The sequence below is a fragment of the Sceloporus occidentalis genome, unplaced genomic scaffold (assembly GCF_023333645.1).
Source record: "Sceloporus occidentalis isolate IW3139 unplaced genomic scaffold, rSceOcc1.0.p SCAF_13, whole genome shotgun sequence".
Taxonomy (NCBI): Eukaryota; Metazoa; Chordata; class Lepidosauria; order Squamata; family Phrynosomatidae; genus Sceloporus; species Sceloporus occidentalis.
Window position 1 is genome coordinate 8,277,525 of NW_028316993.1, and position 72,089 is coordinate 8,349,613.

Sequence of the window (72,089 nt, forward strand, 5' to 3'; positions counted from 1 at the left end):
AGAGTACCTGTTTGCCATGGAGCAGCTGTGGGAAGAACGCTAATAAAACTAAGAGTGGATTTGCTGCCTCTATGGAAATGAATCCACTCACTGTTATATAAGGCCAAATTTCAGGAGCTTGTGTCTTCTAGGAGATGAAACATCTTGGTAGATGAAATGAGCCCCATCAAGTATATTCATCTTGAGAGCTATGACATCTACACATTCCAAACATAAGTCTTTTACTGTTTGTACTCCATGCGTATATCGCACAATAGCTTGCTACACAATATACTCTTTAAATATGTTCAGGCGCTTTCAGCAACAGCTTTAAGCAAGCATAAGCCAAGAAGAAGTTTTCATTGAATTCTCTGAATGTTTTAAGTGCAGTAGTACATTCTGCCCTTTTCTTTACTTTAACTAACTGTTCTTGGCACAGAACGCATTCCTTTTACAAAGCAATGGGATTCCTTTGCATACTTCCCTTGCTTGCCGGTGATAACAGTTCCTGTTTTAATATTTTAACACAGTAATATCTGGGTGTCCAACACATGCTGTCTTTAGTTCATTGGAAGAAAATGGTTTATAAATGTGAAGTAAAGAATAGATCCTAATTACAAATCCTGAAAAGTGAGGTGAAAGCTGTAATAAGAGAAACTGGAAAATAAATCACCAGGAACAAGTGATATTCCAATTGACACAGACAGAATGGATTCTAGTGCTAATTGATATATGGCAACAAATATGGAAAACGGTGGCCAACAGACTGGAAATGAACAATATATACACATGCATCTGCAAAAAAGGAGACACAAAAGAGGATCACAGCCTTAGCCTCCTATGCAAGCAAAATTATGCTCAAAATTCTGCAACATAGACTGCAGTCATACATGGGAGATTACCGCACTAGGGTAAAAGCGTTCCCCAATGTGTTCTCACGGGCGCAAGCCTGGAACGTGATGAGGGCCAGAACGCTAGTTTACCGCACAATGTGTTCCAGGGAGGCCATTTCTGGGAATGGTTTCAAAACCGTTCCCAGAAATGGCCTCCCTGGAACACATTTGGAACACATTTGGAACGCCCGGCGGTGGCGACGGCAGCGTTCCGCTGTGCGGTAAACTAGCGTTCTGGCCCTCATCATGTTCCAGGCTCGCGCCCGTGAGAACACATTGGGGAACGCTTTTACCCTAGTGCGGTAATCTCCATGGAGAGATAAATTCTAGAGGTGCAAGTGGGGCTCAGAAAACATAGAGGCAATAAGGACCACATTGCAAACCTATGATGGCTAACAGAGCATGCCAAGAAATTCCAGAAGAAAATCAGCATGGCTTTATGGAGTCATTTTAGTAGAAAGGTAAAGTGTTGGCTGTCTCTGCTCTATCACCTTCCTCACTGCATATACCTGGGAAAAAGTCAAGCTGATCCAGTTAGAAACCACATTGATGCAGAATCATGAATCCTTCAGCACCAGGTTGGTCTTGTTCTTTGGTGTAACAATTACTTTCTGACATGATGACGGTGGTGATATGCTTACCTCATTGACAAAAGTGACTGATCCCCTGGTCTATGTAGCCTGAAATTTCTGGACGATTGCATGCCATAAATAGAGAGGCACAAAGTGCCCAGCCTTCACACCACTGCCTTGAACTGTAGGAAGAGGAAGACAAGATGATTCTCCAGGTTGTGACCACTGTACTTCTCATCTCTTTCTTTGGCCCAAAGGAAATCAGATCGGTAAGGACTTTTTTGTTTTGCTCTGAAAATCAGACCATTTAGCAAGGGAACACCCAGCAAATAGTGGAAGTGGGAATGCAAGGTATCTTGGATGTAAAAAGTCTTTGACTAGATGGAGAAATGGGTTGGATCCAGGATCTGCCTTCTATGGTCAGAAACATCTCCTTCAATGGGCCTCTCTGGCTTTAAAAATCTTTCAGGTAACCAAAATCTATTGGGTGACTTTGGGTGAGTCACACACTCTCAGCTCCAGGAAATCCCATGATAGGGTTGCCTTAGGTTTTAATTGTTGTGATTTTGTGTATTTAATGGGAATGTGTATTTAATGCTTTTTAATTTATAAATTAATTCAGTCAGTCAGTCAGTCAACCTTTATTAGGCATAGAAAAACAACATGCATTTACAATAAAAGTTCAGGATCGTTATTAAAATTTAAGCCATAATCTAATTAAATTAATTTGCATCACATCAATTTTTAGTATACTTTGTTCTTAACTTGATATGAGCCACCATGAAAAAGACAGGGTATAAATAAAATAAATCAATAAATAGGGATGGAAACAATTCCAAAAGGTTTGAACTGTAGGCAAACTGGTTTTCCCAAGCAGCAGGAAACAAGAATCGGGAGAATCCCAGACAGATGAAACCCTTCACAGTTTGGGACCTATTCTGGGTAAAAAAATGCACAGAATAGGTCATAGAAAATCTATCATAGAAAAGTACACTTGACTTTCTTGCAGGATTAATCCCAAACTGTGAATAGACTTGTGAAAGCACAATTTCTGAGGATTTCCTTGCAGCAGCCCTGGTTAGTTCTTGGATGGAAGACGCCCAATGAATAACCAGGGGTTGTAAGCTATATTTTAGAGGAAGGAACTGGCAAAGCCATTGCTGAGTATTCCTTGTTTAAGAAAACCCAAAGAAATGCATGAGGTTGCCATAAGTCAACAGATAACACACACACACACACACACACACACACACACACATTTTTAAATTCCAGGTTGTTAGACTTTGTATACCATTTTGCTGAAGCCAATATTCTCAGCAGATAAGCTACCCAAAAAAAATTGAAAGAGTAATGTTTTGCTTTTATATTTAGTCTTCTAGCACTGGCTGTAGGATAATGAATGTGAGTACCTGCTATTGTTATTGTTATTATTATTATTATTATTATTATTATTATTCATGTCAATTACTAGATCACGTCTTTTCACTCTCAAAAGTAGGTAAGACTCAAGAAATGAAGCAAAAGCCCTCTTGTTTCTCCAGTCCTAAATTGTTTATGGCAATGTACAGGCAGAGTGGACAATCCTTTGCTTTGGAGGTCCACATACTATGATGGGTGTGTGCTTTGGGGGCCTCATGTCAGCAAATGAAGTAGAACTAGTGGCAGACATCACTCAAACAGGCAGATAAATTCTCTCTCACATGCATCCATCTAAATATCCACTTACATTCACTTTGATTCTCTCCCATTGGAGCCAGGGTGCCACTGGCTGTCACATTGGTGGCGGCAATGGAAGGACTAAAATAGCCATAGGGGCAGAAATGCCCCGAGGAGAGGCAGAGAAAGCTGTTGCCATCAGGGCAAAAAGCTGCCTTCTAACTTATAAGCTTTCTTTCCCAATGAGACAGGTTTTCTCTACCTTCTTCCCACCAGGTTGTACATCCTTGTGAAAGGTGCACTATGTCAGTGTAAGACGTTATTACACTGCGGTAAACCAGCCACAGAATTACAGCCCTCCTGGTGCATTTTCTGCTCCATTAAAAGTCTTTCCCCAGTTAAGTGGGTGGGTAAGAATCTGGTGTTCCTGATACTATTTAGGAGCCCTCAACTGAACACAATATGGTGGCAGCTTGGAGTTGGGGATGGATGGAGAAGTTGATACCATGTGAACACTCTATTTCTGTAACATTAACGTTTGTGGAGGAAATATTTACTACTCTAAGAGAATAATGCCTTGGTTTCCATTTCAGATTTTTAGAAATATGATGGTACCTGCAGAAGTGAGTATATCACATCTATTGGGACAGTGTTTTACATTGCATTGCATTGAATGGCATGGCCTTGCATTATGAGCAACATAACCCAAAGAAGGCAAGTATGCGAATGACTCTTGAGCAACCTGCTAATGAAAAGATAGTCATGTCTTCCAGAAGATGCTCAGGACATCCAATCTGAAACAAAGCAGATTGTGGTTGTTGAAGGTTCCAAAAACATCCAAAGTGTCAGTGTCAGAAGAAGCCTGTTTCCCTCTTCTTGGGCCCTTTAGCAAAAAACACTGTGATTCAACTTGAACTGCCATGGCTGTGTTCTGTTAATTCGTGTCATATGTAGTTTGGTGAGGCACTAGAGCTCTCTGGCTGAGGATTCCAAATATCACTCCCTATACTGCAAATGGCAGTTAAAATGGAATCATAGCACTATAATTATGTAGTGTGAAAGGGCCATCAAAACGCTTTGGATTTTAACAGCCTGAAGCCCCAGCCAGCATACCTAAATTGATGCCTATCTAGCAGGGATGCTGCCACCTGGATGCATCCCGGGCTGAAGCCTCGCTCATCCGGCCAATTTTTGAAGCCAGCTTATTTTGTTATTGGGATAAGCTCCAATAACTCTATCCTTTTAAATTCGTACAGTGAAAACTCCACCTAGGCATAATGAACAAGACAAAGGGGTTAAGGAAAGGATTTTAGGTGACGTTTGAGTGCAGTGCTGTTGGCCCTAAGTTTAAATAGCTGGACCAGTTATTAGATCCAATAAGAGGCAACTGTCTACATGGTACTAGAAATGAATTGCACAAGCAAATGTCGTCCACACACTAAGTTGTGCCATTGAAGCGGTCTTAGTTTGACTGACTCAGGGTTAACTCAACATGTCTTGATGCCTGGAGCGGAGTCCAAGATGATACCCAAATGATAAGAATATTGTTAAATAGAGCTTCTGAGTGAGTGAGTTCAAACTGAAGGCTTATCAAAACACAACAGAAAGCTTCTGAATCTTATCTCAGCACTGATGATGGGACAGTACATCTGATAGCCTTGGCTGAAAAGCAGGGTATAAATAAATTATTATTATTATTATTATTATTATTATTATTATTATTATCTTAATGATCTTTGCCTAGCTTTTAAAATATTATCTAAAGTTTTGTTTTATTTAAAAAAACAACACTAAGTGCCCACATACTTCTACTGTACATTTCAGGATGGGTTCTTTGCTGGTTATATTGATCATTGAAGAATGCCAATAATTCTACCTGGGCCTTTCTTTCCTCTATACTGAGAATCCTTTAGATTCCTGTTTGCAATAAAAATGTAAAAACATTATATAACAACACGTTTCTGTGTTTCAGGGTGAAGTCCCTCCTGATAATTTTCTGGTGAGTATTTCTGAGAACTTGTAGTGGCATTTGCCCTTCTATATCGAGACTTCTTTAATTTATTGTATGCATTAACAATGTAAGCAAACAAGGCAATCTTGTGCTTCTACCCTTCAGAGGACACATCTTCCCAATGTGTTAGTTCCTATTGCTAATAATTCTGCATTGCCAAATTCTAATTCTATGTTTATTTTTGTTGGGAATTCTTCATGAGGAGGGGCATTGTATTTAATATGGACAGAAGAACAAAATGTATCAGTGCAATCCTGCATTTCAAGGCAGACACCTTCTAGAAAGCATTACTGTAAATTTAGCACGAGAATTTGTCCCACTTCTATATGAAGAATTCTTTGGTCTCTTAACTGAAAGGAACATGTAAGAAGATGCCCAGGAACCCCATAGGCATAAGAAGGAATGGATAGACCAAGATCCTGCATTGGGATGTATAGCATAGAATGATCTTTATATGTGGAATTTTACATTGACTGCCCTATACTCCCTTCGGGTTGAATGGTAATGCTGTGCATCCCAGTTTATCCATGTAGAAAAAATATAAATGGATGGATTTATTTTAGCTATATACCAGGACAATAGATGTGAGGGTGATGTGGTTGTTTCATCTGTCATCTCATTAATCTCCAGGGCTGATTTGGCTGATATGGCTGGCTAGGCCATATATGTGTGTGTGTGTGTGTGTGTGTGTGTGTGTGTGTGTGTGTGTGTGTGTGTGTACACACACACAGATATATATATATATAATAGGCAGTCAGGTATCAACTACTTCCTCATTGCTTTATGTGCGTCCCTCCCAAAGCTGCATGCTGAGTGGAAGAGAAGGACCATCCCAGATAGAAAGAGTGTACCATTCTTTGGCCAAGGGTATATGACAGTTCTTCTTCCATACTGGAATCTCCAAGGATGCTCAAGGTATAGTTGGAGAATTACGTTAGTCAAGCTGCAAATAAATGGATTTCTATAATTTTCCTTTCATGGTCAGCCCTGTGGGCAATAGGGCTGCATCCTCTGCTGCCTGGAAACGCAAGCCCCACCACAGGCCACTGACAGACGTTTTATGTCTTTATTTCAGGCTCCTTTGAAAGATTTAATTGATAAAGGCTGGTCACAAGTGAGTATGGTGAAATCCTTCCCTCCCACTCTTCCTTCCTTCCTTCCTTCCTTCCTTCCTTCCTTCCTTCCTTCCTTCCATCCTTCCTTCCTTCCCTCCCTGCCCCAAACAGCTAATTTTGGTGACCATGAAAGGGCAGCAAACTGTTCCTTACATACCATGTTATTATTAGGAATGCATAGATCATTTTTCAGTATTGTTGTCTTTAACACAAAAGGTGTTTACACTCTACTAAAAACATTTCAGCGGTTGCAAAATTGTCTATGCTTGACTCAAAACAGGAACAGCATGCTACTGTTGCTTGTCTTTGGTGTTCTTCAGTTGTACAGGTTGAGGATCCTATAGATGTTGCAGGACGATGCGCCAATAGCGTGTGGCAGAAAAGAGACATGGGGAAAAAGCTATATGACTTGCCACCATGCAGCAGTCAACAGCTTTTAATTATTATTTTTTCAAAGCAAACTTTGCATACGGTTCACACAACTTCCCCTGGAGCTTTCGGTCTGGAATATAGCTGGTCAATGCCCCTCAGTGTGTTTTATGTAGATGTGTGAGAAAGCTAGTGTTATATTGTTTTTCAATATAAATCAGGAGAAAAGAATCAGCATTTTGGATTCCTGGATCTCAGTTTGGATTCAAGGAAATACAATTCACCCTTTAAATATATTACAGGAGCCTCAGGTCAAACAGTCTTTGACTGAACATAAATAAATAAATGCTTTCCAAAACAAAAAAATGGATTTCTTGCATTGCACAGAGAGGCAGGGTAATTATTATTATTATTATTATTATTATTATTATTATTATTATTATTTCTAAACTTGCATGGTTTTTGGGGGGTTGTGGGGTTGTAGCTCTGAACTCATCCTCTTTGCTCACACATGGTGCAGTGAAACATCACCATACCAGTTCTTAAGGAATTATGTTGCATCTTCTTGGTTTTCAAGTCTCACTTGAGATGCTTGTTATCTCCTTTATGAATGAAAAGCAGCTGGAAAACTCCTATTTATTCGTGGGATAATGATGGGATTATCACGACGTCATGCGACGTTGTCTGAAAATCTTCGCCAAATTGTGCGACACTGATGGGAGCATCCCACTATGCTCCTGTCTTTTTGCCCATCTGAAAAAGTCCATAGAGATGAGTGGGTGTGGAGCATAAACAGCAAAGAGGCCTGAGTCAGGGCACCACATCCTTAAATAACCTAACTCAGCTGGCCCTAATGCCAGAACTACAATGCACCATGACATCGCGTTTGGCCAATACCTTGGGAGGAAAGAATCACTTCTGCTAAAAGGCTGGGGGCGTGCACTTGTTTTTTTGCTGGTTTTTGCAAGCGAGGGGGCACTGTGCAAATTGATCGCTTTATCTTGCCATAGTTATATTCTTCGGAGGTGTACCTTCCAGCTGCAGACTGAGATCAGATTGTTGTATCCATTGATATTGCATTAACTGTTTTGTTTTAATCTTTCCTAAACAGAAGCTTCGAAGGAAGAGAGCTCTTCTAGTATGTATATAATCTTTTATGTGGTTTTCTTCATTTTGTTTCTATTTTAATAGTCAGATTGACCCTGGTTTATTTTTCTCTGGAAAAACTGGCTCTGAGCAGATACATGGCCAGAGAGTCTGAGCAGATGTGTGGTATTGGACCCATTGTGGTGAAGTGATTTGAGAGGTGGACTGTGACTCTGGAGACCAGGGTTCAAATCCCAATTCAGCCATGTAAACCCGCTGGGTGACCTTGAGCAAGGCACACTCTCTCAGCCTCATGTCAGGGCAAAAGCAAACCCCTCTGAAGAAATCTTGCCAAGAAGTCCTCATGATAGGGTCGCCATAAGTCAGAAATGACTTGAAGGCACGCAACATCATCAACAACATCAGCAAGATATGTGGCACTGTATTTTGCCTATTCCAAATTTTACCTCGAAATCAACATTTTCTATGATGACATTGGGATGGTCCCATAGGCTTTATCCTCTCCTGAAGATAAATTCAGCCGTTTGGTTGCTGTGAGAACGATGCGCGTGGCGAAAAGGAGCTCTGTTTCAGAGCTCCTTCCTGCGCCACATCCAGGCCGCCATAAGCAGCCTGGGGTGGTGCAGAGACATCATGCATGCATTGCGCCATTTGGATGCGGCGCATGCGTGATGTCATCATGGCAGCCCCTGTGTGGATGAGAAGCCGCCATGATTACGCCGCTGCCACATACTAAGCTTGTGGGTTGTGTGTTGCCCCCGTGCAACCCTAGCATGTGACCAGGTCAGTGCAAAGTGCCGGTCTCTACCGCGCCATAGGAAATGTGTGGATCAACTTCTGGGCACATGCATATTTTCTTTTGGGTGGTCTTTCTTTATGTTCTTTGGGAAGCGAGACTTTTTATATGTTGGCACTCTGATTGGCCTAGATACCCCTTGTGGTCTCTTCAAACTCTATGATTCTCTATGTACTGAGAAAAATAATATACAGAAGGACATTCCTTGGATGACAAAAGAAACCATATTTATACTTTGCACTGGGACAAATAGGCCGGACACCATGTTATGGGTTAACAGTATGGCAATGTCTTTAATGCAATTACAGCTATCATAAATCATTTGTATGTAGAATTACCATCATCCTTGTGTCAGCAAGGTGTGTGCAAATTCAGGTCCCAATGGTTCCCTGATCAGCCAATGGTCAAGTGGCTCTGCCACTCATGCCTTAATGTCTTAATGATAACAGCCAACCTTCATGAAAGATGGATAGTTTGTATTTTGAATTAAAATAAATAAAGAAATAACTGTTATTGCATTTTTAGGGTGCTGGTGGTCTCCTTGGTGGGGTGAGTATGTATAATTGCTAAGGAGGATTTGTTCAGAATTGAAATGGGCGAAGGCCTTTATATTACACTGGGAAATGGGCATTTCTTTGTCTGGAAAAGAGCCCTCATTGTCTGTCTGTCTGCTTCCCTCTCTGATAATTCAACATTCATTCACCTTTCTGAATAAGGAGTATATCACACCATCCTCCTGTCTCATTGCAATTTCTCAAAGTAAAAGAGGGGGAAATGGCATGGAAGCGACTCCTAACCAACCTAAGAGAGGCTAGAGGGATCTGGCTAAGCTTAAGGGACAACAGACTAAAAAGCACATACTCTCCAATGTGAAGAAGCCTCTAAGATGGTTGCAGAGCAGAACAGCAGAAGGCAGGTCTTAAAGAAAGATTCTCTCTGTCCGTCTCCATATGTAACCTCTTCCTAACTTTGAGGCTGTCTTCTAAAAGTGAAGGGAACACCTTGGGTGTTGACTTCAATGTTGTTCTATGGAAGGTTCACAAAACCAAAGCCCACTTTCAAATCCAGATAGGGTTGCCCAACATTTCTGGAAGCTGCTCAGTACTTCACAATGGTATTGTTTCATGTTGCTTTATATTGTTGCACAAAATCCTTTTTAAGAACAAAGAACAACTATTCTCATCTGTAATTCTAGGGCAATGGTGATGGGAGCCTTTCTTTGGATGAAAGAAGTAAGCTACAGTCTGTCTGTCCTTCCTCCTTTGACACCACTTTAACTGCCATGACTCCTTGCTATGGGATTCTGAGGATCATAGTTTCTTGTGGCACTAGCATTGCCTGAGAGAGAAGGTGAAATGTCTCACAAAACTACAGTTCCCAGAATTCCATAGGACGGAGCCCTGGCGGTTAAAGTGGTGTCAACATGGATTACTGATACAGTGCAGATGCAGCTTCTGTGAGGTTTCCTATTGATAAGAACAAACTTCATCCGCTTTTCTCAATAAGTAATTTATTTTCTATTTTTCAAAAGAACAAACAATCGCTGTTCAATTCTGTCTTTTAGGGTGTTGGCAGTATTATACCTGGGGTGAGTATATATGACTGCAAATGAGTACCTAGACCTCACAGTCAAAATGCAATGAAATTTATACACATGTTGCGTGCAATTTTCCAAACGAAAACATGAATCAATGCCCGGGTATCTGTCTGCTTCCCTCTCCGATAATTCGAAATTCCCCCATCCTTCTGAATGAAGAATGGTTTTTGTGTTTGTTTTCAGGTGCAAGTATGTGCACTTATTTTTATTTCTTAAAAAAGCTACAGGAACAAGAAATTAAAAAAAACATCTTGTAGTCAAAAGTTACAACAGATAAGAGATGTACATGCTTCAGGATTATATGTCGGTCTGTGCAAATAGTAATAATATGACGGTTTTGTTAGCATCACTTTCTAAAATCTATTCTCAGTTATTTTACTCACAGTGTGTTCAAATGAGAAAGTAAAAAATAATGCGCCCGATCCATAGATCTCTGACCTTTCCCAGCTCAACTATGTTCAAAGGAGATTCTGCACTAACTCTTCCTTCTAATAGAGCTGAAGGCATCAAATTCAACTAAACCTTTGTAAAATACAAGACATATAGGGAAGGTGACTACACCATGGATCTATTATAGAGACTGAAATTGATGATGATGATGGTGATGAATGATGAATTCATATCCTGCCTTTTCCTCAGTTTGGGACAGTTAAAATCCATAGTTAAAAAACATAGTTCAAATACAGTTTAAAATGCCAAATAAAATAAAATAAATAATGTAAAAAGATAGAAAAGTTTTAAAAAACCTATCACATTTTCTTTTAAAAATTCCAGTTAAAAACTTTAACCATAAAAACACAACGGCACAACATAAGAAATAAAAACCCTGGCACATTATGCAAGGTTCATCCCACCCAAACAATCCTGGACCCAGAGTTTTAGCCTGCATCATTCAAATAGGAGAATGCAAAGTCAGGGGAAGCCTAGGCCTTTTGACTGAAGCAGACAACCCCAAAAAGTCTCTCAATCCCTGCAAGGCTTTTAAATGGTTTTTTACAAAACCCAACCCATTGTCCCCTTTTCTGGAAAAAAAGAAGAATTATTTCAATTTTTTAGGTACAAAAAATAATTGTACATTTCTCTATTTAGGATCTTGTTGGTAATGTTGCTGGGGTGAGTATATATCCTTGCTAGTGATCAATATAAATTTAATTGATATGGAAAGGCTAACTAGTTTACATTGAGAAAAATCATATATAAGAAAAAGATGTATTTGGATGAAAAAAGGAACCACGGTTTATATATTTTCCTTTCTCTGATAATTCAACTATTGCCTGCCTTGCAATCTTATGCAAAAAAGGTCCTATGTTTTTCTTACAAGAAGTACATGCTTACTTAATGTGTATTTGCATGCAGACATTTTGGGTACCAGTGAGTGTTTTCTTATCAATAGAAGTATCGTATCTAGATCCAGGGAAGTAATAGTGCCACTATATTCTGCTCTGGTCAGGCCCCACCTGGAATATTGTGTCCAGTTCTGGGCGCAACAATTCAAAAAGGACATTGAGAAACTGGAGCATGTCCAAAGGAGGGCAACTAAAATGGTGAAAGGTCTGGAAACCTTGCCCTATGAGGAACGACTCAGGGAGCTGAGGATGTTTAGCCTGGAGAAGAGAAGGTTAAGAGGTGATATGATAGCCCTATTTAAATACTTGAAGGGATGTCATATTGAGGAGGGAGCAAGCTTGTTTTCTGCTGCTCCAGAGACTAGGACCCAGAGCAATGGATGCAAGCTGCAGGAAAAGAGATCCCAGTTCAACATTAGGAGGAACTTCCTGACAGTAAGGGCTGTTAGACAGTGGAACACACTTCCTCGGAGTGTAGTGGAGTCTCCCTCCTCGGAGGTCTTCAAACGGAGGCTGGATGGCCATCTGTCGGCGATGCTTTGATCTGGATTTCCTGCATGGCAGGGGGTTGGACTGGATGGCCCTTGCGGTCTCTTCCAACTCTATGATTCTATGATTCTATGATTCTTTCTAACTAAACCAGACATGTGAAAAAACGTCCTCCTTAAACCCAAGGTTAGAATGTTTGTTGTTTTAGGATGTGGCAACGTCTCATCTCCATTTCTTTTTGCTTCTAACTGCCTCCATTTTAAAGCATGAATATCTGTAGGGATTTCATTTCCATTTTTAAAACAATGCGTGCTTTCCTGCATTGAATGAAAGATGTTAACAAGCTTTAAAAGTATCCAGAAGGGAGGTACAAAGGTTTTTTAAAAGTGTGCATACCAAGGGATGAAGAACCGTATACATGTGCATATACACACTAACACTGTACAATTAGGGTGTTATGATTCCACTTCAATTGCTGTGGCTGCATGCTGTGGAATACTAGGTTTTGTAGCTGGACAAGTATTGAGCAATCTATCCCTCCGTAAAATGCACATCCCAGAAATCCATGGATGGAACCATGATACTCAAATTAGAATGATAGTGCTATAGCTGCATAGTGTCAGAGGACCCTCAGCCATGTTTGACGCACTCCTACACTTATGTTCTTTACAGACGAACAGGGGTTACCCACATACTTTTCTAAAAGGATGGATCGGATGAATCACAAACAGTGAAACTCAAACAGGTTATGGTAGTGTGAGTTTTGGTGGAGAGACAGGGACAACATGTAGCACCATTAGAAGGCTAAGGGCTGTATAGATTGGCTTTGGATGATGCATGCCCCCACATCGGTATCATGCTGGCAGCCCACCCGCTGGCATGGCGGGTGACATCATGGTGCTCCTTTGGTGTGGCTTTTATACAATGCATGTCAAAAGGAGTACCAGAAAGTGTGGCTGCAGTGGCAAAGGCTCCTTTTTGTTGGCTCCTTCTTGCCATTTCTTTTAAAGCCAGCAAAGCACCAGATCAGGGCTGCAGCATGTGTTTGCTGCAGCTTCAATCCAGTGCTGAAGGGGCAGTGTGGAACCACTCCTCTGGGGCGGTCTGCTTTACCCCTAAATTAGAAGCACCATTCCATGGTTGTTCTGTGCCTGTTTCTATTTCCACAGCTCAGATGCTACTCCATCATTATCTAGTCTCCATTTCATGGTTCCTTACCCCTACCTGGCCCTGTTAATTAAAGAAACCAGTCATTGGTTCCTATTGTTCAAGCTATATAGGAACACCCTGGATAAAGATGAAAAAAGTGGGGTGTCCTCTTGCCTTAGAACAGAGAGCAGATGGAGAAATGTGGGGGGAATCTCACAATCTTTCTATGGGTGTTTAATGATAAAAGCAACTCCCTTGGAGTTAGAGATTTGCTTTCATTTTACAAAGAACACATATCCACTGTTGATTTCTGCATTTTTAGGGTGCTGCTGGTGGTGTTATGGAGGTGAGTTTATATGGCTCCACGATTCCTTTGCATTAATTGATATGGGAATGGCTGGTATTTTATACTGGGTGAAAACGATATACACCAAGGGCCTTTCTTTGGATGAAACAAGTAAACTACAGTCTGTCCGTCCTTCTTCCTTCTTGTAATTTCACATTTGTTTTAGTTTTTGCTCCTTAGGTACAAGGAATACATGCTTATGTTCTTTTGAAAGTACTCACCCCTAAACTGCAAATCCCAGAATCTCATGGGATGCAACCATGACACCACAAGTGGAATAATGGTACTATAGCTGGATAGTATGAGAGGGCCCTTAGCCAAGTGACTTTTTGACACATCCCAACACTTGGTTCTTTACAGACCAACAGGGGGTTTCCACATACTTTTCTTAAAGGATATGTGGGATGAATCAAAGACAATGAAAGTGGAACAGGCTGTGATTGTGTGGTCTTTGTTGGGGAGAGGCTGGCACTACAAGAAGCCTTAGGACTAAATTAGAAGCACCGTGCCTGTTTCCATTTCCACAACTCCAATGGGCTACTCCATCCATCCCCCAACCCTCTGGTTTCCGCTTTATGGCGGCTTACATTGACCTGGCCCTATACATCAAAGACATCAGCCATTGACTCCTATTTTTCAAGCTGTATTGAAATGCCCTAAATAAAGATGAGGAACTTCGGGTATCTTCTGGCCTTAGAACAGGGAAAAGATGGGGAGCTATGGAAGACTCTCACAATCTTTCTGATGCTCCTTGATGAGTAAAGTAACCGTTGTCTTCCATTCTGAGTCTGGGATTTGTTTTCATTTTATAAAGAACAAGCATTCACTCTTTATTTCTCTATTTTTAGGGTATTATTGAAGGTGCTGTGGAGGTGAGTTTATATCACTTCCGTTATTGAAATTATTTGAGTAAATCAGAAACACCATTGCTGTTCTGTGGTTGGTTCTGTTTTCCATCATGGCTCAGATGTGCCATTCACTGCTGTCCAACCCCTAGTTTCATTTGCATGGCTCTGTACCATGCAAATGTAAGGTACTGCACTTAGGGCAACAACAACAACAACAACAACAACAACAACAACAACAACAATATAAAATGCATAGATAAAGGATTGGAGACACTTGGCTTAACGAGACTATGTATGAAAGGGATCTTGGAGTCTTAGCAGACCACAAGTTGAACATGAGTCAACAATGTGATGCGGCATCTAAAAAGGACAATGTGATTTTAGGCTGCATCAATAGAAGTATAGTGTCTAGATCAAGGGAAGTAATAGTGCCACTGTATTCTGCTTTGGTCAGGCCCCACCTGGAATATTGTGTCCAGTTCTGGGCACCACAATTAAAAAGGATGTTGAGAAACTGGAGCGTGTCCAAAGGAGGGTGACTTAAAATGGTGAAGGTCCTGGAAACATGCCCTGTGAGAAAAGGCTTAGGGAACTGAGTATGTTTAGCCTAGAGAAGAGATGGTTAAGAGGTGATATGATAGCCCTGTTTAAATATTTGAAGGGGTGACATTGAGGAGGGAGCAAGCTTGTTTTCTGCTGCTCCAGAGACTGGGACCCAGAACAATGGATGCAAGCTCCAGGAAAAGAAATTCCAGCTCAACATTAGGAGGAACGTCCTGACAGTAAGGGCAGGTCGACAGTGGAACAAACTCCCTCAGAGATTGTGGTAGAGTCTCCTTCCTTTAAGGTATTAAAACAGAGGTTGGATGGCCATCTGCTGGGGATGCTTTCATTGACGGTTCCTGAATGGCAGAAGGGGGTTGGACTGGATGGCCCTTGTGCTCTCTCAGACTCTCTGATTCTATGATTCTATGATACCACTACCAGATGGCAAGCAAGAGAATACTTCAGACACAGATGTGAGTATATGTGAAAATCTGAGATAACCTGAACTTCCATCTTTGCGAGGTTTCTTATTGAATAAAACAATTTTCACTTACTTTTCTAAATGAGTGATTTCATATATATATATATATATTTTGGAAAAGAACACGAACAAGTAATTCCTATTCATTTCTATCTTTCAGAGTGTTGCTGAGGTGGTACCTGTGGTGAGTATATAGGACTGCAAGTGATTACTTTGCCTTTGCAGGACATTTGCCCAGACTAAGGAGTGTTTTTCACATACTTTTGAGATGGGTGGCCAGGTTGTATCAAAAGCAGTGAGACCCAAGCAGGTTTGTTTGGAGGGAGTAGTGGAAAAACGAAAACCATTGCAAGCACAATTCTAAGCCCCTTTTTCCATCTCAGGAGTTTATCGCACTAGCGAATAAAAGGGAGTTAAACACAATTTAACATGGAAGAAACCCAGAAATGCCCGAAGTTTATCACACGACGTCGCAGTTAACGTGAAACAACGTGAAGTTAAACCGCAGTGAAAGCGGAGATAACCAGCAGCTTTTTACTTTTGGAACAACCCAAAAGTAAAAAGCTGTCGGTTTTCTCCACCTTAATTGTGGTTTAACTTTGCATTATTTTGTTTTGGAAGCAATTTGGTGTGATAAACTCCCCGAATGTGCAAGTTTTGTTTAAATTCGAATTTAATTTAAATCACATTTAACTCTGGTTTGCTCATGGGATCTCACACTTAGCCCCATTCCTAATCATCAGAGCAAAAACCAATCACTTTTTCTTTGTACACAACACATAGTGCACTGCTGCAGATGCATACAAATTGATGTCTCCTTAGCCTTAAGAAGAGAGAGCAGGTGAGAACATCTGTAGGGATCTTATAATTCTTATTTATAAAGACTAGCTTTGTCCACTTGTCCTAACAAAGAGCTTGTTTTCATTTCTAAAAGACAAGAAATGACTGTTCACTTTTCTTTTAAGGGTATCGTTGATACTGTCTCTGAGGTGAGTGTGTACCAGAATCAGTGACTGTAAATATTCAATATGTGAAAGACTGCTATTGTATACTGCAAGAGAATATAATAGGTAGAAGGAGGAAAAATAAATCACATAATGCCTGTACAGTCGTATCCACTGATAATTCATCATATACCTTCCTTTCTCTCTTAAAGTGCTGGAAATATATATTTCTTTCTGTGTGTCGCTCATATAGTATCTGTGGCTCCCACTGCCCTTTAAATCAACATTGGAAATAGCATGGGGAGAGGGAAAGGGAGGTAGAAACTGACACAACGTGACTGTCCCATAATGGGACCGAAGCCCAGGCATTATCACAGTGAAATCTAAAGCATTAGCAGTTGTATTGGTAGTAATTGATCCATCAATGAAAGGTTGTGTGATAGTTATGGATGGAGGACAGATTTGCCATATCCATGGCGTTGTCTGATAAAGTTCAGCCATAGATGTGCCTACTCTGCTTTAATTGCACTTTTTAGCCTTGACTGATAAATCTCCTTAGTCTATAAATCACACACACTGATTTTCTTCTAGAATTGTCTGGTTCACTACATTATCCAATGTATGTTCCTTAGTTCCTTTTCATTTCCTGTTCATGGTGATTTATTCCTCCTAGTGTAGCTTTCGCTTCACTTCCTAAACTTTGGGGTTCATCTTTGTATGATTATTCTTCCATCCTTTCATGCCTACTCTATAGCCTTGCTCCCATTGTCCCATATTTTATCTTGGTCCGGTATTATGTTCCTCTGCTGATCATAGAGCATCCTCACCCTTGCTTTAAATTTCCCTTTGATTTTTATGGAACTTGTGGAAGAGGTCTCTTGTTCGCCCTTTTTTGTTGTCAGTTTCTATCTCTCTGCAATGGTTATTAGAATAATTCCTTTATCTTTGCACACTAATATTTAATAGCTGCTTACATGCTTCTGTCTCTGTTCCTGTCTCCCTTTTCATTTGCTTCTCCTCTATCTATTACTTCTTGGAACATTTCATTTGTCATCTACTAATTCTTCTCTTTCTTTTTGGCTACAGATAGTATCTTTCTCCCTTCCTCTATGTGTCTCTGGCTTTTATCCATAGTTCATCTGGTTTATGGCCAATTAGGCTTAATAGCGTGAATCTATTTTTCACATCATCTTTAAATTCTGCTGGGATGTTCTTGATCTTATATTTCAACATGATGTTTGGTTTAGTGTTCTTCTATAGCTTTATTCCTATTTTTGAAATTGGTAGGTCATGGTCTAGGCCACGCTCTGCACCTGGACTTGCTTTCTCCATTTTCTCTTGCCAATTGTGTAGGCTATCTAAATATTTTCTATGTGATACGGATGAAGAAATTGGTGTCTCCCTTAGAATGCAAAGATGTGAAAAATCAAGAAGTCTCACAAACCCTGCAAAATGTCTTAATGATAACAGCCAGCCTTTATGAAAGATGAATAGTTTGTATTTTGAATTAAAAGAAATAAAGAAATAACTGTTATTGCATTTTTAGGTTGCTGGTGATGCCCTTGCTGGGGTGAGTATGTATAATTGCTAAAGAGGATTCATTCAGAATTGAAATGGGAGAAGGCCTTTATTTTACACTGGGAAATGGGCATTTCATTGTCTGGAAAAGAGCCCTCATTGTCTGTCTGTCTGCTTCCCTCTCTGATAATTCAATATTCCCCCACCTTTCTGAATAAGGAGTATATCACACCATCCTCATATCTCATTGCAATTTCTCAAAGTAAAAGAGGGGAAAATGGCATGGGAGCTACTCCTAACTGATCTAAGAGAGTCTAGAGGGATCTGGCTAAGCTTAAGGGACAGCAGACTGAAAAACACATACTCTCCAATGTGAAGAAGCCTCTAAGATGGTTGCAGAGAAGAACAGCAGAAGGCAGGTCTCAGAGAACCACTCTCTCTGTCATCTCTGTATGTAACCTCTTCCTAACTTTGGGGCTGTCTTCTAAAAGTGAAGGGTGTTGACTACAATGTTATCCTATGGAAGGTTCACAAAACAAAAGCCCACTTTCATATCCAGATAGGGTTGCCCAACATTTCTGGAAGCTGCTCAGTACCTCACAATGGTATTGTTTCATGTTGCTTTATATTGTTGCACAAAATCCTTTTTAAGAACAAGGGATAACTATTCCCATCTGTAATTCTAGGGCAATGCTCTTGGTGGCCTACTTGGGGTAAGTATATATCTTGATTTGAGCTGAAAGGCAGAATGTCCCATTTTGTACCAAGGCTATATCAGAGTGACCTGACTTTAACTGCCATGGCTGCATCCTCAGGAATCTTGAGATTTGTAGTTTTGTGAGACACCAGAGCTCTCTGACACAGAATTGTTAATAAAATCACAGAACTCTGCAGGCTCTTAGCAAACATCAGGGTTGGGAGGCATGCCACCTTCCAGATATTCTTGGACTGCAAGTCTCAACTGGCCTATCCAGCACAAATAAAGGTGAAGAATGCTGTTGGACTGAAGTTTCCAGCATTCATAACTACTGTCTATGCTAGTTTATATTCCCTCCATCCCCTTCACATGCAGCAGCCTGGCACCATGCACTAAACCCAATTAGTTCTGACCTCCGTCCAAGGAAGGCATTGCATCGCCACCTCCCTTGCCATGCAGTCCAGATATGCAAAGTTGCTGCAATGCTAAGAAATCTGGAAAATTTATTGGGGTGGTTGTGATGGTGGCAGAATTCTTATTTGGGTGGTAAAGTCATTTGTTGACTTTTGCCTCATAGCTACACCCCTGTTAAATGGTGCGCCATGATGACACATGGGCGTCAGAGCACGCAAACGGTGCTCTGCAGAAGGGGTATCATTGTGGTGCATGAGCGCACCTGTGACGCCCCTTTAAAGAAGCTGCCTAGAGTGGCTTCTTTTTAGGGAGTGGGTCAGTACCGCAGTGTGTGGCTGCTGTGACACCCACCAGGGCAAAGACGGGCAGCTTTTAGCCGCCCGTCTGTATAGCCCCATAGCCCAAAAAAGTAACTATTTTAAGCTCTGGTTCCATGGAATTGCTCCATAGCTTGAAATTCATTCATTCTTTTGAATGTATGCCCTGCCTTTCTCCTGGTATGGGATCCAAGGCAGCTTATTTATTTTAAGGTAAGGCACCCAGAATTAGTGCAGTCTGGGAGTTGTAGTCCAGAAAAGCCCCTATTCCAAGCTCTGAGTTTTAAGTCATTAGATTTACCTGGCTGCCATCTTCAGTAGAGGAAATTATAAATGAGTTATTTTTATGGGTTATACACCTTTCAGCTTAAGTAATGGAGAATGTGTCTGTTCCCTTATTATTTACTTTCTTATTTCTAGGGCCGTTAATAAGCCAACATCCTGAAGATCATGCGCCATGCTGAGGAAGGCTTCCTGCCCCAATACATTTTTGTACTTGCACTTACAAAGCCAATGAAATGACATCAGGGAAAAATATTCAAAACATACGTATAGCATTTCAGTCTATGGATTTTTCTACAATGCTAACTGATTTTGTTTTCTTTGTAATGGAGCACTGGGACCAGGAGCACAGGGTCCCATTTCTACTCCAGTGGATGACATAAAACTTTGCAAATAAAATTCAAATTGTTATTTCACTTATGTTGTATATTTATATTAGCTGCCTAAGACTGACAATTTCAGAGAAGGGCAATGAGAATGATAAGAGGGATGAAGAATAAAACGTAATGAGGAGAGGGTGAAGGATCTGGGCATGTTCAGCTTGGCGAAGGGAAGACTGAGGGATGTCATGACCACACTCTTTAAATGCCTCAAGGGCTGCCACAAAGTGGAGGGTGAAATTTATTCTCTGCTGCCCCAGAAGGTAGATCTAATGGTTTAAAGTTGCAAAAGGGTGGATTTCAATTGAGCATTAGAAGGAACACCTTAACAGTGAGAGCAGTTCAGCATTGGAAGCAATTGTCTAGCTAGAGAGATGGTTGGATGTCTTCAAAAAGAAGCTGGGGATGTTTATTAAAGAGTTTATTCCTGACGTCAGGAATAAACTCTTCTAGAACATGGCCACATGGCCCAAAAACCCCACAGAAAACTAAAGGGGTTAGACTCTGTGTCATATTTACAGCTTTATATCTATCTCTTTTTTTTCAAGACAGTAATATGTGCTACCAGATGTTGGCAGGATGAACATTAAAACCAGTTATAGTGTCTATGGTTTATGGAACTTGTAGCAGGCCAATACCTGATGTCCAGTGGCAGTTCCTACATTTATCAGCACAGTCAAGGAGTCTATCGTCATCAAACCTCATGCAAATCAAAAAGCATGTTAGTGCTTACAATCGGAGTAATATTTATTCTTATTTTCATGAAACATTTTCCTGGACAAAATATTGTAATAAAGAAGCCAAAATCTAGTAATTTTTCTAGTGCTTACACTGATTTGTTGTTCTTAAGTAGAACGGTCGCTGTTAATTCTGCAAACATTTAGTCTGATCTCAGGTCATTAATTCTGCAAACAATGATGCAGCTGTTGTTGCTCAAGCAGACACTTTAGTTTCCAAATTTCTTATTGCATGCCTCAGACAGGTATGTAATTCCAAAACATCTGGAAAAGATGGAAGGGGCTGAAAAGAGAGAAGAGAAACCCAGATTTATTTATTTATTTATTTATTTAAAATGAAGATACAGGCTTGCCATTAACTAGATTTAGTCCAGTCCATCCCTATGATCTTACTAGACCTGCCATTTGCAATTTTAGAGGCAAACAAATGTGAAGAAGAGACACTGGCATCCCCAGCAGCTGCTTTGCTGAACCATCACTTTTGAAAGTTGTAGGATTGTATGCTTCACTTATAGATCTCTCTTCCTTCCAAAAGTGGTCTTCCGGGAAAAATAGTTGGTGATCAAGAACTTGTGTGGTTATCTCCCCCCCATCCCCTCCAACATTACATGAGGAGGTATCCAATACCACCTCCTGTAATGCAACCTCCTTGGCCAGGTATCAGAAGGAGCAGAACACATTATAAACCATCCTGGGCATAAAATGCTATTTGAAAACACTGAAATTCTGAACCCTGCCAACATCTATCAGGTCAGAATGCACAGGGAAGCCATCGAAATCCATAAACACCTGGACAACTTCAACAGGAAAGAAGAAACCCTTAAAGTTAGCAAAGTTTGGCTACCAGTCCTGAAAAACACTAAAATCACGACCTGGCAAAATGCAAATGAAAACCTCCAAGGGTCAAGGGTTTTTCCCAGCAGAAAATGATCACTAATAAAACAGACACTAATCCTCTTTGCATATCCTCCCATCCTGAGGGCCTTGCCATTCAACAACAGAACAATATAGAGAATAACATGGAAATCACTCCTCCCTACTCAGGGTCACACAGTATATATATATATAATACCCCACTCTCTTCCATGCCTGCATTCTCTGAAGATGCCGGCGAAACATCAGGAATAAACCCTTCTGGAACATGGCCACACATAGCCTAAAAAACCCACAAACAACTAAACAAATTTATTCGAGAGGAAGTCTCTAAGAATGAATTCTCAATGCCCTTGTGAAGCCACAATTCCTGCAGTTCTTTCCAGGAGGTCAGTATGGGTTCAGCTGGCTGGAAACAGGTTGGACATTATAGTGGACATTTGGTGACACTGTTCTTACCATAGGCATGTTGTTTACTCCTCATCTTGATCTTCATCCTGTGAGAAAAAGTACAAAGTTATTTTTGTTGGCATTCCCTTTCAAAAATGAATGCACAATTATTTGCTGGTGTGAAAGAAGACTGTATGAAATATTTAGAGAACAGTTCAGCTCAATGCAGTTCGAAGTCTTGCTGATCGCAATGTCATAACAAAATCTGAAGACAGATATTAAATGCATGTCTTCCAGGAGCAACAGTTGATCTTCAGCATCAAATCCAGTTGTGTCAGTTTTCATCTTCACTAGTAGCGATTGTTGCTGCTGTTGTTGTTTTTGAGAGGCAGAAACCAAATGGTTTTTGACTGAGGACAGAAAACTAAGCTAGTCTGAAGGACTGTGCACTTCAACAGGAATAGCTCACAACAATAAATTATTGGCTGCAATCTGGCATGGTTCTTTGTACAGCGCACCTGGGTAAGAGACCATGCAATCATAGGTTCTTTTGATACTTGCCTCTTCTGGTTGTGGTTTTGGCCTCCTTCCCTGCAAAGGAATGTCAAAAAATTAAGAAGCTATAACAACCTTTTGAGATAAAATAATAAGAGTGAGTGAAGACTGTAACACTGTCATACAAACCCTCACCTGAACTGATTTTTAAAGGAAGGAAATAGTCATTTCAAAACAGTGGTGATAGAATAGCATTCTCACTCTAGTTTTAACACATTGAGTCCAAACTAAGTTCAGATCCCACATGGTGCTTCACTTGTGTAAAACTCAAGTTGTTGCATGATTGCTGTGTTACACCAACCAGTTGTATATCTGCCACTGGGCCTACTTTATTGTCCCATTGTGCAATGGACAGTCCACAATGGCTGTTTCTGCAATTCCAGTGAAGAAAGTGATACACTGAAGGCATTGATCAATAGCTATACATCCTCCAAGAATGCACAACTCCATGCCTAAGAATCCTCTTGGAAGACCTAACTAGACATTCAATTCTTAAAAAGTGAGTCAATACATACATACATCCAATTGATTCTATTCTAGTGAAGACTAATAAAGGAGTGTAGGTGCATGTGAAATGATGACACGGGTGCATCTCCACTTATGCAAACGAAGCACAATATGTCCATTACAAAATGGGCAAAAATAAAAAGAGAAATTATAGCGGACCTGCTGTATCTGTGCATTCAACCACCTGCTGATGTATATGCATATATAATTAGTTATCTGGGATTCAAAACAATTTTAAAAAGTTCTGAAATCCAAAACATGTCTTGTTCCAAGCATTGTGGGTAAGGGGCACCCAACCTGTATGGCAAAAATGCTCATTTGAGATTCTCGCTTGCACAGATGTCTCAACCATATGGAGTGGGTGTGAATGGATTGGGGTGTATGGATACAACAACAGGGATTTTATAGTATTATATATCATCTTGGTGAAATATGCACAGGTAGCTGAAGGTTACAATGGCATGATGGCTTACTGGCTGGGGAGGGTGAGGTGGAAGGAAGGAAGGCACCCAGGTGGCACCCAGAGATCCAGGAGGACAAGCTCCGCTTTCTCAGCAGCAGCAGAATGGAGTAATCTTGTCATGCCCCCTCGCACAACTCATAAGTGACCATGGGAGCAGCCTATAGTTCTTCAAAGCTGCTAGAATAGGGGATCCTTGTCCAAGGAGGCAGTGAATTCCTCCTCCATGACATCCAAAGTAGGCCATGCAGCAAGCTGTGGCCCTTGAAAGCTATCACTGAGAAGTTTGAGAGATACAGGACTGCATGGGCAAAGCATTACAATCTGCCCACACAGCATAGGATCATGGCCACTATAGTCCGACATCAAGGGTGGGAATTATGTAGTCTTCCAGATATCACTGACTCCAACTTCCAGCAGGTCTATCTAGCATAGCTAATGATGCTGCCAGGAATGTGATCCAACAATATCAAGTAGGTTACCTTTTTCTTGTGTTGCCAATGTTTTCTACCCTGGAAGAGAAAGAAAACAACCAAAAATGATTCCTTGGCTTCTGAAAATATTGGAAACATTGCCCTGCATCCCTTTGGGATGTGTGAAAAACATTCTCAAAATTTCCCATTCTTGAGTTTTTAAAAAAGGCTGTTTTGACAGGCTGAGACAGCATGCTGAAAAAACCACAAGAGGGTTGTCTCCTCCAATGTCAAACCGAGGAAAGGAGTACTTTGCTTCACGTTATGTGACAGCAAGAAACATGTCTTGCTGCAAAATGGCTGCCTATTCCCTTTGCAAAGCAAAAGACTTGCAAACAAGTGGCTGATTGCTTAAAAGGATGCCAGCAGCCCATCTGATGTTTTTGAGACACAGCGACAAGCGTTTGAGTTTTAGATGGCTATTGCAATTTTATGCCGTGGCAAGTTTGTAGGAAAACATGAGAACTCTGTCCAAAAAGGGCAAGAAATGTCTTACTGTCTCATAGGTGAGGAGAAAACAAAGATTTGGTTTCTCATTCTGTGACTGAGGAAAGTGAAGATTCACATCCCTAATCCCACCAACCAGGAAAACTGATAGAGCTGTCGCCCTTCTGTGACGTGACACAATCCGAAACATCCAAGCCAGATTTTGCCTCTTTTAACATCCCCAGATGAAGAAGGGAGATCATTGTCAGATGTGTTCCTCTTCTTCTCTTCGTGTGCTCTTACTTATTTTCTTTGGGCTCCCAAAGACACTAACATCCCACATCTAGGATGAAGGTATAAAAGGAACGGGTGTGATCCTTGAAAACATACCTTGCCTTGTCTCCTTTTACCACCCTATAAAGAAAAAAATAGAGAAGAAGAAAAACATTAGCCGCACATGGGTTCCTCGTTTTAGATAAGTAGCCTTTGGCCTTGGTGAATCTTCTAGTTTATGTGGGAGCCGCAGGGGTGTAACTAGAGTTACAGATACTCCCCCCCTGAGTAAGAATTGTGCCTAACTGTGGCTCAGTACAGACTGCCCAAAAACGGCAGTCTGCAGGTGCCCATTTTAACTCTGGAGGGACACCGCAGCCGCTAAGCCCCACAATGTCCCTCCAGAGTGAAAAGAACCCAGTTTTTCTGGGCTCTTTTACCAGCACCCGGGTTATGTCACAAGTGCGCCAATGGAACATAGAAGCAACATGAGGTTTATAAACAAAATAGGCAGAGTGTAGACAAGGAGAAAGTATTACCTGTGGCCTTCCTTTACCAAAGAGACTTCCTAGTTTCTAGAAGGGGGGGAAAAGCCATAATAATTTGCATGAAGCCAGTGCTTAAGTAGCTAAAATGTTACTACCCATAAACAAGATGGAAGTATTAGCAGACAAAATTTGCAGCAGTCAAAATACCTCCCTCCCTCCCTCCCTCCCTTCCTTCCTTCCTTGTGTTACTGTAGAAAGACCACATATATTTTGAATGTAAATCCTTTGTGAGCCAAAATTTTGTAGCATGACGGATGTATAAATCATGCTTCCTTGTGTGACCACACAAGGAAGGAAGGAAGGAAGGAAGGAAGGAAGGAAGGAAGGTTGGTGCCCACCAGCTGGAGGTAAGGGAGCAATTGACCAGCCTCATTCCTCATGTACTTTTGTTCTGGTTCCAAGCTCTCTCATGCTTCTACCAACAATAAGATTAGGCTTTCACAACTCCTTTAGTAATACTTATTCTATTGGCCTAAATCCCCTTGATAGTCATGACTCAAGCAGAGCCATTGACTCAGTGAAATTTACCTATATGTTACTCATCATTCTACAATTGATTCAATGCATCAACTCTGTTTGGGAATTACACACAGGATTCTAGTAGTCATGTTACAATTTTTTTGCCTTAGAAAGGATTGACAATAAAAAAAATATATGCGGCCTTTCTACAAGCAAGAAACCAGCCTGTTCAATATAGTCAAAGTCTAGCAAAATACAAGTGGGATATTTTGGGAGTGACATGAACCTAGTGAAATGCACATAGCTGGGCCTTATTCACTGCAAACCTATATGTGCATCTACCCCTTCCCTTCAACCATGGGATATATTTAAAGGCCCAGTTCATTCAAATATATCAAGAATGGAAGATAGCTAAAGGAAGTCAGCTTAATGAATATATATATATATATATATATATATATATATATATATATCTCTTAGATTTGAAGCTATAATGACATAGGATGCTCACACAGATCATTTCTTTGATACTGCTGCATATTTCTAGAATTATCCATTGAGGATAACATATTGACTAGGTATAAAATTATTTTTCACCTTTATTTTAAATGAATGAATCCTAGAAAGGCCCAGTTATCACACTTTTCTAAGTTAACAAGACTATCAAAATTCTGGATCTCCTGAATCAGCACAATCAAACCATTGTTTTTAAAGGGACTTGCAACAGAAAGCCTCTTACCGCCATAGGGTTTTCTCCTTCACCTCCTCCCATTAGCATGGCTAATCCATTCTACAAGGAAAGGAAAATGTCAGTCATCCTTCTTTAACACATAGGTCTCCAGCTCGAATATGCCCTACGTGATTTCCTTTATTATAATGGGATGTGATGAGCCACAAGAGGATTGAATTTCCCTCTGTAACTATTGTTATGCTCAAACCCGGAGAATGACCACTGCGGTTCAGGTGCAAGCAGAGGAAAGCCCAAAGTGTCTGAGATAAATGACCTAGTCAAAGACAATCTAGGAATCAGGTTCTAGATCATGCAAATACTGAATGTACTCATGTATAAGTCTAGAAATTTTGGTCAAAAAAGTGACCCCACCCCCAAAAAACCTGTGTCGACTTATCCATGATCAATGTAAATACTGTACTTATAACTCTTGTGATTCTTTTTTTTTTCTTTTAAGATCCGTGCCTTCATGAAAGGTTAGAGTGAAATCTGTTTGGGAAGCATTGACTCATCACTCTACTCTCTTATCCATCCAGTCTTTCGTGTGAACACAAACAGTTATGTCTGCTGGAATTTTGTAATGTTACACGTTGCTTGTTAAGGATGTCAAGGATGTTTCAAAAGTATATGAAATGGAATATATGAAATGGATGGCTCCTTACCATTGGACTGCCACCTTCCTTGTTGTCATCACCCATGCCTTCTAGAAGTGCAGGCAACATGGTCTAGAACAGGAAAACAAAGTGTCATCCTCTCTATCACTAGACATGCATAGATCTCCAGGTTTGATGTGCCCAAGATTGCTTGCATTATTATGGGGTAAAGAAATTAGTCTAAAGAAATTTGTCTCATTTGGACCCCATTTTCAGTTACCGTTCGTAGGGAGATGACGAAAGGCTTACAAGAATTCGAGCATGATAACGGTGCTAAGATACAATGGATAGTTTCTTACCGATAAACCTTTTAGATTCTCAAGCATGGCCTGTGAAAGATTGAGGAAAAAATGTTCATCATCTTTCTTTTCTGTGCTATTTGTTTGTTTGTTTGCTTGTTTAAAACATTTATCTTTCATCTTTCAATCCACTTCTCAACCCAAGACAATGCGCAATGGTTAAAATACATCATTTAAACAATTTTGTCCTTTAAAAATTAAGTAATCTTAATTGTTCAGATTGATATTAATAATAATTTATTTCATAGTGAATAAATAACACAATTTATTAAAATGTTACATTTATTAAAATATTGCATTGGGGTGCAGCATGAGGACATTTCCAGTCTCCTCCTCTGACCATCATAAGGAGTCCTGTCACAATTCCTCATCACAATCTCATTCACTGGCCGAAGGGGGATAGAAAACTCATCCTTCTCCATTACAGTCACCAGCAAAACAGGCCTCCATCGCTTGATGTAGCTGCTGGCTCTTAGGTAGGTTTGAAGGAGCATTTTCTGTTGTGGAAATAGTGCCACAATCATAGTTGAAGGAGTTTATCACATGGGAGGAATTTCTCTTAATTTCGAATGAAAAGGAAGTGGGGCCAGAACGCATTCATGTGAATTCGCTAGTTCGGCGAATTTACGTGAATTTGAATTGCGTTCGAACTGGCTTCCCATTGCCTAAAAATAGCTTGCCATTGCCCGAAATTGCGTGTAAACGCCTCTCAGGCAATAACGTGAAACCCCAGGATCACGTTTGGACTGACTTCCCATTGCCTCAAATTGCGTGTGGTAGTCTATCACGCAATAATGTGAAACCCCATGATTGTGTTCAGATTGCCATTGGATTATACTTCCAATTCTCCTTGTCTGATAAACTCCTTAGTGAATACAGAGCAGTTACAGATCTGGAACATTAAGTTACGAGTTCACAACTGCAATGCAGCATGCCGGCCAGTGTTCATGATGTTTCAGGACCACATCTGACTTCATCACAGGAATAACCCTGAAACTAAAACAGATAGTTTCTTACCAAAGGATTTCTGCCTCCGCCATCTTCCTCATCACCACCACCACCAGCACCTCCTAGAAGCATCGGTAGCATTTGCTACAAAGAAAGAGGGAAAAGGTATAATTCACTCTACCAGTGCAGTCCTAAATATATAAACTCTGGGGAAAATAGGGTTTTGTGGGTTTTTCAGGCTATGTGGCCATGTTCTAGAAGAGTTTCTTCCTGATGTTTCGCCAGAATCTGTGGCTGGCATCTTCGGAGAGTACTGGCATGGAAGAGAGTGGGTATATCTTCACATCACCTTATTCCATGGGACATTTTGTCCATCATTTTCCAATGGCTTTTCAGATGGGTTGCCCCACCTAAATAAGATGCTGCTCAGAGCAACCCAATCAAAGGTTAGTAGTCACCATATGGACACTTACCAACCACTTGCCTCCAAAAATAATGAAAAAGGATAGGCCAAATATTTCAAATGCTATGGTGTAGCCTCAGTTTCTTACCAGCATATTACTCATCCCGCCTCCTCCAAGCATAGCAAATGGGTTCTACAAGGAAAAGAAAAGACCATTACATGCATACTTTCCATGCCTCCATCTTGAATGTATTTCATATGGCTTCCTTTGTCAATGAATGAGGAATTTTGCCCTTCCTCCAAAGAGAGAAGTTCATTTTCCTCAATAAATGTTACTACACAATCTCCATTGCTTATGTATTATAATGACCTCCCTGAAGGATAAGATGGGATTAATTTTTATATGCTTAATTCCTAGACTTTCAAAGTATTTATCATTTTCTGTTGCATATTCAGTATCAGCTGAATATACAAGCCTTGTACAATTCCTCTTCTTCCTTTAGTCCGACTCTTTGTTCCTTTCTCATGCACAGCTCTCTGTAAGACTTCCAACTCTTGCTTTCCATTTACACCTTTCCTACATCTTAGGCTTCGTCTGCACTGCAGGAATAATGCAGTCTGATATTCCTTTAGCTGCCGTGGCTCAATATTATGGAATTCGAGCATTTGTAGTTTTATGAGATTTTTAGCCTTCTCTGTCAGAGAACTCTGGTGCCTCAGCAGACTACAAATCCCAGAAATCCTTAGGATGGAGCTATGAGAGTCAAAGCAGTTTCAAACTGCATTATTTCTGCAATGAAGATGCAGCCTTAGCTTCCCCTTTCTTACTGGCTTCATCCTACTGAAGCGATTTCATATTGAGGAGAAAACCAGTGTGGTGTAGTAGGGAATTGAACCATGATCTCCAGAGGCATAATCCAACACTCAAACTCAAATCTCCAGAGTCATAATCCAACACTCCAGGGTCATAATCCCCCACCTCACAGACTCCTTAGTAGCCTCCTAACACATTTGTCCTACTAAGAATAGCCCTCTCTTAACTCCTGTTGTTTCATTGGGTTGTGAAAATAAAAATGAAAGTCAGGAGAATTTTCAGCTCAAGTTTCTTTAAATCACTAAGAACACTTCTTCCCTTTCCTGCATTGTTAAATGTGGTTGGACTACAAGTCCCAGAATTCTTCAATCTCATTTTCAGGGATTTCTGAGAACTGATGTCCTACTATGCCTGGGGACCCAAAATTTGGAATCCCTGTTTTAGAAGAAAAAGAGGATATGGGGCGCAGGCATATCCTCTCCAACCCTCTAATAACATTTTATTGCCTTTCAAAATTCTGGAATCAAACCATTGTGTCTGAGATTCTGCTTTATTCAACTCACCGACATCTCCTCCCCGTCTTCTTCTTCATCTCCAGTGTCCTACAAAACAGATGTTATTTTTTAACTTAACCTCATCATTTTTACTGATTGGGTGGATTGTTTAAACTAGCCCATGTGGAACCTTTAGGATTTCAGGGGTAGCCATCCTGGTTACAGCCCACTTGGGCTTCTCATCTGGCACACCTAGCTCCATAAAAAGTCCCCCGTTCCCTCTTTAGACAAGAGAAACCTGATCTTTCGCTGTGCAGCTGAGAAGCTGAATGTCAGCTGACTTTGCCTAGAGTTTTACAGACAATTACCAAACACGAGAATTCCTTTTTTGTACACCTCTATGAATTCTGGAAAGAAACAATAATATTATTTGAAATTCAATACAGTTGGAACCTCCACATGGTCTGAGATAGTAATGCCTTCAGTTTTCAGCGCCCATAATTTTGGGTTGCGTAGTAAAAGGCAGGGGTGGACAACTGCAGAGAAAGCGGGGCCATTCTTCCCGTGCCCCCATGTGCCCCATCATCAAGGCCAAAATATGGCCATTGATGTAGGTTTGAGGATTTGGGGCTTAGCTGGAGAGGCCAGAGGACCCAAACTGTAAGTGTCTGTATGCATGTTTTTTGTGTGGTTTTGAGTCAAATGGTTTTGCTGCCATGATGGCTTAAAAGTCTAAATATCAAACAGTAAAGAATTTTTAAAGTTCAGCCTATTAAGAGCTTAGGAATTGCCAATAAAACCACCACTACATGAGATCTAGGTTTTTCAGACCCATCATCTGAACTGCTATGCTAGCCCAGTAGGATTCATTCACTCTTACCCAGGATTGTGCCGACGCCACAGAAAGGAAGGCAACCACTAAAAGCAATTTCATCTTCTTTGGCACTCCTCAGCTCTTTCAGACCTTGATGTTCCTGGAGTGGCATTATGCGCTGCACTACAACACTTTATACCTCATTTGGCAAGCCTGACTGATCAAACCTAATGCTTCAATTGTCAAAGACTACCTGTTCTCTTTCTCTGTAAGGAAATGCTGGAAAAGCATTTCCATCATGCTTGAAAAAAAATAGTAACAAAGGCTTGATCATCTTATTGCCCATTACTCTGGAGGTTTTGAAAGTATGGCCTAAATCTTATTAGTTAGTGTCAGCTAAAGAAGACTGACTTAAACAAAGGTCAACTCATGAGTCAACACTTACGTAGTTCCCATTAATTCAACTGAGCTATCTAAGATTCAAACCTTTTTTAAAGTTTGTTTTAAAAAGATAAGTAATATATTAGTCTATAAAGTGCAATGCCCATTTTGTTCCTTTAGGGCTCTGACACCTGATTTCCACCTCATTGGTTTCATCTGTGTTCAAGGCTTATTCTGAGCTTGCTTAGAGGGAATCATGCTTATGGGGCTTCAGGGATTCTCTTCACTTGTTTGTGCTTTATCCATATACACCGTTCATGCCAAGAACCTGATGGCTTTGGCTCATCTGTCTGATCAGCTCTGCCATGTGCTCTATCAAAACATGATGCTCTTTCAACCAAATGACCTTTTTCTGATAAGGTTCATTTCCTCAACTTCCCTTATCAGTGATTAGCCTCCTTGTACAAAATAAAATCGCTATGCCTTGTCCAAGAGTAGCAAAGTCACTTGATTCGGCTAAAGCCCTTAGCTGACGTGATGGATATATTGCTTAGAGCCAAAGGAAACAGGCAGCTAATGCTGACTGCTAGCATCACTTAGCAAAATCCGATTGCCCATGTGTGTGTCCAATTATATCCTCTACCTGCTTCCTGATTTGTTGTATGGGAACATCAGAGTGTCATATACATAGTATAATTCCTGATTTAGTGGGACCATATTTATGAAGAAACACTTTCAAGTAACAAAGAATGGGACCGAAGGAGTAGGATGTAAGAGAAAAGCAGCTGCAAGCAAATGAGGAAGAAATTGCAGAATGTCAGGTTTCAAAATTCAAATGACACAATGAAAAATTGGTACAACGTTGCTTACAGCACAACTTTAAAGTGGCTTATCCACTTGGTAGCCAGGAGTCATTCTTCCTACCCCATCATTCAAAGCCAAACTAATAACAGCCAAACACAAGTACTTACTACCACATCTTCCACCACATTCTTGGTTCTTTATAATCATTTTTATATTGATAATTGAATTAAGAAAAAGTGAGGCACATTCATATTTCAGATGTGTCCCTTAGACACACAGTGGCATGGTCGGGCTAAAACTATGGGAATTCAGTAATTGAGGCTTGTGTGTTTCTATACATCCTCCTAAAATCTGAGCACTAGAAGTGTCAAAGCTAATCATAATATTGTCAGGAAAACAACAACTGTCAAACTTTTTTTTTTGTTTGATTTGCATTTTTTATGAATATAGACTATTTTGTACTTCTTATACTATGTAGGTTCAAACAGAGTTGTCTTTCAGACTTCAGATCTTTCTCAGTGAGCCATTTATCACTCCCCAAAACGCAAATATTGGGGAAAGTTGCATAGAAAACATGTATAAGATAACTGGAAGCACTGCATACAGAATGTGTATGTTGGTGGAAATTGTGTATGAAAATAAATATGAATCTCTCTCTTTCTATACGTATATATGTGTTTTTTTAAAATGTAGATTCCTGTGAAAGCTGGACAAACACACCAAGCCATGATAGATGCAAAGCTAATACAGATCTTATGTAATCTGAATTGTCTTGATTAGTTAACAACCATGCAACTACAATGGACCCATGCCTTATGCTGGGGATCCATTCCGGACTCCCCCCTCCCTGCACATAAGGCAAATAATGCGTATGCTCAAATCCTATTGAATATAATGGGACTCAAGCATAGAGGCGTGGCAGCGCACGCACGCTACAGGGGTGCACGCCATTCACTATATTGCAGGATGGCTTCAGCGTAAGCTGCAAGCCGCGTATAGTGCACCCGTGTATGGCGCGGACACACTGTAATATGCATTTCATCTTTAAAGCCTAGGAATAGGTTCCTCTGCAATATGACTAAAATCTTCAGGTGTCCTTCACAATCTTGTCTGTCAAGGAAGATTTGTAGAAAGTGGGGCAACTGACATTGGGGCTTGTGTGCATTTGGCTTCATAAAGATACAGCAGGAAATCACAGTAGCCATGGATGTGGCCAATGTTTTGGATCTTTTTGGATTTTCTTCCAAGCATCAAAGAAATGGCAGGTAAAGTATAGATTGTCAGGATAAACACCAACAATCATGTCATGCCACGTCCAGAAACTCTTTGTACCCTTCTTTTGGTTGGATGCAGTGATGTTATTTCATATAATGGTTAGGGTGATGCAAGCCATCTTTTGACCTTTCCACGTAGATAAAGCTGTCATTTTCCTTACCTTCTTTGGACAATAGAAGCATTGGTTCAGATCCACTGAGGCTTGCAGGGCGATGTATAAATACCATAGACTGGACTAGCTGTTAACCACAAAGAGTATTCCTATCTCTGAAAAAGGAAAGAGTAGACAAGAGGCAAGATGATGCTTTATACATTGCTGGCTGCTTTTTTCCTGGTGACATCTGCCCACCATTTGGTAAGAGGGGATTTTCTGAGAGTAGGTTTTAATTTCCAGAATTAAAAATAAATTGGGGATTTCTAACTAAGAAACTATCAACTGTGCTAAACCTATTTGGGAGCTAGCATTCAACACCTTGTCCTGACCCTATGGGTGCCATGAGCGAATCCTGAACACTTCTTATACAAGCTGATTAGAAAGGCGCTGTGCAAAACCTGATTTTTTTCCATTAGAAAGACCTTGCTAGCTTGGCAGATTGCCACACCCATTGCTAAACATAAGTAGCTAAAATAATTTAGATCTAAGGCTGACATGGAATCAATAACATTTTCTCCCTAAAATTACAAGATGGCTTTATAAATGGAGCAGATTAATGAGGATTTCAGTCTTGCATTCAGCATTGGGCATGACGTCCTACACTGCATGTTGGACTGGAATCTTATATCTGGTTACCTGGGATGTCAAGGGACCCCTTAAACAGTAGACAAGTATAGAATGGTACAGTTGATGTCTAATGCCATGCAATCAGCCTCTGTCTCCAGTGGATCATCTACTCCATTTCTGTGTTGTTTGTACCTTTGGTTCTGTCTTTCTATCTTGTTGCTTTCCCTGTGGCTGGAATGTAGTTTATAAACTCTTTGGGGTGGCAGCCAGTCTTCTCTTCTTCTTTCCTTGTCCTTTTTTCTCCTGTTCCCCCCAAGTCCTTCTCCGCCCCTACCTCTTCCCACATAACTCTGTTGGGCACCATGTAGATTGACAGTAGCTTCTTCTTTCAGCCTAGATATGATGAGGAGCACGGTGAGCATTATCACAAAAATCATGGGAAACATGGTCACAAACAACATGGTGAACATCATCATCATCATGAGGTATGTTTGGTGGGCTTCCTGTATTTGTATTTGTGATAATGGGCTCTCCTATTATCTGGGCAACACAATTGAGGGGGGTAGTCGCTCTTCCAAGAAAACAAAGGGTTAAAGCTATGATGGTTTTAAGTTACGTTCTTGAGGGCCAGCATCATGGAGGAGCAACAGAGATCATGAGAGAGAATTGCCCAGTTTGGGAAGAAGTGTGGAAGCTTCAAGATGCTTCCAGATGAGAGGATATAAAAACTCAGGCCTGGTACAGATTAGAAGAAAGGGGTGGGCAGAAGCTGTCCTTTTCTCCTCCCGATCATTGCCACTGTTTAGACTAAAAGCTTTTCTTTAAAGATCTCCTCTTTTCCATGCCCTCAAGTGGCTTTGCCCATAGGAGGGGGAAGCAAAGTTTCTGCAGAGTCGAGTCCAAAGCACACTGCAGAAATAATCCAATTTGAGACTGCTTTAACTGTCCTGGCTCAGTGATAGGGAATCCTGGTAGGGTTTTGTTTTTTGGGGTTTTTTTGGCATTTCTTTGGCACGGCGTGTATAAACGTCGTGCCAAAGAAGTGCTGTGATGCCCCTCGCCATGCAGTCGGGCACACAGCATGATGCTGGCATCGAGGCAGAGTCAGGGTGTGCGCCATGAAGTCGCCACATCCTCACTGCACCTTGTTGCCAGCGTTACTAGCCAGTCTGTTTTATGCTCCTAGACTGGTAAAATGTGAACTTTCAAACGAGACCTTTTTGGTGGTGAAACCATGCTTTTTTCCCACAGGAAAATGCCAATGTATTGCAACCACTTGCACCTAATCTTGAAGTGGTAAGTGTTCCCCTGGGTTATTATTTGCCTGTATGCACTTGTTTAGCTAACTAGTTTCTCCATTTATCAGCCAGGGAATGTGGGCGAATGGCTATCTAATGCAGGGCAAAGCCAAACAGACAATGCTTCCTAAGACTCCCTACTCCACTTTGTCTGGGCTCTTGGTGACTGCTCTTCAGTGGAGGAGAGTCTGTGTGTGGGAGAGTGAGGACAGGAGGGGATAGGTATAAATGGAGCCCTGGTGGCGCAGTGGTTAAATGCCTGTACTGCAGCCATTCACTCAAGACCACAAGGTTGCGAGTTCAAGACCAGCAAAAGGGCCCAAGCTCGACTCAGGCTTGCATCCTTCCAAGGTCGCTAAAATGAGTACCCAGACTGTTGGGGGCAAATTAGCTTACTTGCTAATTAGCTTACTTGCTGTTCACCGCTATGATCTCTGGAATAGCGGTATATAAATAAAATTATTAATTCCTGTAGTTTGAAAAGGGGAATTATTTGGAAACATCAGATCAGGTAGTACAACTGTGAGATGTCAGAAGCGGTGTTAACTCTCAACGATTCAGAAGCGGAGGTGATTAAAGTATCACTTTCCTTTCTTGTTACGGTCACATTCTTTCGAGCACTAGTTCATATCATCCCATTTCATTGTGTGTGTGTATTTTTCAAATTCCTCATGAAGCAGTAGGTGCCTTTTCATGATGCCCACAATTTTCATATGCATTTCATATACAAGGATCCCCAACATATGCAGTTTTGCATGCATTTTCCCATGAGATATCCTTTTTCAGGTTTCCATGGCCAAGCAGGGGTTTGAATCCTGGTCTCCCAGAGTCTTAGAGCAATAAAAATGTTGTTGTTGTTGTTATTTGGGATATACAAATTAGGTTGGCTCAGTTTAAAAAGCAAAACCCATCCCTCCCTCATTCCTACTCCCAAGAGAGATTTTTAGCTTGTCCCTGATCCTGGAGATGAAAAAGCAAGATCTAATAATTCTAACTTGATTTCCTTTTTTTCTCCTACAGCCCGCAGTTGTGGAGACAAGATCTGTTCACACTGTAAGTGGTGCATTTACCAGCATGAGAATCAAATACACTGTTTTTCTTAAGCAGAATCTCTAGTCCATAAATGGGGTCCCTCAAGTAGTGGGACAATCTATGAAGGTTGTCCACAAGTGCACAGTTCCAAAAAGTATTTTAAGGGATGGCAGGAAGGTCATGATTACCCAATAGTTAATTTTAAAATTAATTCAAATCCCTAAATATATTTTGAGGGGAAAGAAAGCCCAGAAAACCCCAGCAACTTTACATTCCCACAAGTACTGAGAATCCTCTGTTAGTGGTTCCTCGATCTGTCTCTCCACAAACTTCAGTTCCAAGAGACCGCTCCAAATTTCATCTCAGAATGTAAAGAAGTTCTCTGTGGTGCTGAATCTATTTCGGAGCTAGCATTAAGCACCTTGGATAGAACTGTTGTCCTCCCCAGAGAGCAAATTGTGCAGACCTGTTATACAAGTGGATCAGAAATACATAATGCTGAAACACCTGCTCTTTTGGAAGATTGCCATGCCTTTCACTAAAAACGTGCAGCTAAAATAACTTAGAGCTGGGGTCTGGCATGAAATCAATGCCATTTTATGCAGAAATCTTAAATATTAATTTACAAATAAAGCAGATTACTAAAGACGTCAGTTTCACATTCAGCACAGAGCAGAAAGCGCTACACCACATGTTTGGGTACAAATATATACCCTTTGCCTGAGATGTCAATGGGACTGCCCTCTGAGTAGGCAAGTAACTACTTGCACTGAACTGCAGTGTTAATATTCAGTGCAATGCATTCAGACTTGCACTGCCAGTTTGTCCCCTACTTCATTTCTATATTGCTTGTTAATTTCTTTGCCTCTCCCTTTCTTCTGTGTTGTCTTTCCTGTGATTGGAGTTTAGTCTGTAAGCCTCCATTGGTATTGTTACCTTGCTGAATTGTTTTACTGTTGTTAGTAGTTACATGGCTTTTATTGAGTAATATCGCATTGAAGAGAGGGTGGCTTGAAGGATTGTGGGGTTTAGAGGATTGTTTTCTTGTTATTAACTATTGCATTTGTATTAACTCTGCTGTTACCCGCCTCGATCTTCAAAAGGGAGAGGCTGGATACAAATAAATGTATTATTATTATTATTATTATTATTATTATTATTATTATTATGTGGGGGGCAGGACAAGCAACCTTCCCCCCTCCTTTTTCTGTTTTCTACTGCTCCCTGCACCTTCTCCTCTCTTAATCCTTACTATCTAACTCTGTTAGAGTTAGATTGACACCAGTTATGTTGATTGACACAAATCTTCTCTTCCAGCATGAGCATGGTGAGGAACATCACGGTGTGCATGATCATCCACATGAACATGTGACGGTATGTTTGATGAGCTTCCTATATTTGCGCTATACATTGACCATGATGTGCCAATTTGCCTTTTCACCTAGTAGGTTTCCATCTCTGAGCAAGAATTTGATCCCTGTTCTCCCAGACTCCTATTGCAGCACTCAGAATGACTAAACTGGGCTGGGTGTAGTTGTGTGGTTTTCTGGGTCTGAGAGTCTGTGACTCTCCCAAGGAGTCCTGGTGGCACAGTGGTTAAATCATAGAATCGTAGAGTTGGAAGAGACCACAAGGGCCATCCAGTCCAACCCCCTGCCATGCAGGAAAATGCTGGGACTGTGGCCACAACGTTGTAGGTTCGATCCTAGAGGAGGGCTCCAAGATCCACTTTCGTAGGTCAGTAAAATGAGTACCCAGCTTGTTGGGTAAGCAATTGGCTTACATATTGTGCTAGTTCATTGATAAGTTCAGACCTACTAACTGTCTGAAACTATCTGAGAAACTTTGGAATTGATGGAGAAGTGCATGTGTGGGGGCTTCCTGCTCCACTATCCCTAAATGAAGGGAAGTGCATTTATAGGATGGACAAAGGCAGTGAAGCCTCAGTTTTCCCATTAACGTCCAAGACCCAGAACACCATCTGTCTCATGAGTAGAATAGGAACATCCAGGTAAATTATATTAGGGCTTATGTTTATTCTAACTTTGGCTGAATAGGATTTAGAATTTCTGGTAACTTTGTAACTACTTCTAAGTAACATTTGAAGGAAGATGCCTTCATGTCAAAGATAATCTTTTGCTAATGTAAGGTTATTTGTTTAGACTAAAAGCTTTTCTTTAAAGATCTCCTCTTCTCCGTGCCCTCAAGTGGCTTTGCCCATAGGACGGGGAAGCAAAGTTTCTGCAGAGTCAGGTCCAAAACACACTGCAGAAATAATCCAATTTGAGACTGCTTTAACTGTCCCGGCTCAGTGATAGGGAATCCTGGCAGTTTTTTCGGCATTTCTTTGGCACAGGGTGTATAAACGCCATGCCAAAAACATGCTGTGAATGACACCCCTCGCCATATCGTCGGGCACACAGCATGATGCTGGCATTGGGGCAGAGTTGGGGTGTGTGCCATGCAGTCACCACATCCCCACTCCACCTTGTTGCCAGCGTTACTAGCCAGTCTGTTTTATGCCCCTAGATTGGTAAAATGTGCATTTTCAAATGAGACCTTTTTGGTGGTGAAACCATGCTTTTTTCCCCACAGGAAAATACCAATGTACTGCAACCACTTGCACCTAATCTTGAAGTGGTAAGTGTTCCCCTGGGTTATTATTTGCCTGTATGCACTTGTTTAGCTAACTAGTTTCTCCATTTATCAGCCAGGGAATGTGGGCGAATGGCTATCTAATGCAGGGCAAAGCCAAACATACAATGCTTCCTAAGACTCCCTACTCCAGTTTGCCTGGGCTCTTGATGATTGCTCTTCAGTGGAGGAGAGTCTGTGTGTGGGAGAGTGAGGACAGGAGGGGATAGGTATAACCTTCCTGTAGTTGGAAAGAGGGAATTATTTGGAAACATCAGTTCAGGTAGTACAACTGTGAGATGTCAGAAGCTGTGTTAACTCTCAACGATTCAGAAGCAGAGGTGATTAAAGTATCACTTTCCCTTCTTGTTATGGTCACATTCTTTTGAGCACAAGTTCATATCATCCCATTTCATTGTGTGTGTGTGTGTGTGTGTGTGTGTATTTTTCAAATTTTTCATCCAACTCTACTGAATTTGAATAATTCTCAAGTTATAGTGGACCCTCGTTATCCATGCGGGATCCATTCCAGATCTCCCCACAGATGCCAAAACCCGTGCATTGCTCAAATTCCATTGACTTCAGTGGTGGAATCATAGGGTTGGCCATGCCACCATTGAAAACAATGGCACTTTGGAGGAACATCCTCCTTCTCCTCCTCCTCTTTTCCCCTGCCGCTTCTTTCTCCTTCCTTTTCCTCCTCTTCTTCCCACCATTATCTTCACCTCTTCCCCGCAGCCTCCTCTTCCTCCTCCTCTGCCCCCCTCCCCCATGGGCTTGCTATCCATGGATACCCAAATCCACAGATGGTAAGACCACAGATAAGGAGGGCCCACTGTATATAGATCAGGTCCAGGTTGCTTGAAGGACTGTATCTTCTAATGTGAGCCTGCTCAGGCACTAAGAAACTCAGAGGCTTCTCTCAGTCTCACCCCCTTCCCAGGCACATCTGCTGGAACTGCTAGACTTCTGACAGTGTGGTTTTGCTGATCTTAATGGATCTTCATGTTTTTAATGGATCCATTTGAACTGGTCTTCACTTATGTGGATCATTTAATTCCATTTTAACAATAACTTGGTGCATATTATTCTTTATGACTTTGCATGTGTTTTTAGAGTGCTTCCCAGCATTGGAGAAAAGACACTATATAAGTGAATTATTCTTTTAACAACAGTACTGGCAAAGTTTTCCCCATTCTCTTGAATTGAGTAGCAAAATAAGAAACCAGTAGCTTTTATTTCCCCTCTTCTCAGGTCATTCCTGTGCCTGAAGATTCAGTTGTGAAAAGGGCTGCAGTAAGTATGCACTGATGATACACACAGATACTTATGCGCTTACATCCACCCATTCCATCACCCTTCAAGTGTAAAGAGCAGCCACCCCACTTTACTAGTCCAGCAATTACAAATTGAAAGACATATGAGCAGCATATGAATGTCTCTTTGTATCTCTCTCTTTCCTTCGATTGATGGTGGTGGGTGGCATCAGACCAGAATCAATATCACCTAAAGAAGGACTCAAGCATTTCTTTTCATTGGGGGGTAAAATTGACTTTGGAACTTTAATGCACATCATCCCTGAGCATTGCTCAGGTAGAGGCCCCATCCCATATCTAGTGGACATTAGAGAGGGTTAGGTGGTGTAGTGGTAGATTTTGAGCTGTGGATCCACTGCATTATACTATGATTCTGGACACCTGGGTTTAAATCCCTGCTCAGTCATGGAAACCCACTGGGTGGCTTTGGGCAAGTCACACTCTGTCAGTTTCAGAGGACGGTAAGGGCAAACCCTCTCCAAACAAATTCTGCCAATAAAACCCCACGATAGGTTTTTGTTGGGGTTGCCATAAGTCGGAAATGACTTGAAGACACACAATAACAAGACTCCATATGTCCAGGTAGGGTCTCCTTTGTGGACCTTCAGCAGGTCACACTGTCTCAGCCTCAGAGGAAGGCAAAAGCACTCCCCCTTGGAATAAATCTTACCAAGAAAACCCCATGATAGATTCATCTTAGAGTTGCTGTAAATGGAAAACAATGTGAAGGCTCACAACAACAACAATCAGTCTTGATTGCCTATTCAAGACACACAACTGCAAACATTTTTGAATTATAACAGGGACCATTTACAAAAGTATTTTGTTCATTTCAAAATCCAGCCCACCCCACTATCAGGATAGATGTTGTGAACTGCAATGAAGCCCATAGTCCTGAAGATGCTCAGAGATAACATCATGCTGCTAATACATAAATCTTTGAGCCAGAGAGTCCTGATTACATTATGCTACTGCGCATGGACGGGTTATAACAGAGACAGGTTCATATTTCATAGGTCCTGGATTCAAGTCTCACTGCATCTATAAACCTGTAGGGTGATTTTCTGGCTCCCATACTGACTAGGGATGAGGGCTTCTATAGCTCAACATTTCTGTAAGGTAACCACCTGAAGGATCTTTGGAAATTCATTTGGATTGATTCCAAATCTCTTGACCCTAGGAGAATAATTGTGGTTTGTTCTTTTCCAGGATGGACCTGGAGGTCAAGGAAAAGGCAAAGGCAAAGGCAAAGGAAAAGGAAAAGGTCATGGCAAGGGGAAAGAAAGTGGACAAGGAAAAGGAAACAAACCAGAAGAGGGAAATGAGGTGAGAAATTTCTCAAGGATCATGCTGCTCCATCTATCATTCTAAATCTTAATCCTGGCTTGGGTTCTATGTTGGCTATTCAGTTCAACCTGCCTGTTACTTGCACTGTTGAAAAAGAGATTCCAATGCATTATACATGGGATGGAATCCTGTTGGTGACCTAAAAATGCCTTACACTGGGGTGGGCAAATGTGGAGGGGGTGAGTGCCATTCTCCTCCTTGTACCCACCTGGAGGGCTGCACAGGCAGATCACATTGGTATATTTTTGGCATGCCAGAGATCACGCGACTCCTGGCTGTCATTTTGGTTGAGTTTTGTGTGTGTGCCAGTTTTGGTAATTTGTGGCAAGTGGGGGATTCTTGAGGGAGGGAAAAGCAAGTCACTCCATTTATGGACCATTTGGAATTGGAGTCGGGTGACTTTCAGCAGAAAAATAGCCCCCAAATTCATCCCAAAATTTAACTGGGATGGATTTAACTGAGATTGGGGTTTATTGGGATGCACAGTTGACTACAGATACAGACCACAATATACTAAATCTCGTATTCCTTCCAGATGGGCGAAGAGAACTGGGAGGAGTAAGCCGTAAGGACTACACCACTGGTAAGTTCTCTCTTTCCTCTCATTTTCAGATTTTTTTTTTCAGTTCAGTTAATCTTTATTTTACAGTCATAGGCCACCATAGGTAAAAAGGGGTTACAGAATAAAAAAAACTAGGTAAAAAATGAGATAAAATCACAGGTTAAAAACAGTATTTAAAATATCCTTTTAAAATCCAGTGTGTGTGAAAGGGATCTAGGAGTCCAAGTAGACCACAAGTTGAACATGAGTCAACAGTGCGATGCGCCAGCTAAAAAGGCCAATACAATTTTAGGCTGCATCAATAGAAGTATAGTGTCTAGATCAAGGGAAGTAATAGTGCCACTCTATTCTGCTTTGGTCAGACTCCACCTGGAATATTGTGTCCAGTTCTGGGCATCACAATTCAAAAAGGATGTGGAGAAACTGGAGGATGTCCAAAGGAGGGTGACCAAAATGGTGAAGGGTCTGGAAACCATGCCTTATGAGGAATGACTTAGGGAGCTGGGGATGTTTAGCCTGGAGAAGAGAAGGTTAAGAGGTGATATGATAGCCCTGTTTAAATACTTGAAGGGATGTCATATTGAGGATAGAGCAAGCTTGTTTTCTGCTGCTCCAGAGAACAGGATCCGGAACAAAGAATGCAAGCTACAGGAAAAGAGATTCCAGCTCAACATTAGGAGGACCTTCCTGACAGTAAGAGCTGTTTGACAGTGGAACACTGTCTCCTTCCTTGGAGGTCTTTAAACAGAGGTTGGATGGCCATCTGTTGGGGATGCTTTGCTTGAGAGTTCATGCATGGATTCTTCAATTACAGAGGTCATTTTTCAGATATACATTCCTTATTAATCAGGCCCATCCCAAGATGTTTTGCTGCATCAGAGAAAGGACAAAATGGCACCTTTCCTACCCCCTATTCCATGTACAAAAGCAAATTGGACTGGGGGGTTGAATCTATTTCATACTGGAGGGAGGGCTCACATTTGTGAATGACAGTTGACATTAACAGAAATACTCTTGAGCTTTGGGACCTTCACAGAATAGCTATGAGCCTGACTCCATTTTTTCCAAATGAATATCCATACTTGCTATGTTTGGAATGTGCAGCCATCCTTCTGTATCTACAGATTCTGCATCCATGAATTCAACCTTATTGAAAATATATTTTACTATGCTATTATATATAATCGGACTTGAGCATCCATAGATTTCAGTATCCACATGTGTGTGTGTTCTGAAACCAAACCCCAGTGGATACCAAGGGCCCACTGTATCTGTATTTGTATATGTTTTTCTTTTCCAATTGATCACCTTCTCGTCTTTTACAGCTTCACCTAAATCCCATGGGATCAAGAACTGGCACCTGAACTAGATGTCATGTTCAGATCTTGCTGTAGTGAAATAAATAGAGCTGTAGTATTTGGTGAGGGCTTTCTCGACGGTTGATTCCACTGGATTCTCTTCAGTTCTCTTCTACAACAAATCACTGTTCAGGGAAGCTTGGTGGCAATACAAATAAAAATCCTTCTAAAACAATATTCTTGTCACATCCTGTTTCTAAATAAAGCTTAAAAATGCAGGCTTGCAAATAATGCTATTCAAAAATTACTAATCCTCAGTAATAATAATAATAACAACAACCAGCTCTACTACTCATAGCCAGAGTTTATCTAAAGCTTCCCTTCCTCACTCAGCAAAGGCAAGTGAGTATTTGGTTACAGCTCTTGGTTTAGCATTAGGGGCAGGATGGAGGGGCACAACATTTTGCTTCTTAGTTATATATGTCATTGTAGATACATAAGCAGACCTTGGAAAATTATCTTTCACCAAACAACATGTTATATTATAGCTCCAAAGGCCATATAGTAGTTACTGTTATAGTTGCAGTCTCAAAAAGTAACTCCAGTCTTTGCATTCTGGGGTTCTTCTACACTGTAGAAATAATGCTGTTTGACACCACATTAAATGCTATACTAGCTCCATTCTATGGAATCCTGGGATTTATAGTTTTACAAGGACTTTAGCTTTCTCTACCAAAGAGTGATGGTGCCTAACAAAGCTACAAATCGTAGGATTCTGTAGGGTGGAGCCATGACAGTTAAAGTAGTGTCAGTGCATTATTTCTACAGTGTAGATGCACTCCCTGGTCACTTTAATATAGTCTCAATGTTACAAACTGTGAACTGGTCTGCATGCCTTCCCTTGAACTATGACAGTAAGGCTCTCTAGCAAAGAATTTAAAGTACCTCACCCAGATCCCAAGATTTCATAGGAAGGGACCTTGATGATCAAAGTGGTATCAAATTGCTATAACTGTAGTGTAGATACACACATATAACAGCATCATATAGTTACACACACGACAGAATTACTCAAGGTTATGTCCATATTTGTCTTGTTTCAGCCAAGGAGCAGCTGGTTGTTCACTAGTCACTTGAGCTCCATCCAAAAGTTTCTCAAATGGTTGGGGAATGGGAGGTGATGGAGGAACAGAGACAACCTCCCATGCCCATTTTAGTTCTCCAGATTGAGGGGAAGAGAAACAATGCCACGGTTGCACATCCAGGTCTTCTCCACTGTGGTTGGGGTGGGCAAAGGTGGACCTGGACACATTATAAGTACACAATGCATCCATATTTAGGATCCGTCTCTCTAGTCCAATCCCAAAGGTCTACCTTGAGCAAGTAGTTGCACTTCAAAGCAGCTATCTCTCCAGCTTTCTCCTCCTGCATGAACTTTCAAGACAGTGCGGTGTAGTGTTGGACAAGACACTGGGACACCAGAGTTCAAATGCTCACTCAGCCATGGAAACCCACTGTGTGACTCTCACAACCACAGAAAAAGGCAATGGCAATCCTCCACTGAACTAATCTGGCTAAGAAAACCTGTGATATGTTCATTTTAAGATTGCCACAAGTCAGAAATGACTTCAAGACACATATGCACCATTCTTTCTCTCTTTCTCTTTCTCTCTTTTGCTCTCTCACCAGATCACACGAACTGTGTGGCCTAGCTGTGGTTTATCCTCAAACAACAGCAGTGATCGTCTTTCTGGTCCCACTGCTGCCACTGTTCAAAACAAGTATCACTAAAAACTCAGACCAAATAAAAAAGAAGAAAACCTCCAAACCCAATGGATTACATCCACCCAGATCACTCCAGATGTAATTAATTAAAAGTAATCCATTAAAAAGTAACATGTTCTTTGCATGCTCAGAGCTTGAGCTTTGAACAAGTCACACTTCCTCAGCCTCAAAGAAAGACAAGGCCAAACCTCCTCTGAAGAAATCTTGCCAAGAAAACCCCGTGACAGGTTTACCTTAGGGCTGCCATGTCACAAATGATTTGAAGGCGCAGAACCGCAATTGCCCCCTCCCACTGGCATTTTCCTTGTGGCTAGCAGGAGGAGCAAAAAAACTGGACATCAGTCTGAACACAGTTGCCCAACCCTGCCTTAAAGTGTCCCACATTAGCCCACACATGCATTGAAAGAGACTGTTTTGATGTATTCAGAAAATATGTTTATTTATTTGCAAAGGAGGCTGGGAGGAAACTGTAGTGACCAAAGGCAATCTCCTTGAGGAATCATTCAATAACAAATGGTGGGAAAGTGCTGAAATGCATCAACTGGGAGGGGGCTTGGAAATCTGTGGGTCTGGGCCTTTTACTGCAAAAGAAGAGAAGACACAGTAAGGATGTTATCAGACAAGGGAAATTGGAAGTACAATCCAATGGCAATCCGAACGCAATCATGGGGTTTAACGTTATTGCGTGATAGACTACCACACGCAATTTCAGGCAATGGGAAGTCAGTCCGAACGCAATCATGGGGTTTCACGTTATTGCGTGAGAGGTGATCACACGCAATTTCGGGCAATGGCAAGCTATTTTCGGGCAATGGGGAGTCAGTTCGAACGCAATTCAAATTCACGTAAATTTTGCCACTTACCTACCTGAGACCTGGAAAAGTGTCGGATTGGGGCCTCATGGGCTGCCGCTGTGGCAGCTCAGGTCCCAATCCATTGGAGAAAGGGGCAGGTGCAGGCCGCCCCAAAGGGGCGTTCTGTATACCGCCTTACACAATTAAACTGAGGCTCAGCACCTCTTTGTCACTAAACATTACAAAGCTTTCCAATAATCATATCAAAACCTTCAAAAAGCACCTGCTAATACTTACATAGAGTATGACAGGTATTTCATTATCTGTATTCTGTAAACCAAAAGAACAAAGCCAAATATGTTATCCTTGCACCGAGAAACCTGTGTACCTTGTACAGACAGATTTACGATTTCTAAGTATCACAGTTTTGACAGTTTCTGAGAGCTGTAGTTCTAAACTGACACATTTCCAAGCTCTGGTCTTTGCTTGGGGCAAGTTAAAGTATGTTTCAAATGTTGTCCCCAAATTGTTCACTGTGACTCAAATGGCAAGACTGCCTGGACAAAACACTTCAAGACATCATCCGTCCAGTGTCCTTCATAAAGATTTGAGAATAACTTTATTTGTCTGCCACTTTAATACAAACCAAGTGAACTGAACCTAAACTAATAGGTGAACTGAAGAAGAATGACCATTTAGTTTTCACCAGTCTTCAACTTTTATATTAATGTTTTGAAATCAAGATGCTATTGTCAGTAGCTATGAGATAGCTTTAGGCTTCATATGCAGATCCAACCAAAGAAGTAAAACGCCATTTCTTTCAAATGTTCACTTGGCTTGTTTTAGCATTTCAGACTGAATGATTTCAGATGATAACGGATTTAGCTATGGAACTGGAGATTGTGGAGGACGGCATGACCAGGTGGGCCCAGAACATTGGCCACTAAATACAACTGGAACAATAGTCAACAACCTGGAATAAGAATCTAAAATTTGACTTGAGACTTGAAGGTGGAGATTTGAGACATGGAGTAAAAGACTTGAACACATCACTGAATCATGAACTGAATATGTTGGTGGCACAACAGCCCAAAAAAGGGGCATGCACATGTGTAAAGGAGCTTGCATGCATGAGTGACACCAACACTCTCCTGAAATGCAAGACATCATAAAAATAAAACCTTTGTGATCTCACCCAGTGATGGAATAAATGATATGTTTCATTCTTGCATGTGAGAGAATAAAATAATTGAAAATGTGCACCCTTAGAGCAAAGAGTGGTACACATTGGACACACATGGAAGGAAAGCTGCCATTGGCTGAGAGTTGGAATATATGGTGACAGTATAGATGGCTTCTAATAGCATCTAACATAAACATGGATAAATTAGCTGATGACAAAACAGTCGAAAGCAATTTATGGATTTCCAGTACTTACGCCATTGTCATTAAAGCTATTATCACCAGCCGAGTTTCCATTAAAGCTGCCGCTATTCTGTTAAAAAAGGACATGATACGTTAGTGTTTTGTGACCCCCTAAGGCTCCTGAGCTACTCCAGAAAGCTTTTTGGATGCTCTGTTTTAAATGTTGAAAGTTTTATTGTAAACATACAGCATTTTTGTCTGCAATTGTCATGGATAGCATTTTGATGAGAAATGCAAAACTAAGATTTCCAACTCCATTGCACATTTCGTTATGTTTCTTTACTTCATTCCAATAACATGTTTCCAGATGGATGCCAAACTGGCAGATCTGATATACTGCCAATCTTTTGAATGTTTTTAAAAAGTTTAGACCGCTTTCACAACTCAAAGGAGATGTTTAGCGCTTTGCACTGAACAGTATCTTGGAGATGTCCATTAATGGTTATCTACAGCCCAAAAGAAACTTGTGCTTTTGAAACATATCAATGCAGTGTAAGGCTATGTGATTCATATGATCGTACTTACTCCTGGAGCTGCTGCAAAGCTGTTCTGCAATGAAGAAGAAGAAAAAAGAGTTGGAAGAAAAACAACTATTCTCATATCTTTAAATATATTTTATTAAGTTATTATCAGTGCAGACAGATTTAAAAAATATATTGTATGTATGTCATTCTGTTTAACTCTCTGTATATATATTACCATTTCTCTATTTTTCATAACTATTAGAAATATATTTAATGGTCATTTGTCTTCTTTATGTCATGGTCTTGTGTCTACTGCAATTGTAGTTGAGACTGCCTTTTTGTTCTTGGCTGCATCCTTGCCACAGCCTTCCTCTCTTTCTAGAGGAGAAACAACTCTAAAGCTTTTGCCATAGTCTTTTGGTTTCTCAAAGCATAACTGAGCTTGTATTATGGTTTCTCAAACCATAACTGAGCTTGTGATAAGATGATAAAGTTATTCAATTTGCATATCTCCAGTACTTACTCCATTGTTGTTGAAGCTGTTATCGCCAACCAAGTTGCCATCAAAACTGCGGCTGTTCTGTAGTTTTTTTTTCCCAAAGAAAGAACGTAAGATCTTATCAGATTTTTGTTGGTTTTCATTTCTCCAAGCAGTAGGAAAAACTTTTTACAGCGTCAGTTTTGAAGCAGATGTATTGTATACTTGTAGCACTTCATCTACTCACTGCATACTTAACAACGTATGGGGAACCAATAATCTCAGGTGTTAATTTCCTCTGCAGGCTGTCTAAATTTCTACTCGACACCAATCGCATGGACACCAAATAAGCAAAATGGTAACCTTTTCCAAAGTTTGAAGTATGTGAAATGATTCAACCACTGGAGAACTAGAAAGCTCAGGTTTTCATTGCCCTTGTACAGAGTCCTCTAACTTTCACATTCTCCCGTTGTACATTTCCAAGTAGTGAGCAGTGATACTGAACATATTAAAGCAATGCCAGGCTTAGTAGAACTTATGTGTGTGTGCTGATACTTACTCCTGGAGCAGCTGCAAAGTTGTTCTGTAACAATAGCAAAAAAAAGAGGAGAACAGTGAGAATTAGGCATGTTTTCAATCCAAACATGGTGATTTTTTTTTATTAATAAAGCAAATACTTTACTGTGTTCTCTTTTTCTGAGGGGTCAGTGAACACAAATCTTATCTCTCAGAGCAAATATTGTCCCTTCCTACTGAGTTTCCTACTGAGTAAGTTTCCCTTTCTACTGACTTATTCAGAGGCCAAGATCCTGAATCTTGTGTGAGGAGTGTAACACTGTGATTGTGCAGATCCATATCTCTGAGGGATATGTACGATATATATTAGAAATATTGGAATATTACGAAAATCATAATGATAAAAAATTGGGATTGGTCTCCATAGATTTTGAAAAAAGCTTTTGATTCAGTCAATTGGCAATCATTGTTTAAAATATTGGATATATTAAAGTTAGGTACAAAGTATTCTAATTGGATAAAACAAATTTACAGGGATCAAACAGCTAGAGTACTCATTAATGGAGACAAAATAGAAAGGTTGCAGATTTGAGGAGGGACAAGACAAGGCTCTCCTCTCTCCCTGTTATTATTTATATTAGCAATGAAAAGGTTAATTATTAAGATAAATGAAATTGAAAATTTACATGGCTTAAAAAAAGAAAAGTTACTGTTACAAAACATTGGCCTTTGTGGACGAACTTGTTGCCATTCTAAATGGTCCATCTGAAAGTGCAACTGAAGTTTTAAAAGTAATCGAGGAATTTGTTGGTGCAACGGGTTGTAAAATTAACAGAGACAAATCAGAGATTTTGATAAAAAATATGAAGGGAAATGAGGAACATGAATTGAGTAAAAATGGGTATAAAAGTACAAAAAGCTGTGAAATATTTGGGAATTAATATATCAAAAAACTCAATTGAATTATTTGACAAAAATTACCAAAAAAAAATCTGGAATGAAATCAAAAGAGATTTAATAAATTGGAATGAATTAAGGGTATCACCGTTAGGGAAAATATCAATTATTAAAATGTCAATTTTTATCAAGAATGTTATTTTTATTCCAAATGTTACCAATTATTTCATCAGAAAAGCCCTTCAAAAACTGGAATAAAGAGATAACCAAATTTATTTTTTTGGGGGGGGGGACGGGACCTAGGATTAAAATGAAATCATTACAAGATCTCAAAGAGAAGGGGGATTTAGCGGTTCCTAACCTGAAATTATATTTCGAGACCTGCACTTTCATTTGGATGAAGGAATGGGTAACTCTAAAAAACAAAAGATTACTTGAATTGAAGGGAGATGACCTAAAATTTGGTTGGCATGCATATTTGCAATACGGTAAAATAGAAATGAACAAAAAATTCAATAACCACTGTGTTAGGAAGTCTTTATTGAGATTTGGAGTAAATACCAAAGATATAGAAAAGTTCCTAATTGGGTATTGTCACAGGAGGCATTTTATAGAAGAGAAATGACTGGAGAAAATAATTGGCTAACGTTTAAAACTCTAATCAAAAGGAATGCAGGAAAGTGGAATATAACATTGAAAGAAGAGCTCCAGGAGGAAGGAAATGAGATCCATTGGTTTAATTACAGACAAATTAATGAGTGTTTTAAATAAGATCTTAAAACTCAGGGATTTGAAGATCAAGAAAATGATTTGGACAAAATTATAAATTGCAATAAGGATAAAATGATTGGAGACATTTACAAAATTTTGCTTAATTTGGATCAAGAATCAGATACAGTTAAAAATTCAATGATCCAATGGATGCAAAATATGGGACACGCAATTGAATTTAGTCAATGGGAACATATTTGGAAAAATGTAACAAAATACACAAAATCCCCAAATTTAAGGGAAAATTTCTATAAGATGTATTACTGGCAGTATATTACACTTTCAAAATTAGCAAAAAGATATAAAAACAATTCTAACCAACGTTGGATATCTAACAATGAACCTGGGACTTTTTACCACTGTTGGTGGTCATGTGAAAAAAGCAAAATTATATTGGAGAAACATAAATAATATAATAGGGAAAATTTTGAAGAAGAGTATGTCATTGATAGAGTGCTAAGAGTTAAGAATAGTCAATGCTCTAGATATTTGGAAGATTCAGAAAAAGACGTATTTTGGGAGATATAATTGCAAAGTTGTTAATAAATAAATAGAAAGATTAAATGAAATGATAGAAAAGCAAGTCATATAAGAAAGAATATAATGGAAATTCAATCAGGAAAAAGAAACTATCAACAATTGAGTAGGAGGTTAGGATGATAGGAGTTGCGACTGAAGGTTTAAGTAAGTTAGATGGAAGGTATGAGAAGGCAAAAGTGGGGGAAAGGGAATGTTAGCGAGAAAAGATGGTAAGAAAGTTTAAGGAAGTTGGAATACGAATAAGAGAAGGTATAGAGAGGGAGAAGGTTTGGAAATTGTAGACGAATATTAGGTTTACAAGAGGCGGAAGGATAGGACTTATAGAAGAAGGTATATGTATAATTTACAATGTACCCTCCTCTTATATCCATGTTGAATCCTTATTCAGATTATGTGACGTGATTTGTATGATTGGTATGATTTGTAATATGTGATTTTAACTGATAAAATTTTTCTATTTAAAAAAGAAAAAAGAAAAAAAATATTTTCTGCCCCAAACCCCATCTTTTTAAAATGTATAAGCAGGTTATAATTTTTTAAAAAAACATCCACAAATGCTGAAAGTCTTTTTAACCACAGGACCCCTTCTTATCAAGGAGCAAGAAATGTGCAAATCTTCTTTACACCCCTTTTCAAAACACAAATGAATATTTACCCCGATGCCATTGCCTTCTATCTTGGGGCTTCCACCATCACCAATCCGAATGGTGTTGCCACTATCCTGGAAAGGGGATAAAATCAGGAACTACTAAGTGAATGAAGAAGGAGGGAAGGAGAATGAATCAGAGAGGGAAGGAGGGAGGAAGGGTAGAGAAGAAAATGAGAGATGAATCAGTGCTAGAGGACATGACATGGGGAGGGGGTGGTTATAATGTCAATATCCAAATATCTTGAGGAGACTACCTTTAGAGAAAGTGGCTATAGTTCATATTTATGAAGCACTGAAGATGCATCCTGTTTCCAATCAGGGAACCCATCTGTGACTTATCTAAGGCTATCCAGTGCGTTTCCATGGCCCGACGGAGATTTAAACCCTGGTAGCCCAATGTCTAAGCCAGTAGACCACACTGGCTATTGAGGAGAAGATGACCCACACTCTACTTGAATCATGGGCCACCAGTGGGAACCAGTTACATTGGCCTTGAGTGAGGAACTGACTGGCCAGGTGAACTGGCCAACTGAATTGTCCTCTAACAGGTGGCCCTTGTGGTCTCTTCAAACTCCATGGTCCTAAGTTCACACATCCCCAATGTCTCTAGAGAATTCATCCCTACTCTAACTCTACACATATTCCCATTTTGGTAGTCCACCAGAAAGCCGAGTCTTTTCTCCACATTATGACGTCTTTAAAATTCTTCATTGCTTTTGCAACCCAAAAGGGATTCCCAAAGCACTATCCATGTTTCTAGTCTGGGACCGTTCATGAACAATATCTTATGTGTTTTCATTTGCGCCCAAGTAGTACGAGGCGACAGGGAATATCTAAAGGAAATTTCGCTTTTAGGGAAGCTAAAGATTTCTGGTGGAAATGAAGCGCATGTGTGTCTCATACTTACTCCTGAAGAAGGCTTGAAATTGTTCTATAATTTAATAAAAACAAAACAGAAGACAGGAGTTGAGAATGCTGGGTTAACATACTGATCAACTTCAAACGCTATGGACTTCTGGGTACTTACCCCAATGCCATTGCCTGTGATAACAGGGCTACCTCCATCACCAATGCTAATTCTGTTTCCATCCTGAAAGAGAAGAGAAATAACTGATAACTATAATAACTGTATTCTAGGCTACATATTAGATTATTAGTATGAATTAGGTAATTCACCTGAAAATGTTGACTGAATGAAAAATTTTCCAATCTCTTCCTTATACTCTGACTGCTATTTTGCATCTCCCATAGTGTCTTGGACCGAAATGTGTCCCCCATGCACCCCATCCATCCCCAAAAGATAGAGAATATGGTGGGTATGCAAACTGCCCTGAAGTGTGCAGGGAAGCATGAGCACTGAAACATTTCTTTCGAGACATTTCAGCTCTGGTCTCTCCAAAATAATTTGTTTTAAAACTTTTCCAAAGAAGGGAGGCAAAAAAGAGATGTTTTCCATCATGCTAATACTAGTCCTGTGCTCTACAACAAGTTGGGGAGTTGCAATGTTTTTAAAAGCTATTTTACCCAAGTAGAACATTGAGAGATACTGAATATTAAGGCAACCCTTAATATTTGATACTTACCTCTGGGGCAACCGCAAAGTTGTTCTGCAATTAGAAGGAGGCAATAAGAGTTTAAATATTTTCTCTCTCACTCACATGAACATGTTACTAGCAGAGCGCACATCTTCCTGTCTTTAAACATTAGCAGATAAGATAGATAGATAGATAGATAGATAGATAGATAGATAGATAGATAGATCGGCATTTCCTAGAGCCAATGTGCCTATGAATTTCTCTGGTTTAAGTCTCCTGCATGCCCAAATTACTCTGCCTTTCTCCTTGCTACATTTAGGTCTGGATGTCTAAATACCCTAAAGGCACCAAATCCTGCCTGATCTTGGAAGCCAAATAGAGCCAAGCCCCGGTTAGTACTTGGATGGGAGACTACTAATGGATAGGCTATATTTCAGAAGAAGGAGCTAGCAAAACCACCTCTGAGTATTCTTTACCTTTAAAAAAAAACCTATAAAATTCATGGGGTTGTCATAAATCGATTGCCATAAAGGCATGTACACACACACACACACACACACTTTTTTAATGCGCCCTTTTCATTATTTCCTCCTTCAAACCTCTTCCCAATGTCCTCTGTTTCACAAACCCTATAGCAAGTCTACTAAAATGTCTTTACTGTATAGTGAAATGAATGCTCATTCTAGCTAACTGATGTATTTTGCTGTTTATATTTGCCTTTGCCCTTCCTGAATGATGAATACCAACATCCCCTAGGAGTGGACCTTCTTTCTTACAAGGGATGCCTTAATAGGGATGCAATTCTTCACTGATTTTGCCTGCACAGAAATACTATTTTCTGAATCAAAAATACTGTTTTCTGTGCAAAAAATATACACATTTTGCAGAGATTAAGTTCTGAATTGTGAAGATTCTCATCCCATAACACAAAAGGATCTTGGGTACTTACGCCAATGCCATTGCCACTGATAACAGGGCTGCCCCCGTCACCGACACTAATGGTGTTGTCATTATTCTGGAAAACATTAGAAAGAGCTAGAGGTTATAACCCTAATAAATGCATCTCACTTCATCTACTCCTCTCAGAAGTAAGAATCCAGTTTGCCTAAAAATGAATGCCAAACAGAATTCTCCTTCAACCCTTGGTTGACTGCTTGGCACCCTTTTAAACTCATTACTATCATTTTGCACCCTCCACAACTCCCTGGTTCAAGTTCCCCCCTTCCATGGAACTCCTGAGTGTGAATGCGCCCCCAAAGGTGGAATATACTTGAGTTAAATTTGTGCATCGGTCAGGGAATGGCATGCTGAGTTAGATTGTTTTCTTTCAGAATAGAATCACAATATATTGAAGCTACCTATTGGAGCGAATGAATATATTAAGATGAAACTGGGCCCAGAATCATGAATGATTGCTGATACTTACTCCTGAGGCAGGCTGGAAATTGTTCTGCAATTTAAAAGGGGAGAAAAGAGAGAGAAGGAATTAAAATTGTCCGGATACATGTAAGACTTTTTCGGGAAAGTGCACATTTTCCCTATCTCTTTGTTTTAAATAAAGGAAAAACAAGAATCAAACCCACAAGAGGTAACATAAACCAGAATCCTTTGGGTGCACTATATTATCAGTTGCACTTTTCCCAGGATCACATGAAGCAGTGGAGTGGAAGGATGGGAAAATGTTGCCACCTCCAAGCATCCTATTTCCCCAGTGTTTTATTTCCTTCATAGCTACTACACCTGGTAACTGGCACAGTTACTTCAGAGTAGTACACCAAAAGGAACCTGACCATATTGTGCCCTTGCCATTGCATTTATGACCACAAAACAAAAGTATCCTGCTCCCTGAAATGATCTATCCTTTCTCCTCTTCTGCCATTATGCCAGGAACTAATTCCTCCAAAAGCATATTTTCCATAACGCTGTGGCATAATCTAATGAAAAACCTGAACTCCTGTCATATAGTTAAACTGAATGCATACTTCTCATTATCCCTCTCTGGTGCTGAATTTTAAGGCATCCAATAGCAGTAAGCAACTGTCCAAATTGATACAGCTAAGGCTGTATCTGCACTGGAGAATTAATGAAGTTTGGCACCACTTTAACTGCCATGGCTCCATACTGTAGAATTCTGGGATTTGTAGTTATAGAGAGCTCTGGGGCCACAAGAAACTACAAATCCCAGGTTTCCATGGCTGTTAAAGCACTGTCAACTGGCTTAATGTGGTCGTCACATCTAAAAGAAAAGAGGATCCTCTAAAAAATTTTCTTTCAAAAAAGAAAACCTATTTTTTCTAGTTGCTGGATTATTATTATTATTTTGCCTTAAGCATTTTTATTAATAGATTTCAAAATAGATACATACATCAATTTGGACTAAACATAAGCACAAACAAAAACAAAAGCATCAACCCATGTAGTCTATACTATAAAACTTAAGCCACTCTCCTAAATCAGTAGATAAAACAACTTCTCTTTTTTGTCTAACTACCCCTTAACCATATATTCTAGTCTGTCCTCCTCTTATTAACTATTCAGCTGAAGAAACAAAGACGTTCTTAATACTTACTCCAATACCATTGCCTGTTATTTCAGGGTTACCGCCATCGCCAATGCTAATGGTGTCTCCATTCTGGAAAGAATTAAAACTCTGTTAACTATAATTGTATTTCCATCAGAATATTCAGCCAGAATGCATGAGTTCAATTTGCTTAAAAATACAGGCCCATTTCTAACTAGCACTCTAGCCCCCTTTTTATATCCCCCATAACACAAAATGGCAAGCAAGATTGATCTTAGTGTGCTATGGAGAGAGTGGCTGTTCTTATGGCGGATATGTAGTGAAGTGGCTTAAGTTTTGGGACAAATGTCATTGCAATTCCACTAATGATTATCACCCAATAGCTTGTATATCACTATTATTATTATTATTATTATTATTAGCCTTTATTTATAAAGTGCTGTAAATTTACACACTATCACTAGTGAGAAGCAGTAGATCCAAGTGGGTGTTTCACGCAAAACAGTAAAAACACCACCACCAAGTTATTAGTATTGCAATTTTTATTGTGTTCCATGTATTATACAATTACAGCGGCAATAAAATTCATCCTCGGCCACTTTAGAACAATTTCCCAATAGGGATGGAGTTATAGTTTTGCTTGTGTTTACTTGAGACAATACTATTGAATTATTAAAAAGTGCTTAAAATTTACCGTAAACGATAAATATAATAGTGGAGAACCGGTAAGCATCTAAATGTCCTCGCAGTTGAGGGGGGCACTTGGCTTTTAGTTCCTACCAAAGCAGGACCGAGTTTTTTTTTTAAACAGAGCTTTTTGTATCTTAAGTCTTGCCAAGTCTGAAAACCATTCTAGACCATCTTTCAATCCAAACGGGATGTCCAATATAATTCCTGTCTTGCTAATGTTGGTCCCATTGTGAACAACCTGTTGGGTATTTGTGATTCTCATGTCTATTTGAATCTAAGTAGAGAGTATCAATCGTCACTATATCATCACAGTGCTAGGCATGATAGATTATGCATGGTTTGTGATACTTACTTCTCCAGCAACTGCAAAATTGTTCTGCAAGTCAAAAAAGGAGGGAAAGGAGAGGAGTTGAAAATGATCTTAAGGTACACATTTTCAGTACTCAGATCCCTTATACCAAAAGCGTTTGGTCCATACAGATCCCATTCATGGCAAAACAAAGGTCTCTGCTCTCTCAAATGACCATACATTTTTCCATTAGTAACCCTTAGATTTACAACAAGGGCAGGACTTCCATACTTGCAGCAGACCATGCTGCCTCCTTTTGGCACCAAATGTGAACAAAAGTGTCTTCTGATTGCCTTTCCTGGGATTTGCAAGGGATGGTGGTCATGGTGGAAGATTTTGGAGGCATTGGTAAACAATTCACGTTAATTTACTACTCCTAGAGGCTTCCAGGTGCATCAACTGATATTTTATGGATGTTTTCAACCAAAAGCTCAGAGGAGGGGAAGCAAGGGCTGTGGAAGCCCAGGAAATCGAGGGGATAAAAATGGAGTTGGGCAGCCCATATACCATACTTTTCCCAGCCTTAGTTTATACCTCCAACTGTCTTGATTTGGAAGGGACAGGAATGGTTAAGCCTCTGTTACCCAATATATTTTACAGTAATACCCCCCCCCCCAATAAGCGCAGCATATCCCCTAAACTAAGCTCTACCACTATAGCATTCAGAGATAGAGTGTGAATACTTCTTTTGCTGTGTTAGGAAACAGAGCTGTTTTATATGTAATGCCTTGGTAATGGTCTGATAGCTAGACACATATCTTCACAAAGGACTTTCACCCCATACTGATGCCAAGGGCTGTCTCGGGAACCTCTCCTTGTGCTTTTGATATGGATGACAACATAATAAGTAATGGGAGAGGTCTTATACCTCTCCCATATCATCATACTGAACTTACCCCAATGCCATTGCCTTCTATAGTAGGGCTACCTCCACCACCAACACTAATGACGTTGTCGTCATCCTGGAAAAGAGCAGAAAGACACCTTAGTTTGGGTAGTATCAATTATGTATATTAACAAAAGACAGAGCAAATCTTTCTCACCATTCCAATTGGCATCTAGACCCCACATTTAATTTTCTCCAGAATATCTTGGCCAAAAACATCATATTGTGACACTGTTTGAATAAAGGGTGTCCTTCAAAAGGCAGCCAATACACAGGTGTAAGTCAACACTATACATTTGTATCTCTGCTCCTCCAAGTGTTTTGGACTTCACCTCCCAGAAGCCACAGTTAGCTTGGTCAACAGTCAGGAATTCTGGGAGCTGAAGTCCAAAACATCTGAAGCACCAAAGTTGGGAACCACAGCTTTACAATGACTATCGCCTACCCCTGACTTACTCTAGAACCACTGCAGTCCCAGCCTGGTAAAGAGTAGGGGAATATTGGAGAAGTATCCTACCATGTCCCCATAACCTCAGTGGAGTCTGCTGGGGTGCTGTGGTCTTTTCAGTGGGTGATGTGATCATTTAGCATTTGACTGCTAGACTATAGCCAGATGTTTCTCCAATCCTCCTTTCCACCAGGCAGATGTAGGGAGACTGCGGTAACTCTGTGATAAGTCTCAGGGGTGAGGAATGGCCAGCTGTAGGATAGTTCCTCATGTCGAAGTACTATGCTACACTGAGCCATATAGAATTCCAGCTACGGAGAGGGAAATTCTACCACTTGCCTCATTTTTGGTGTTCAAAAAGAAATTATCCTAAACTTATTTTCTGAAGAAATGGTCTTCTGGGAAATTTCAGCTGAGTTGGACATTTGTCCACCTTGCCAATCCAAAATATGTCTTCTCTTCTGCTAATGGTGCCCCATTCTGAATAACATCTTGGGAAGTTATTTATTTGGAAGGCAATTAAAACCAAAGAAGTTATATTGAATAGTTTAAATGGATGCTAGGATTTATGGCTCAAGAATGCTTGCTGATACTTACTCCTGAGGATGGTTTAAAATTGTTCTGTAATTTAAAAGAAAGAAAGGGCAGAGTTAAGAATATCATCCGATAAATAACATTTTACAAGTGGAGTACATGTTGTCCTGTTATGTTCTTTAAAGAACATAAATGCCCTTCTAAGTGCACTGATTAGTGATATAGAAATGTACTTGCTATTGCTGTACTACCTCTACTTTCCGCTTTCCTATATGAACAACATACACATTTACACACAGACACCTCATAGTAATAGAAACTGGGGGTTATTCCAATGTTCATACTTCAAGCCCTGCAATGGTAACAAAAAGGCACAAGATACATGTCTACCCCGCTCAAAGTTGTTCACTATCCAACTGGCCACATTCAGCCACCTTTGACCATGCAAGGGACTTTCCTTCTTTATCTGCAGTAGGTAAAGTGCTTTGAACTCTGATAACTGCTCAATCTTCAAGAGAATGCAGGAGAATCTATTTAAAATCTTGCTGTCATTTTTTTAAAAAACCTTCACTGTAATTGTATACTCGGGAAAGACTAGAGAAACAGGAATCCCTTCAAAACAGAAAGGTATTCTAGGTACTTACCCCAATGCCATTGCCTTCTACAACTGGGCTGCCCCCGCCACCAATACTAATAGTGTCCCCACTCTGGAAAGGAGCAGAATGAGTCAATAAATGTCATGGCTATGACAATGGCATTCTGATCTCCATGTTATTCTGGAGCAGAGTGAACTATGTCAGTGCCCTTAAAAACAGCCCAAATTATTTACCCCCCCCCCCAAAAGAGCACATTAAACAACAGAATTGGTGTAACAATCTGGAACTGAGACTAACAAGTCATTGTGGGTCATCATCACCCATTCCCCATAAAAGGGGAGTGGAGGGGCACAAATGAGTTCCCAAAGCAATGTTGGCTAGCATTTCTATAGAAGGATACCACTTAGGACAAACCACCCAATTTCCCTCTTGAACCAGTCAGCAATAAGAGACATGGGGATTGCTTTTCTTTATCGGGAAGTGCCTCAAGAGGCTCACCAGAGTTGCTTATCATCAACCTGAATGTTCACAATCCACTAGTTATGGCTAGAAACTGCCAAATAGGGAAATATACCAAATGAAAATATAGCACGGAGAAGGCAAAAAAGTTGTAGCCACTGCCAATCAGGGAATAGCCAGGAATTCCTACTCTGCCCCAAAGGCAACTGGCAAAACCCATTCTGTACATAGGAGGACCAGTGGAGTCTGGCAATGAGAAACAGGTTGACAACCAGTTTGCACCACCTTAAATCGGCTGTTGTGACTGTGCACAATATGCAGCCATACCATCAAATGGTGTCCCAATGTGCTCTTCCACCAATGGCGAGGGGAAGGCAAAACAATTCCTGGTTAAAGGTTGGGAGGAGTGAAATTTGGGAAGAGTGAAATACTTTCCTTTCATCGTGGATTCATTCTGGGACATCCCATGCAACTGGGGGAAGATGAGATGTTTCCACCACGTAAGTGGAAGAGGATACTGAAAACTGATTGTAAGGGAGAGGGGGAAATGTCAGAAATTTCCATTTAGAAAAAGGTCCGAGAAATTTCCTTTCTGGATTAGATCACATTTCCAGTCCAAAAGAGATGCCCAAAGTCCTCTTTGCTTGGGCAGTGCTGGCCTTGGCCTAAATCCAATCTAAATCTCAATTATAATAGATCAGAGTAGTGGAACTCAAATGTTCAAGTCACCATGTCTGCAACATGTGATGGATTCTTTATTTTTCTAAACATGTAGACATTTTATGGCCCTCCAGATGCTGTTGGACTGCAGTTCCCAAGCTAGGCTGGCTAGGGTTGCTGGGAGTTGCAGTGCTGAGTTCCCATGTTAGTTTGAAAGTAAAAATTGGATTAGACCCCGTATGAACATCCTGAAAACAAGGGGAAGAGGAAGAAGATGAAAGAAGGCTGTTTGCACCCAAGTAATGATTTGTGATACCGAATATGTTAAGGCAATGCTATACTTAATGCATCATATAGTCTTGCTATACTTACATTTGGAGCAGCTGCAAAATTGTTCTGTAATTTAATAAAAACAATAAAGGGGGAGATAGGCATTAGAAATGTCTTTCAATAAATAATATTTTCTCAATGGAAGACTAGTGCATGTCTCAAGTCCTAGCTTATGCTCTGTCTCACACTGTTGTGAGGTGATGGCAAGGGGAGTTTTGTGTCCCATCCAGGGGCTTGGAGCATTCAGGAATGTTATTTTTAACTCACGTATCAAAGATAAAGTATTTTAATTATTCTTGAGAAATATGAACGTAAAACCTGTTATTAGTTCCAACTAGAACAGACAGTCTGAATCAATGGGATTTGCCTATGTGTGGGATAAGGATGGAAGGAATATTAATTTTCCAGCTTGTGAGGATTTTGCAATTTTTTTGCCTGATACTCAAACATCCCAAATTGCTTAATAAAATTATTCTGAACAGAAATAAATTTGGTATTTCTTTTTGCACAAAATAGTGAATTAGTGAAAGAGCAATGCCAATGAGCCCACAATGCAAAAGGATTCTGAGTACTTACCCCAATGCCATTGCCTTCTATAGTAGGGCTGCCTCCACCACCGATACTAATGGTGTTGTCATCATTCTAGAAAGGAGGAGAAAGAACTAAATGTCTCATCTATGAAAATAAATGCATCCCGATCCATACTTTGGTCTGAGAAATGCATAGCAGGCCATTTTGCTTCAAAACGCACCCCAAATAAAATTATTCTTCAGCCCTGCCTGGCAGCTTAGCAGTGGACAAAACGTCCTCCTGACGCATGAGCGAAATAACTGTCTGCTCAAGTACAGTTTCATTACTTCAATTACTTTTATTTTTAATTGCAATTAATTAATTAATTAATTAATTATATGTTCCTGGTGTGAGTAATCCAACGTGGCTTCAATTTATGGCAACTCTGTGAATAAGAGAACACTAAGACACCTTGTCATCTACAGTCCTGCTCCAGTCCTGCAAGTCTTGAACTGTGGCTTCCTAGATTGAGTCGCTCCCTGGTGATGCAGTCTTCTTCTTTTTCCCATTGATTCCCAATGAGTCATCTTGTCTTATGATATGGCCAAACTACAATAGCCCCCTTTGCCCATTTTGGCTTTTAGGGAGAGTAGATTTACTTTCTGATCCATCTTATTGTTCTTTTTGGCAATCTATGGCGGGATACAAACCGCCATATAGTACGTATAGGATACGTACTAGGGTTAGGAAGGGGCGGTGCTTCCGCACCCCCCTAACCCTAGTACGTATCCTATACATACAAGATGGCGGTGCCCCTTCCACATGGGCGGCGCCATCTTTACGTACTGGACGCATAGCGTCCAGACGTGTCGCGGCACCTATGACGTCGCGAATGCGCCAGCGGCGCCTCGCGACGTCATAGAGGCGCCGCAAAAAGAAGCTCCGAAATGAAGCTTCTTTTTTGCTCCGCGCGGGAGCCACACGGTTTGGCTGCTGCAGCTCCCGCGCGGAGCAAACGGCGGCGGTGGGGAAGCGCCGTAAAGCGGCGGTTTGTATCCCGCCCATGATATCCATAGAACTCTCCTCCAGCACCACATTTCAAGTGAATTGATTTTCTTCCTATCAGCTTTCTTCACTGTCCCACATCCATATCCATACATAGAAATCAGAAATATGATGGCATGGTCAATCCTGTCTTTGACATTAATTAGATCTGGTTTTTAGTCTAGTCTTTAAAAGAGCTACCCAAAGGATTAAACCACAGCCCCTAATATAGGTTCAATATCTTGAGTTGTGCCATTAAAGTCTGGACTAAAAACCAGAGTGGAGTCACTACCTCAGTGGCAGCACAGCTGCCAGCTACCAATTCCTCAAGCTTAAGGAGATTTGGGGGGAAATGTGCAAAACGTCCTTGTTTTGTTTGTTGGAATGAGAAGAAGAAAATGAATCTTAGACATTTTCTCAAAGAAACATCTCTGCCCAGGACTACTGACCACTTCTCAAAGTGAAAAGGGATGCCGCAGATGCATTTCCTTCTGCTAGTGTTGACTCTGTCCTGATCATTGTTCTACAAAGTGAGTCATGAACAGAAGTTGTTGAAACGCAACAGACAAACTGGAATTAGTAACTTCAGAAGCTGGTGGCAATAATATTAAACGCCAGGTGGTTCAAAAAGAATGGTGCAAAAGTAAAGCACTTCTTATTTGGTTTTGCACCATTCTTTTTGAATCACCCTGTTTCTTCAGGCATTGCTAGGCTCAGTGGACTATGCAGACTTCTTAATACTGATACTTACCCCTGAAGCAGGTTTAAAATTGTTCTGAAATTTAAAAGAGGGAGGATTAGAAAGTATGAACATCCTCAAATAGATAAGATTTTATTAGATGAGAACACAAGTTCCTGTTTGTTATTAAGCCCCAAAGGACAAAATTCAATTCCCTCACAGCAAATGTATCTTCCCTTGATAACAAATTAACTCTGTCGGTTCTCTTCTTCTGTCCCTCAGGCCTGAAATTACCTCTCTGAATTCCTTCTCAGTGTCAATTTTATTTCTCTCACTTCAAATCTTCTTTCAACTATCCCCAAGTAATTTATCTATACACTCTCTGGTGTTCACTACTGATAAAGGCAAGTACAGTGGGCCCTTGGTATCCTCTGGGGTTTGGTTCCAAAACCCTCCATGGATGCCAAAATTGGTTGATGCTCAAGTCCCTTTATATAAAATGGCATAATAAAGGTGTGTCCCTTATATAAAATAGCAAGATCAAGGTTTACATTTTGGAATATTTTAATGAATATTTGCAAGTCACGGACGGTTAAATCCATGGATGCAGAATCCATGGACATGGAGGGCCATATACACCATTTACTTTCATGTATGTTTGCCACACTTCTCTCTCTGCTTTGGTACTTCAGTTACTAAAGTCCTGTTGTAGGACTGAGGGCTCCTGTTCCTTGAAAGGCTGTGCAGACGAGGAAATTTCAGCAGGTGTTACAGTGGGCCCTTGGTATCCACTTGGGTTTGGGTCCAGGAACCCCCCGGGATACCAAAATCCGTGGATGCTCAAGTCCCATTAGACACAATGGTATAATGAAATGGTGTCCTTTTTATAAAAGGACAAAAACAAGATTTGTTTTTGGAATTTGTATTATTTTTGAGTGTCCTCAAGCTGTGGATGGTTGAATCCATGGATGAAAAAATTAGCAGATACAGAAGGTCAATTGTACTTGGTACTTGAGAAGCAACGCCTGCTGAAATGTCCTTTTCTACACACCCATTAAAGGTGTGGATCCCTCTCCTCACTGAGTGAGATATTTCTTCTTATCAGTGCTCACTGTGCATATAACCCCATGCAGTATAAAGCTCTGTGCATATGACCCCTGTAGTATAACATTTTAAAGAGAATGAGAGAGGCTGAATTTACCAAGATCTTTTCCAACAGATTTAAAGACACCATTGCATACAATAAAAGAAAACTGAAATATTGATCAGCTCAATATTACAATATCCAGGGAGTCTGGATACATACCCCAATGCCATTGCCTGATATAACAGGGTTGCCTCCATCACCAATACTAATGGTGTCACCATTCTGAAACAGGACATAATCACATTAAAAATTAGAAATGAAATCCAGTCTGCATAGTAACCTGGGAAGTGTGAATTTGTGGCAAAATACAGAACAACAGCAACAAAATCCCTCTCATCCTTAGTTTGGCAGGATAGCTACTATTTTTCACCCTCCAAGGTAGCCTGAACTGAGTATTGTTCAACAGAATGGAAAGATGTGACAAATTCTGCTATTTTTTTCCTCCACATATAATCGCCAGTGTCCTGTTGGGAAGTTGCATCATGGTAAATTGTCTACAATCATAAAAGTTGAATTGTATAATTGTGCAACTTTCGTATTCTCATGAGAAGGGGGAGCGGAGATGTAGCTATGCCACCAGGGCCTTTGCACAAGTGGAGCCAGCCGCATGGCTGTTAAGCAATAGTCTTGATGTACAAGTGACATGTCCCAATACACAACTTTTTCTGTTGTTCAATAGAAGCCCCCATTGTTCAGTGGAACAGCTTGAGCATGGATGTATATCAAGCCAGTGATATAGGTCTATCATTGGAAACATAAGCTTTGTAGCTTCTGATGCAGGATGTCAGCTATTTTTTTCATGAATGCAAATGCTATTTCCAGAAAGGAGGGGGAACTAGTATCTTCTTGGATCAATGCTAGGGAATGTGTGATGTTACTGAATGGCAACTTCTATGATTGCCTGTCATGGGCTATACAGCCAAGTGCTTATGCGAGTTGTGCTCCAACAACATTGGAGGGGCAGAGGTTGACTAATAACATGGGAGGAGGATGATCTCCTTAAAACAGAACTAGAAACTCATATTGCATCAAAGGATATGTATAACGTTTGTTGGGTCTCAGACAACATTTGGGAAGAGTTTGGAGTGAAGAAGATGAAAGAGATGCAGAGCGTCTTTCTGAGCCTTTCCCACCCATCATAACAGCATTAAAAAACAACAACATCCAAACCCCTGCATTTTGCAGAAATCCCAGCATTTTCACAAAATAACAACTTTGTAAAACATCAGTCTGTGCGTGTGTGTGTGTGTGTGTGTGTGTGTGTGCATGCTTAATGGCACCCATTGTCTAATGGGAAGGAAAAGCTTCATTGTTGTGTATGAGAATGAGATAAGTAGAGGTTTACATTCCTGGTCTAGATGCCTTGCTCTGAAATTGCTTTGAAGTCACCAAGGTTTCCAGAGTTTTCAATGGTAGCCCCATGTAACTGTGTCCCACATATATATCAAACAAGTACTTACCAGAGCACAAATAAGAGCTGTTAAAAAGCTATGTTGAGAGATCCAGCATAGTGTGGTGTAACGGTTTGAGCACTGGACTATGACTCTGGAGAGCAGGGTTCAAATCCCTACTCACTCATGGAAACCTTGGGCAAGTCACACTCTGTCAGTTTCAGAGGACGGCAAAGGCAAACCCTCTCTGAACAAATTTTGCCAATAAATCCCCATGACAGATTTTCTTCAGGGTTGCCATTTGTCCAGGAAGGGTCTCCTTTGTGGTATCAGCCCCAACTCATAAAAGGCAGATAAAAGGCCCTCCATAACTTATGATTTGGTACATATAAAACAAAATATGCCATTAAAAAAAACCTATCCAAACTTCAGCAGTAAGGGGTAACACTGAAGATACAATTAAAGACTGAAAAGTAATGCATGCTTCCTGATACTTACATTTGGAGCAGCTGCAAAATTGTTCTGCAATTTAAAAAGAAATAAAAATAAAATTGAAGAATAAACTTAAATATGCTAGTGTTGTTGTTGTTTTTTAAATAAAGGAATTGCACCTTTCTGTTTTGCAAACAACAAACACAAAGATCTTTCATCACCTGCTTAGTTAAGTATACAGAGAGCAGGGCATGATTCCCCACTCAGCCATGAAACCCACTGAATGACCTTATGCAAGCGACATGCTCTCAGCCTCAGTGGAAGGCAATGGCAAACCTCTTCTGAACAACTCTTGCCAAGAAAATCTCATGATAGGTTCACCTTAGGGTTGACGTAAGTTGGAAACGACTTGAAAGTACACAACAAGAACAACTAAGTAATGTCTCTAGCCTAATCTCCCAACCTACCTTACCACCAGCCAGCTTCATGGAGTGACAGAACTATGTTCAGCTGGTGATCAGGATGCAAAAGGTTCATCATTCCAGCCTTCTTCCACCAGCAAATGAGGCTGTGATGAGACATTTTAAGATGGCTCCTGCTTCTGATGGTCACAACCTCATTTGCTGGTGAGAAGATGTATGAGAACATCAACTGGCTGTATCCCGAGCGCCAGCTGAATAGACATCCATCACTTGAGGAAGCTCTGGCTGTTAAGGCAGGTGGGGATGGCATTTACGATTGTGACAATAGTGCCATAATTATAAATGTAGAGTCTTACTAAATATGGGGCAGTCTGTACTGCGCCTCTGAGTACTTACCCCAATGCCATTGCCTTCTATTACAGGACTGCCTCCACCACCAATACTGATGCTGTTGTGTTCCTCCTGGAAAGGAGTAAGAAAAACATATCAGGGAACAATTGTGGCTACTAAAGGGGTTGATCCTGCATCTCCTACAAGCCTAAAATTCTCTCTTCTAGAAGCACCATGGTCCTCTCTCATATTCCATTGGGAAGCTTGATTTGAAATACATACTACAGGAGAATGTTGGCTTGATATTAACTTTATGCATTTGGGAAGCTGAAGCTTGAAAATCAAGAGGAAGGAAAATAGACCTCAGAGGCTGCATTCACACTACAAAAATAATCCGGTTTTACACCACTTTAACTGCCATGGTTCCATGCTATAGAATTCTGGGAATTCCCAGAATGCCCATTTCTTGTAGTGCAAATGCAGCCAGAGACATTTTAAGTTGTTACAGATGGTAAAGTATTTCCTGGCTCATGGAATCGGAACTGTATAGTACTCCAGAAGTTAGGGCTATTGGGAGTTGCTGCTCCACAACATGGGAAGGACTACACAATTCCCACCACTGTCCTAAGACATCCATATCTTCAGTGTTTCTAGAAGAAATTTGCCTATTTTATCCTGACTGTGTGTTTCTACATAGGTCAGTGAATTGGGTATATTCTCCATATGTTGTTATCTTAAAAATGATGAAACCGCTCATCCAACCCGAAAGCGAAGCCCACATTTCTTCTTTGACTAGGCTTATCTTGAAGAAAGTCCTAGGAACTAATAGACTGGCTCATTCATACTTACTCCCGAAGAAGGTTGAAAGTTGTTCTGCAATAAAAAAAAGAAGATGGGGGTTATAAATTAAGAATCTCAAGATTTTTTCATTTCATGCTTTGCAAAAACTGAACACAAGTATGTATAACTAAAATAAAAACAGAAAGCAGTTTTCTTTTTTTCCTCAGTTATATTTCGTATTTACAACACTCATATTAAAAAAATACATTCACATCCATATAACAGATAACCTATAACATATGATATATTTCATAATAGCATACCAAACATAAGACAAATCACATTCATCAACTTCCAACCTAACAATTCTTGGTATTCAAATAGTTCCTAGTCCGTCTATTTCTTTTATGTTCACTTATTTCTTCTTCTACAATTACTGAGTATTTCTTCATCAGTTCTCTGCTATTATTACTTTGGTCTGAACTTCTCCCACAATCCTTATTTCATCCATCTGGTCAATTTGTCAATTTTAGCCATATCATAGATTCTCAAAATGGAAGCCTATTCTAGTCATGTATCAATATTCCTTCCTCTTGCCTGTGGTTTACACACACTCTCTCACACACACACTTCTCTCCTCATGGTTGAGTTTTAGACAGCCAATTCTTCTGGACAGGGCCTTTACTTCTTATTGGTATCCACTCAGGAAATCCCCATACATATTGATGCTGCAATGTAGCAATGGCTGGCATCCAGTAGTGGCATGTGCAGATGTGACAGACATTTGCACTAATATATATATGTATATATCACATTATTTGTGATGGATGGAGGATTCCACCATCTCCATCCACTGTGATTCCTTCCCTGAGCCTCCTACCTGTTGTCACCTCTCCTCCAAGGACATTCAGTGGCCAGGGAGGATGAGAAGACGGTGAAGGGCATCCAGGGAACAACTAGCTGCATTCTTGAAGCTGGCTCAGGAAGGAACAGGCATCCTTCTGGAGCTCTCAGGGGTCCACTGGAGGTCCAAGAGGAGGATGTTGCCTTCCTGTAGTCAGCTGGACACCTTCCATCTTCTGTTGGCCATCGAATGACCTGGGATGGGAAGTAGCACAAAGCGACAACTACTGGGTTCATTCCTTAGGTACGGGGAGAACTCCAGTGCAGTGCAGAATCTGGCCAATGTCTTCTGCAGGAGGAAGCCAAATGCCATGGTTTGATCAGGGAGAGGGGTTCATCATGTTGCAGCAGAACAATATACATGCATCATGCTTAGACCATGGGCTAAATCTATAGAGCAGCACTGACAATTAGCTTAAATCCTGGGAAGGAGTCTTAAGTACCTACCCCAATGCCATTGCCTTCTATAACAGGGCTGCCTCCATCACCGACACTAATGGTGTCCCCATTCTGGAACGAACAGAAAAAAGAAATATTTGTGGACTGACAGAGTGTAGAAAGAAGATGAACTTCCTGGATCTTCTTTGTCAAAGCATTTGATGAACTGAGATCTAGGATGTAATTCCGGACACAATTGAGACTATGAAAAATGAGGCAGCTGAGAAATAGCTTTCTTCCCGGTTTCAGCTGTGCAATCAAAATTCAGCTCTATGTAAAAGATGGGACATACAAAGCAAGATCCGTGCGATCGATATATCTTAAATTCAGGATTTTAAAGTCAACGGGTGTAGCTATTAAAAAGAGTTAAATCCAAAGTAAACCATGTGTCTGTTTGGAGAGCTATCAAAGGACAATGTTCTTTTTGAAATGTCCTGTTTTTGCAGTCCAAGTCATTTGTAAAAGTACACAATAAGAGTGAAAGAGATCCTGTCATGAAGTTTCTGTCAACAGTAAGAACCTGGTTAGGCGCCACATCCCCTGGTCACAGTTTTCCCAATATGGCAAAATGTATGGCACTTCTACTCGAATGACACAATTATTTCTAAATGAGTATACATATATATCATATATACATTGATTTTGAATAGAGACAAATCTGAAATCAATTGAATCAATTTTCTCTTTCTCCTAATCTAACCTAAGATATAGCAAAATGTTGTTTCTTGCTTCGCCAGTGTTATGTTGGCTACAGTTTGAATTTTTGCAAAGCTGGTAGTAACTGTCCACAGACAGTATAATTTTCATTATATTACTGTATTCGGAGAATGAGCTCACTTTTAATATATCTAATCTTGAGTCCTTTTGGTTAGTCTCAGCCTGAATAGACCCACAGTTAAGTAATAAGTCAACACACAGTTAAATCTAATTGATGTATTGGTATTGTTGTACTGTAGCTCTGAGCATTTCTCACTATTAGCAATGCTGGTTGGCACCGCTGGTTGCCACAATCCTTACTCAACTTAATCCTAAATTTCCTTAAAATATTGTATGCAGAAGCTGAAATATGGGAAAGAAACATTTGAAAACCTTTGCAGCGCTACTCAAGTATGTAAGTTACAAAGTAGACTTCTGAGATTTCGTCCAATTTTCAAATGTGTGTGAAATCGAGTTTCAGCTTTAAGCAGTGTATCTCCTGGCCTTCCATCATAATGCAGCAAACCATGTTCAACCTTACCACAGGTGCAGCTCTGGTGCTCTGTGGCGAGAGCAGGCAGGCAACAAGGAAAGCGACCACCACCCACATTTTCATCTTTCTCCTTTTCTTTCTTGAGTTACAATGGGAACGACAGCAACCTGGAGGACTCTATTTATGCTGGTTGCTATCAAGGGGAGTGCCAAATTCTAAAGGCCAAGCCTATGACTCAACCTTGGAAGGACCCAAGGCCAGCTTTGCCTAGTCCCACCCTCCCACCTTTCCTGAGCTATCTTTGTGTACCATAGCTAACTCTTTGGCTACTTTCCCTTTTCTTTTTCCCTATGTATTCTTCACAGTCACATATCTGTTCTGGTAATGCATTATAATCCTCACCTTCCTAATAAAGGAAAGTGCTGTTGTTGCAATCCTTTTCCTGGTGTCCCCATGGAAAATGTAATCAATTACTTACTTACTTGTATCATGACATCTCAGGGTGACCTACAGTGTAAACGCTCTATATCCAAATTATATTTGGAGGATCTGATGGGACACTGAGAGCCACAAAACTAGCATTTGGACTATATGTAGTCCTAGGGTTGCATTTACCGATCACTTAGCTATCCCCATCTGTCCTGATTTGGCAGGGATGGCCCCGGCTGATCCTTGTTTCCCCAATTTCTCAGCTGCTTTAAAAATGACCTTATTTCTCTCATCTCTTCCCACTTTATTTTTTTGCTTACTTTAATTGCTGCAAACTGAGGCCCTTTATGGGCCGACGAAAAGTGCTGGCCTGTAGTTGAGGCGAGGGCTGAGTCTCCCCACACTCTAAGCCCTACTTCTGCCTGCAGGCCACCATCTTGGCGTGTGCCCATTTTCACAGGTGCACCATGATGACGCACCTCTGGCACTGCATCTAAGTGGCGCAGCCCCAAAGGAGTATCATCATGCCGTGTGGTGGCGGCTATGGCACCCCTTTGAGGGCACAAAAAGGAGCCAGTTTTTCCAGCTCCTTTTTGTGCTCTACAGAGACTGGATCAGTGCTGCAGCATTTGGTTTCTGCGGCCCTGATCCAGGTTAGAAAGGGGCAGCATCTCACCTCCCTTTCCTCCCAGTCTGTAAAGTGCCTGAGTTCCTAGTGTAAAATAGTTTGCTTTCAGTCAATTCAACAAGAGAAGAGAAGAGAAGAGAAGAGAAGAGAAGAGAAGAGAAGAGAAGAGACCGATCCCAATAGGTTGTTTGGTGTGTACCCCCCCACCCCCAGGCTTTCCAAAATTCAGTACATGCATTCAATGCTTAATATAGTTTTGTGAGTTCTTCATCATTAAGGAGTTTAGCATTCACCCTTTTGACAACACTCTGATGTTTTTTGACCATGTGTCACAGTTTTCATCTGTGAAATGTTGAAATGCTATCCTATTCATTCAAGGAGTTAGATAAGTATGTGACCGTAATGCCTGATCAGATTTTGACTTTAACCATTGTTATTAGACAAAAGCCATTTGAAAGACATTATTATATGATGCCCAGCAGAGCCTACTGTACAGATTCTGACTGGTGACTCTTTGCTTTATTCTGTATTTGTTTTGTCATGGCTGAACTGATTTCTTGTTTGCTGGCTTGCTGGCTCCTCTGTCACTCAAATCATTCCACCTGGCTTTCTAGTTTGCTCATATTTTTTTGTTATTTGCTTAAGGTGGATGGAAAATTGATTTGCATAAGCTAAAGCAAGGCCCTCCGAAGGTTCAAGGAACTTGATTTGAACATAAAGTCCTGTGGGAGGGGTAAGAAAAGATGTGGGGAGGTATCAGTAAAGTCACTGATAAGGTGGGATTTGTTTGGACATTGATAAGGCATGTGTGGACATGATTAACTGGAAATTAAAGTGCGAGAAAGAAACTGTTGGGGTGCACCCTTCCATCCTTCACTCAGTTTTTCAAGATCAGAAAACAATATCTCCCATTCCCAAAGAGGCATGAAAAAGCGTGGACACTAAATCAATGGCTCTCTGAGACCAATGACCAAATGGTTTGCTGGGTCAACCACTGAGCTTCAGCCTCTACCAGGAAAGGCCTTCTTCACTCTTCTCTGGTCCTCCAAACACAATCTTTCTCC

General features: G+C 40.5%; 1 protein-coding gene and 3 long non-coding RNA genes across 4 annotated transcripts; 2 read left to right on the plus strand and 2 right to left on the minus strand.

The window, feature by feature from the left end:
* Positions 1-20,604: 20,604 nt before the first annotated feature.
* Positions 20,605-24,689, minus strand: LOC149304827 (uncharacterized). Its single transcript, XR_016271809.1, has 5 exons — positions 24,664-24,689; positions 23,857-23,886; positions 22,414-22,443; positions 21,922-21,959; positions 20,605-20,872 (listed from the first exon to the last, which is right to left on the minus strand). It is a non-coding gene; the product is annotated as an uncharacterized LOC149304827 (long non-coding RNA).
* Positions 24,690-24,744: 55 nt separating this feature from the next.
* LOC149304828 (uncharacterized) lies at positions 24,745-30,856 on the minus strand. The gene is made up of 9 exons (XM_089479129.1): positions 30,775-30,856; positions 29,964-30,002; positions 28,735-28,779; positions 28,253-28,327; positions 27,236-27,265; positions 26,946-27,008; positions 26,293-26,343; positions 25,086-25,121; positions 24,745-24,777 (listed from the first exon to the last, which is right to left on the minus strand). The coding sequence occupies exons 1-9, from the start codon at positions 30,826-30,828 to the stop codon at positions 24,745-24,747; spliced, it is 426 nt and encodes a 141-aa protein (XP_089335255.1). The 5' UTR covers positions 30,829-30,856.
* Positions 30,857-35,138: 4,282 nt separating this feature from the next.
* On the plus strand, positions 35,139-38,861 carry LOC149304829 (uncharacterized). The gene is made up of 4 exons (XR_016271820.1): positions 35,139-35,185; positions 36,208-36,240; positions 37,537-37,587; positions 38,815-38,861. It is a non-coding gene; the product is annotated as an uncharacterized LOC149304829 (long non-coding RNA).
* Positions 38,862-40,106: 1,245 nt separating this feature from the next.
* LOC149304830 (uncharacterized) lies at positions 40,107-43,603 on the plus strand. Its single transcript, XR_016271914.1, has 4 exons — positions 40,107-40,149; positions 41,379-41,495; positions 42,052-42,099; positions 43,404-43,603. It is a non-coding gene; the product is annotated as an uncharacterized LOC149304830 (long non-coding RNA).
* Positions 43,604-72,089: the final 28,486 nt, after the last annotated feature.

Excerpts from the sequence above, each read along its gene's own strand:
- LOC149304828 (XM_089479129.1), bottom strand. The coding sequence starts at position 30,828 with ATGAAATTGCTTTTAGTGGTTGCCTTCCTTTCTGTGGCGTCGGCACAA. Across the intron at positions 30,003-30,774 it reads TGGCGTCGGCACAATCCTGG|GACACTGGAGATGAAGAAGA; the intron begins GTAAGAGTGAAT and ends TCTGTTTTGTAG. Across the intron at positions 25,122-26,292 it reads AAGGAGAAAACCCTATGGCG|AAACTAGGAAGTCTCTTTGG; the intron begins GTAAGAGGCTTT and ends CCCCCCTTCTAG.